Here is a 72,089-nt window from a genome sequence, read left to right as displayed (position 1 = left end):
TACATCAAATCTAGTAGATTAACTAGATTTGGATGTGTCAAAAATGTATGGGAAATCTACATGATTTCAACTAGTTTTGCCCAAATCAACTAGATTTGCTCAAAACGCCTCAGTGGAAACATAGCATAAACCCAATTTTGTTCAATGTTGTACCTATGTCGTTATCATCTATGATATGTGGCAAGTTAAGTGATAAATTGCGCAATTATCAAGATAATTTTATGAACTTTGGGACATACTCTTATATTGACCTAAGGACGAAATCGGTCCATTATTTCACCTAGCCCCATATAACCGTACCCCAAAATAAAGCTTTTAATAACACTGTGATACAAAAGAGAGAAAAATAAAAAGCAGGGGTTCTCATATAACAATTCCATTTCGTTATAATCCATAGAGTACGAACTATTTTTAGTTTTCGCCTATCACTTCGTTAACTTTTCAAGAGCAAAAGATGTGAAAAAAGCCATTTTTGAAGTTTTATCTTTGAAAAATCATAAGTTTGGTAGTTTTCAACCGATTTTCAAATCTGATATTTTGTTTTAAATTTATGGTCAAATGCCTGAAACATGAAAGTTTTTATATGGAAAAAACATGCAATATTTTTACAAAACTTAGCGCAACTCATTACTTTCTTCATCGATTTTTATAAATAGACCAGCATTTGAAACGCACCACAATGTTTTTCTTTTCAGAGGTAGTAAAAGCTGAAGTTACTACTTCAAGGTCAACGTAGAGCATGATGAAAATTAAAAATTAGATGGCCATATTTCAGACATTTGACCATAAATTTTGGATTTATTTTTATATATTTCTTCAAGATATTGATGTACTACTAGTCTCTGAAACACACTTTACCCTAAAGAATTGTTTCAGAATTAACGGATACTACACTTATGACACAAAACATCCAAGTGGTAGAGCTTGTGGCGGAACAGCTATTTTAGTGAGAAAAAATATTAGGCATTTTCCAATGCCAGAATACAAAATGGACCACATCCAGGCCACATCTATAAATATACCAGATAGTGGAGTTACAATATCTTCAATAAATAGTCTTCCTCGGTATAATGTTAATCGAGAGCACTTTCTCGAATACTTTAAAACTCTTGGTCCAAGATTTATAGCAGCTGGTGATTATAATGCAAAACATACATTTTGGGGCTCTCGCCTCATTACTCCCAGAGGTAGGTAATTGTTAGAAACAATATCGCATAACAGACTAGATGCCATATCTAGTGGGCAACCTACTTATTGGCCTACAGACCTCAATAAGATTCCCGATCTAATTGACTTTGCTGTAATAAAAATATAAAACGAGAATTTTTTCAGTGATCCCTTCACTGGACCTCTCGGCAGACTACTCGCCTACAATTTTAACGTTATTAGAAGCTCCAAATAAATTGGAAAACGATTATTCTTGTATCCCTAACAAGAAGGCGAACTGGTTAAAGTATAAAATGTATATTAGCTCACACTTGCCACAAAAAATCTCATTGAAAAACTACCACGAAATACAATCCGCTGTCGATATATTTACCGATATTTTAAAAGACGCTGTCAACACCCCCTGTCACCTTGGGAGACCATAAAAATTCTAAATGTCCTAGAAACATTGAGTCTCTTATAAAGAAAAGAGAATACTCAGACGTCAATGGAAACAATCGCGATCTCCGAATATAAAGGATAGACTTAATCAGTGCCAAAGAAGACTCCATATCGCCTTAAAAAATAATATGGAATCTAATCTGAGAAATTACCTCAAAAACTTAGACCCAACTAAGAAAACAGAATATAGTCTCTGGAAGGCTGTCAAAAATATGCAATGCTCTATTGCATATGAGTCACCTATACGCCTCCAGAATGGTGAATGGGCAAGAAATACCTCAGAAAAAATTGAAGCATTCGCCAATCACTTGGAGAATGTGTTTACTCAAAATGACACAAATTCATCTATTAGTGCTAACATTATAAATAACGAAGTTCCACACTCCCAATAAAATTCAGGCTCTCTACCATTAAGACGACAATCAAAGGTCTTAAGGCAGGAAAATCACCTGGTATAGATAAAATTACTACCACCATGATAAGTAACCTGCGCCATTCAGCACTGAGAATTATTTTGTTCATTTTTAACTCGATGCTACGTATTGGATATTTTCCTATCTCATGGAAAATATCCGAGATAGTTATGATACCAAAAACGGGAAAAACTTTGAAAAGTTATTGCTCGAAAGTCTTATAGTACACCTTAACGAAAATTGCATTATTCCTGATCATCAGTTCGGTTTCAGAAGAAAACACAGCACTATCGAACAGGTACATCGAATAATCACTCTTATTCGGAAGGCCTTCGAGAGCAAGCAATATTGCTCACACAAAATTATCACATTACTACCTGCAGATGTTCACAAACTGCTTAAATATTACATATATGAAAGAACTTTTCAAATCAGATCTAAAGATGTGATCTCTTCACGTCATGAAATATCTGCTGGAGTACCCCAGGGAAGTATTCTAGGTCCGTTCTACATTTGCGGACGATACCGCATAAGTATACATGAAAACCCTTCAATAGCTTCTGCACAACTCACATTGGCGAATTGGAAAAATGGCTGGACAAATGGAAAATAAAAGTCAATGCGCTAAGTGACCACAAAGCTCGTAAAGGAAATGGTCTAAGCTTTCTTTTGAGTAAAAAACAACAAAAACGTGCATTTTGAAAAAAAAGGGTAAAATTAAGTGCAAAATATTGAAAAAAATTATTCTTGAGTTAAAAAATATTTTTTGATAGATATCCCACTCGCTATAAAGAACTATAAAGCTCTTCAAGAAAATTGTATAAGCTTTCTTATAAGTAAAAAGGGCCCATTTTGAAAAAAAAAATAAAAAAAAATTAAATAATGAAGAAATAGCTATCTGAACTCCTTTGGACAATTTTTGCTAGCACCAATAGGTGAAAAGTTACATTTGAATAAAACCCTGTATGACCAAAATGTCCAACTTTTATCCCCTCTACTCCGGCAGTTCTTGACCGATAGAGCTGAAAATTTCTGTCTGGCATACTATCCCTAACCTTGGTGCAAATTTCTTCCAAATCGGAAGACATCGATTTTTAAAGTTGGGTCACTTGACACGAAATTCCCCATATATGTAGGTCCGAATCATAATGCTCATGTTCGCAATCATCGCAATTTATTCAACCCTATCCCCCATACAAAGTCCCCTTCAGAATATGATTTGAAGGCCAATAATTTACCTTTAAACACAAGTATCACGATGAAATTCTGCATAAATGACTTCAATGTAAACATAAATCCTTCTACAAGAATGTATAAGGATTGGCCTATATTTACCCTTTCCCCATATTACCACTCTTTCAGAAAATAACTTTTTTTAACAAATGGTTAAAATATTTAGGTGTTTGAAGCAATTAAGGTAAAAAGCTACTTGAATGCTTTATTATAAGAAACAATCCACATATTTACTGGTGTAGGGTATCGTATTGTCGGCCATGCCCGACTATACATTCTTGTTTTTATAACTTATGTTAGTATTTTGTGCTCGCAATGAAAATATTTAAATACATAAATCAATGCAGGCCTTATGTCAGTTAATTTCGTATGAAAAGTGAAACGTCCACCCAACTATCCACACGTCTTTGGCATGAGATCGCACCGTACCAAGTCACATATTCATACAAATTTTTATCTTTCTAAGTGCTTTTAAACAAAAGTTATGCCTTTTTTCGTGCTAAACTTGTCGTTACCACCACTGTGCAATCCACAATTTCATAGGTCTGGCACCAGCCAGTAATTAACGATGAGGTAATTTTTTGAAGAAGATCTGAGCCTATGGTTACAGGGTCAATGATGAGCAGATCTAATAAAATTTTGGTATCTACATAATATGTTTATTTTTAGAGGATAATATGTCCGGATCCTCATAAAATATGGTATACACATTTCTGTATCTATATAACATCTATTTGTTATATAGAATTGTATCGCTATTTCGACGTTTTAAAGCCAGTTATGAGCGTTAAACTCACTTTTTGAAGGAGGCCCTATATAGCAGATGTTGATTCCTATAAAACTACAATATTCTTGATATTTTAAACCTGTAATGAGCTTTTCTGAAGGGAACTTACATATATGGGAGTAGATGGAATTATGACCTGAACCTCATTAAAACTTAATAAATAGATTTCGGTTAATATATTTTTTTTCGAATTGCTGTACTGTATTTTTAGGCCAACGATGAACGTAAATGTAAGTTTTTGAGGGGGCATCAGAATAAAACTTGTTTAAACTCGCTATAGTGGCATTTTAAAGCCGCTAATGCTACGTTCAGATCTGTAAAATACTTGGTCCAAATATTTGTTATAAAATATTAAGTAGACTTAAACAAATATTGATGTTATTGTTGATCAAAACAGTGGAAGAATGATTCGGTTCAAACACACACAGGTTTTGCAGTCACAGTACATTTTATATTTTCATGCAAGAAAAAAAACAATCTACCAATTTGCTTTGATTTAAACTGTTTTTATAAGGTTTAAAATTATATTTATATAACAAAAGTGTATAATATTAATAAAACTTTATTTGTCGAATCTGTTTATTTTCTTAAGAAGAGTGTTTTCACCTCATACACAAATATAAGTAGTCGCTTAAATGGTTTTCTTTTATTGTACCCTTCACCTTCGTGAGAAGGGTATATCGTCAGTATATTATCGGTTTGACCCACCGATCATTTTTAAAAAAATTTAGTTGAGAGTGCATTGTATATAATTTGGACATCCTCTTTCCGATTCAGAAACCCATTTCACGATATTTGATACTATCTCCAAGATATCGCGTGTTAACTTTGGTCTATATCCACATTTTTATACTAAATAAATATTGTTTTGCTCCATACGCCACTGTTTGACGTATAGACCGCAATTTTCATACGAAAATGGAAACAAATTAATTACTACATATTGTTTTTCCTTCACTGCCATAATAAAGAGGTAAGAGTGTAATATTTAGGATGTGCCGAATCTTATATACCCTTGTAAATATAAGGTGAATTTAAAGTCAATGTGAACATTGGAATAAGTTCTTTAATGGGAGCTTAAGCCCCCTTCACACGAGCACACAAGTAATATGATCTGTCAAAATTTTGTGTAGAAGAGAACAGATGGGATTGTCTAAACGCAATTGGAAAATTTGACAGTCGTATGGCTCTCTTCACTTTTGAAATGATTCAAAAAACAAGCAAGTTGCATTAGATCAGAGATGTATTTTTATGTAAACACATACAAAAAAAGTGAAACAGCTGTTTTCCATCTTACTTTGTTATTGTTTTTATACCAATCGTGTAAACACAAAAATTATAAATCATACGACTTTTATTCTCTTTTTTGTCATACAGATGGAATTTCATTTTACTTTTTCATTAGACTTGTCGTACGTAAAGTGTGATCGTCTAAAGGGTCCTTTAGTTTAATTATGGACGATGTTCTTCAGAATTTCAAAGAGTGACTCTTTTTTTAAGAAAGAAAATATAAAATCCGTATATTTGAGATAATATAACAGTTAGAGTCCTCAAATTTTTTCGGAGCCACTTTAGTGGCAATATTATTATTTAGGATAAAAAGTGGGCGGACTAGCATAGGGGGCGTGACACCTCCAATATAAATTAAATACAAAAATTCGTTTCTCTTGGAAACTATTACAGTTAGAATTTTAAAAGTTTGCACGAATAACTTGAACATCCATGTAAACATTTTAGGTAATAAATTGCCATGAGGGGAGCGGCACCTCCCATATTAATAAAATACAAAAATTCGTTTATATGGGAAGCTAATTGAACAAAATTCTTAAAAATTTCACGAAGAACTTTAATATTCATCTGAACATTTTAAGAAAAAAGAGCGGACTTTCATCTGTGGGGCTTGGGGTCCCATATGAATAAATAGAAAAATTCCTATATCTGAGAAACTATTAGACCTAAAATATTTAAATTTTACTTGAAGAACTTTGACATTCATCTGAATATTTAGAGTATAACGGGCGGACTTTCAATGGTGGACTTGGTACCTCCCATATGTATTAAATACAAAATTTTGTTTAACTGGGAAACTCATAGAACTCGATTCTTCAAATTTTCCACAAATTGCTTTAATATTCATCTGAACATTTTTAAGCAAAAAGGGCGGACTTTAATCTAGAGAGCTTGAAGACCCCACATAGGGTTGTCATATTCCGATTCGCAAAAAGCTGGACAAAACAAAAAAAGCTGGACATAAAAAAATACTGATAAAAATGTTAATTTTGGGTTTGTGTAATTAATTTCACAGTGATACACCAATTCCGTTTTGTTATAGTCCATATAGTACGAATATATTTTTAGTTTTCCCCGATCACTTCGTTAACTTAGCGTTTAAGAGCAAAAGATGTGAAAAGCTCCATTTTTGAAGTTTTAAATTTTAAAAATATGTCTTTTCGCGTACTTTCCTGTAAGACATATCCAGTAACTTTATGATAGAGAGTAATTTTTAATTTACTCTCAATCAAAAAAATATCCAAAAAGTACGCGAAAGCCAATTTTTTTAAAAAATGTGCAAGTTTTTCTTTATAAAACAAAATCTCAATCGCTAACAAAACACTAAAAAACAAATAATTGAAACTTTGATTTTTCCTATAAATAAAAATATATTATTGTTTTAAAACTTTATGATACAAACATATTATTAAAATAAAAATTTACACAAATCGCTAAGAGAAAGACAAACTAAATTGTTTTAAAAACGCTAGATTTACAATATTTGTTATGATTTTTCACAACAAATAAACTCTTTTAAAAACTAATTTATGATAAATAAAATTAAAATAAATCTAAGTACAAATAACTTTTTTAATATTCGTGTGTAATTAATTTGTATATTTCTTTAAAAAAATTAAAATTTACCAAATTTTCGATTTCTTTGGTTTGTTTACATATTCATAAATCAAAACATATGTTGTGAATATAAGTTGGATATTTTTACTGGGGAAAAAATAGCTAGTAAAATCAAAAAATTCTCTATCAACGAACTGTAATTTTTATCGCTCTCTTACTGTCTCGTTGCAAGTTTGCAAAAGTACGCGAACGGAATCCAATAACAATTGTTGCAAATTATCGAGTACGCGAACAGACCTAATATTTATTGCGACATCAGCTGTTCAAGTGTTGAGACATGATGATAGAAGAGGGAAATCACAACTTAGTTGTATAGCAAATGTACAATCAGTGTTGGCTAACATGATTTGACATAGATAACATAAAAATTATTGCAGTGTACTAAAAAAATTATATTTAGCTGGACAAATTAAATTTTAGCTTGAAACTGGACAAGCATCAAAAAAAGCTGGACAATCCAGCCAAGTCCAGCCAGGCTGGCAACCCTACCCCCACATGAATTAAATACAAAATTTCGTATATCTTGAAAACTGTTAGATAATTAAAATTTTTCATAGATAGATAGAAATTGGCGAACTTGCAATAATTTGCTTGACATCTCTCATATGTAACATATTGTTAATCTGGAAAAACTATTGTAGTTAGAATTTTCAAAATCGTTAAATGGGTTTTTTATTTATATTGCTTTTAGGGCAGCAAATCACACTGGGTATAGCTAATAATAATAATATTAACATTTTTTGAGTAAAAAAAAAAAATAATTTTATATCTCCATAATAAAGGCCGATCAATTAATTACATATCGGAAATGTTTGATAGATTCCCATCAAAAATATGTTCTGTCATTACACGCATGGAACAAAGAAATTCCATCAAGTATTACCATTATTAGGTCGTCAAAACTGCTGTCAGTACAGGATGACAGAGAAATACTGTGGAAATGCCGAAGGAACCTTCATCTATCAGCTCCAAAAATTAACAACGAACTCAGGGCAGTTCGGTGGAAAAAATTAGTGACGAAATGTGCGCATGGTCAAGTCCCAAGGTGGAAACTTCTCATATCGACGGCAATCGATGGTAAGTGTCTTGACTCCGCAAATAGGCTCATAAGCAGGGAAACCGAAAACATGCTCTAAAAAAGTGTTTTAAGCTAAAAAATATGCTCAAAAATAATTATTTTAAAGTATATTTTAACATTGAAAAGCTCAAAAAGACTGAATTGTAATGAAATAATAAATATTTAATCCTATTAATCCTTCATCCTACAAGATTTTTTATAATTGATTCATCTCATAGTTTGAAGAACTAGTTTTATAGAATTCAGTTTTACGTTCAGATAACCAATAATAACATGAAGACATTTGGTCCCCAAAAACATATTTCAAATGACAAAGTTTGACACATTTCTTCCAATTGTATTCATAGCTTCTAAATTGACATTTTAATCTGTGTTGTCATAAAATTCAATAATTACACTGTAATTAAAATTTCAACTTTCAAAAAGACACAGAAAAACGCCGAACACGTGAACTTAATTTTCGGTCGTAGAATCTAGTCACATACTCCGTTTTGAAAAGTTGCGTCAAATCGGGAGATATTGGATTTTAAAGTTTGCACTGTTTCTGAGGTGTTTTTTAATTATTTAAATTAAAAAAAAACATTCATAGAAAAGTATATAAATATATGAAACTAGGGTCCATTTGAATTAATTCTTCATATATATTTAGTTTTTTATAATTAGTTCGTATGTCTAAACGTGAAAACTTTTTTCAAAACTTAAAATCGCAATGTCTCCCGATTTTGACTTAAATTTTCAAAACGGAGTAAGCCACTAGATTCTACGATCCAAAATTAAGTTTAGGGTTCTCGATTTTTCTGTGTCGTTTTGACACAGTGTTATCAATACTAGTTTTTTTAACGATAAAAATGGATTGGTGTCATGAAATCCAAAGTAATCGGTTTTATGTTCGAATTACAATTTAATGCATTATTGAGTAAAAAACTAAAATTGGTTTTCATGAGATTAATGTATTTTGCAGTTTTCAAGTTCTACAAACGAAAACAATTTTTTTCAAAATTGTGAAATAGGCTAAAAAATTAAAAAAATATATAAAAAAATTAAATGTGATTTTTTTTAAATAAAGTTTTGTAAAGAAAATTAAAATGTACACAAATGAAAAAAAGCGAAAAACTTCAAAATATGCACTAAAAGAGTAAAATATGCTCTAAAACTCGAAAATATGCCTAAAATATGCTACAAAAGTCAAATCATGCATATATATGCTCTTATAGGTAAAATATGCAAAAATATGCTCTAACAAATCGATACCAAAATTCTTAAATTGGTCTGAAACGTGTAAATATCTTATTCGTGAGTCCATATGACGCACCACAAAAAACATGCATTTGCATATTTTGGTTTCCCTGCTCATAAGTAAGGAGAACAAATTTAATATATTGGCACAAACGATAGTCAAATGGTATGGCGAAAGCTTGAAAAGCCTTGAAATTATTTAATTTAAAAACTACTGTAAAGGACCGAAGTGGTTCTCTAATAGTTTGGGGTTGTGTGTCTGCCCACGGTGTTGGACAGCTAAAATTTATTAATGTAATTATAGACTAGAAGGTCTACTTGTCAATTTTAAAGCAGAATTTGCATGACAGTTCCACCAAAATGGAACTACAACCTAATCAATTTATTTTTCAATAGATAACTATCCTAAACACACGTCTAGGTACTTGAAAATGTTGATCATTTACAAACACTAAGTATCTTCTTTCACCAAATTTTCAATGGAGTTAATGTCTGGACTTGGCCTGCACGGTCATATTTACAACTTTGAAATCACTCAGTATCCTCCAAAACCACTAGTTGCTTTACATGAAGAATGGGAAAAAATAACGCCAGAACAACACTTGGAAACTGTTTTTTAAAACAAAGTCTACTATACAAAATATTAATTTAGTTTTATTTATTTATTTTTACTTCATAATGCTAATCTAAATATTATATATACATAAAATTCAAATACTTTTGAGAAGCAATATTATGCACTTTAAAAAAAAAAAAGACTAAATTAGTTTAAGTAAATTATTTTTTTTTTTTAATTTTTAACAAGTAGGAAAGTACAGTCGGGCATGGCGGACCATATAATACCCTACACCATGAGTATATTTTAAAAATTTTTATTTTTTCATAAAGAATCGCTTTATATGAATTTTACCTTAATTCCAAAGTATTTAAGCAATTTATTGATAAAAACTAATTTTTTAAATGAGGCTTTATAAAGGAGTACAGGTCAAACATGGGCCGATCCTTATTAAATTTGGGAAAAGGATATATTTTAAATAATAGTTATGTTTAGTTTTATTGCGATACAAATGGTTACAATTTTAGGCGTTTAAGGACATTTTTTGAAGGGGGATTGTATGGGGGCTAGGGTCAAACAAGAGCCGATCATTTACACCTATATAAAACTTATTTGTGCCAATTTTTAGAGAGATAATAGTATATTTGACGTTAATTATGGCATAAAAAGCCCAAATCGATTAAATAATGGACCGATTTCAACCATTTTCAATAGGCTTCCTTGTTGCAAAAAAATTTGGTCCAAATTTCATCAAATTATCTGAAAATTGCGGCATGTAGCTTGCGCATAAGGTTTACATGGACAGTCAGCCAGCCAGCCGGACAGACGATCGATCGGTATACTTTAAGATGGTAATATATTTGTGTGTTACAATCATCAGCACAAACGCATAATACCCTCCCCATTATAGTGGAGTAGGGTATAAACAATGTGATATAAAATTTAAGGACTGTCTGCACAACATAATAAATTTATTTATTTATTTTTCCTACAAAAATTATGTTTCTTTTCATAATCACATTAAATTCTAATACTTATGTGAGACACTGTATGTCCATATTTTGTATCGTGTATACATATATCATTAGGCTTCACGCAATATTTTTGAAATTGTGATATCATACCTTTTATGAAAGTTTTTGAATCAGCACTAATATTGGCGTAATTACTTTTTTTTTAAATTTCCAACTCCTTCATCTGCATATCTGCGGCCAAAAGACCGATTATGGGCGAATTTTTTGATAGACCAAAAACTGCTGAATATACTTCAAATCCGACTTTAGTATACTATTCTACAGGAAAATTTAAGATATAAACTTAATTTGACAGAATTTGGATGCACTATAAATGCATAAGAGCAAAAGAAAAAATGCAATTTAAAAAAAATTTTTCAAAAATTGATTTTATCATTCGAAAATATAATATTCAATGCCCTTAAAAAATTGTGTTAAAATTTTTAATTTATTGTAATCCGTTTAGGATTTATGATGGTTATATTTATTCAATTCACAATCAAGTTGTATATTGTACCTACTAAAGTGTAGTAACAGTGATTGTGAACAGATCTTTGCAGCAAGTCATAAGTTTGTGTTCTCAATGAAAAAAAAAAAAAAAACAATCAAAACAAATATAGATAACAATGTCAAAAGATAAAAAAATCAAAAAATATTAAATTAATTAAACATGCGAAATAAACCAAATTAATTTCTTTGAATTTTCAATTCTTTTATTTTCTTTATTCCACATTTTAAACTAATAAATAAACTGTTTTTAATAAAATTTTAGTTTTTTTGTTTTGGTAAACAGCTGTTTGTTTTTGATTTCAGTGTTACCACTTTATTGTTTTTTGTGCTAAAATCGTTTGAATTTTTTATTTATATGTTGAAATAAGCAACTGGCAACACTAAACTTTCTTACAACATTCGAAAAACATATGAAAAATTGTCGTAGGAGTTGTATAGAGCTTTTGCATAGAAAATACCAACAACATTGTTATGACTATTGTAGCAGCTGCTGACATACAACGCTACAACATCGATTGTGAATTGAACAAATGTAGGGTATGTTAAAACTTTGTAGACAATGTTTAACAAACCGTAAATGTGAAATTGGGCAATAACCTGTGATAGAAGATTTCATACATACAAACTCCTTATATACTACATATGTACTTATAGTACATGGCTGTATTCACGATATAACCACGATTTCATTGTTAAGAGGAGCTGTTGAGATTTCAAGGAAACTATTTTAAAACAGTTGAAAATAAATAAACATAAACACAAAGTTAAATTGTCTACAAAAATATGAATATTAAAAGAGAAAAAGAAATAGTAAAATCCTTATTTTAAAAGGTTCATTTACAAAGAGAATGAAAACATATAACAAATAAATGTGTTATATTGGACCATACCGATTCTTTTAGAAATACTATATAAAAACCTTGTCATAGAATTTGTGAAATAAAGCATTTTATGGAGATCAAGGTCGATTATGTATTGAACTTTTCAGATTTTCTTTCTAAAAAACTATAAACTTTCGTATGGGAGCTATGTAGGTCAAATGTGGACCGATTTTGTACATTTTCAATATCAAATAAAATGCATCAATAGATAATAATATGCCATTAAATAAGTTTTGTTTATTAAATTATTTATAAACTATTATTTGTAAGAATAGATTAAGGATACAGCATAAATCCTAGGGGTCAAAAGAAAACAAACAAAATAGTTCACCATTTTGTATTCCGAATTCTCATTTGTACTTGTACACCTATTATATATACATATCTGCCGGTTTCGCCCGTGTGCAACAGCTCAATTTCGTATATATAAGAAACTTCAATAGAAAAGATTCCAATATTTTCCACAGACAACTTTGACATATATATAAACTTTTTAGGGAAAACACAGTAGGTGGTAACTCCCATATTAACCAAATACTTGAATTCATATACTACATATGTACATATCTAAGAAACTATAACACCTAGAGTAGCCGAATTTTGAACTAATACCTTGGATTCAATATGAATATTTAAGACAAAATTTGACGTACCAAAAAGAGTGGGCATGGCATCTCCCGTATAAATTAATTAATTAAAATTTGTTTATTTTTAAAATTATAATTTATTGATTTTCATACAAATTTTTAAAATACAATTTGCATTTCTGATACTACATACATATATCAGGAATAAAGTTGTCATTGCATTTATTTAAACGTCTATTTTAATCTGGCAATGCTATAAACAGTTATTTCACTGACTAACAGTTATTTAAGAAATGTTCGTGTTTCTCATACTCTTCGTTTGACAGTTTTCTAGCATAGAACAAAAAAATAAACACAAAAGTATTTGTTTAATACATATTTTTGACAGTTCATTTACTGTTATGTTTATTTTTAACGTTATTTATGTATGATGTAGTTGCTGTTGTTGTTGTTGTTGTCATTTACGTATAATGTATAATGAAATCAAACATATTATGAGTTTATTAAACTCTTAACCCCAACCGGAGAAATTTTCACTCAAAACATTGGCGAATGACATGCGCCGCAAATAAACAGAGTGGACATCAGATAGACTAACGGTAACTTCGCCAAACACGAAGTTGGAAAATGTTACACATAACGAGAAGTACGGATTAAGAAAATACATGCATAACGTTATCGGTCGGAAAAATTTTTTATTAAAAAAATCTCTTTTTCTTTAACATTTTTTTTTATAATAAAGTGAAAAAATCAGATATTTAAACACAGTTCAAAAAGTATTAATCGATATTGTAGGAAAGTTATTAAAGTGTTGTAATATAAAATAAATTTAAGTGTTTTTCTTATTAAAGTAAGTTTGATGAAAAAAAAATGGATGCGTGTGAAAATTTTCATGATTTTCTTAGAATAAATGCAGCAGAAGTCTAAAAAAAAAACGAATTAGAAGTTTCAAGAAGAAATAAGATTTCGGTAAAAGTGTTAGAATTGATTCAAGTGAAGTAAAATTCCGTTAACTTTTATAACAAATTAGCTAATTCTTTTTTATATTTTTATAAAATAAAATGAAATTGAAAAAAAATCTATTATAAGTTTTTTACCTAGTACGAGTACATACTTATACTTACTTGCTTTATATGTATGTAATAAAAAAAATTGAAAAATGGCTGCGTAGTATCGAAAGAGTGGCAAGAAAAAACCCTTCAAGTTTCAAAGAAGAAAATGGAAAAATGCAAACATTTTTTTAGAGCAGGAGGTTAAACAAAAAAAGTTCGTTGCCATATTATAAGTAACGGTAACAAGAAGAAAGGCAAAAAGAAGAAAAAACGATTACAAAAAATCCAAATAACCTTACACTTCAATGAGCCAACAAAAAATTTAACATCCCTTCTAACATAAAAAAAGAAAACCGACCAGAGATTGAGTGAAATTAATGAGTGGAAAACGGTAAATAAATAGATAACGGTTAATTTGAAATGAGTATGTGAGCAAAATTATCAAGCGAATGCTCACTTACTCTCCTTTTGTAACGTTACGTCGCGTGTCTCGGTATGGCAATATAAAAACAAATACGAAAATTAAAATAAAAACAAAACAAATAATTTCAAGGAAATTGCAAGCATTTAGTGACAACAACAACGATAGCAACAACAATAACAACTAATTCCTCAGGGCAAGAGGTTATAAAAATCAAATCAAAACTGGCACCTGTTTTACCCTCGAGTACCATAGCAGGTGGGACTACAGCAGCCGCAGCTGCTGCTGCAGTCCGTCTACCGGAAACCACATATAAAAATGTTAACAGTATTAACGCATTTAATGGCAGTGTGGCCGTTACTAGTTCCAACCTGGGACTGGGCACCACATTTTTGCATGAGACTCCAGCCACAGCCTCCATAACAAAATTATCCACCTCACCGCATTTGATGTCACCCACTCACAATGTGTTAACGGGTTCGGGCACAGGAACGGGCTACAGCAACACGTCTGTGTTGAACAACACCAGCATAGGCACATCATCCGTGGGTACAGGAGGTACAGGAGCAGGAGTTATATGCAGCAGTGATAGTGGCATATCGTCGATTATTTCATCGACTCCCTCTTTATCCCAACTATCCCCACCACCGGTTTCCAATGCAGTATCGCTAGCGATTTTGGCCTCCAGCATTGTTACCACCTCCAGTAATTGTACGATGACCAATAATAACGGCAGCAGTAACAGCTGCACCCCGGGCAGTGGTAGTGGCAGTGGAGGACGCTGTAGTCCCATCATAGGAGGCATAACGGCGAATCTTACAAACGGTTTGGCTTCATCATCTTGCATTTATGGCGCTTCAGCTACAGGCACTGGTAGCGGTAGCCCTCTATTATATGCTGAACGCACATCGCCAGCATTAAACATGATGGTGGGTTCGGGTAAAACGAAAAACTTGAGCCCTTTACAAAATGCTTCCATTGGAGTTTCTATGGCTTCTTATACCGCTGGCAGTGGTACTCTAACTTCTATTGCTGTCTCTACGGCGGTTAGTACGCAGGCACAAACGGGCTCGGGATCAAACTATTTGAATACCATCAAAATGTTGGGTCCGGCTGCTTCAATCGATCTGGGCACCTCACCCCTAACACACCGTAACTATCCCAGCATTAAAGGTTTTACATTTCGCCGCAGTTTCGATGATAAAATTATTGCTGTATCCACAGCCACCGCCTCGGGTCATGTAAGCAGTCAGTCACAAACCTCCTTAGGTGGACCAGCCATATCGGCAGCCTCTTATATATCCCATTTCCCAGCCACCTCTTCTCACCATCACCACTATCATCATCACCTACAGCAACAATCCCAACAGACGCCCCACTTTGCCCACTATCATCCCCAGCATACCTCGCACTTGCACCACAATCATAATCACCTCCACCATGCCACTCACTCGGCCCTGCATCATCATTTGGTTGGTGGCGGTGGTGTTGGCGGTTTTCATGGCAATTTTATGGGCATTTCATCGTCTGCGGTCAAACATTCCGTCGCCTCTGCCAACTCAGCTGTTCCCTTTTTGCCTTCGCCTTTATATGCACCGCTGACGTCGTCACAGTCGACAACAAAACTATCGCATCGTGATGATTTCCTTCAGCAAATTGGCTATTTGCCAACAACTCGTATTTATAGCACTCCATCCAGTCTGGTGGATGAGGATAAGGCACAGCAGGATTTTTTGTCATTATCCTTGTCGCCCCCATTAAATCGTCGTCGTGATATGCCTGCATTGCGTGGACCGTATGTTAGTCTGTAAGTATCCTCATTTTCCCAATTACAACTTGTATTAGTGGTACTTGTATTAGTTTTTGTTCTCCCCTTTCATTTTGCTCCTTTGTCTTACTTGGTATGTGGGTGAGAGGAGTGGTAATTTTCATCTTCTTTGTTGATTTTGTAATTGCACAATATTATCATCACATTATTATTATTGTTGTTGTTATGTACATACATATATATGTATGTATATAACAAGTACTAATACATAAAACATTCTTTATAATTTCCGTTTCCTGTTTGTTTGGTTTTGTGTTGCATTGATTGTGCGAATTCATACTTATGTATGTGCCTTTGTTCGTATATGTCTACGAGTGTATGCGTTCAATTACAGAAAATAATGTTGCACTTGCCACATTAAGTTTCTGATTGTAAATATATTATGTGGTTTGGTCTCTTTTCATTCTCGCCTTTATATTCATGTTCTTCTGTCTAATGTTAATCCAATTTAGTGACTTTCTATTGACTGTTTCCAATTGGCTGCATTCACACTTTAAGATGTGATTTATTTCGATAATGTTCTTTAATACTGTAATGTTTTTCCACAGAATTTCAAGAATTTTTTACGCATTTAAGAATTTAAAGATTTAAGACGTTTTAAAGGGGGTTTCATTAAAAACGTAGGTTTCTTTGGCATTACATGAATCGTAATGATGTCGTTTCGTTTTATTAATGGGCTGCGCTGAATCTGGAATCAAAATTTCCTTATCCATCAAGATGAGCAAAAATCCGATACAACCTCTAAAAATTTAATCAGAAATGAGATTTTTTGCACTTGCTTAAGGGCCCTTCACACGGTCACACTTTACGTACGACAAGTCTAATGAAAAAGTAAAATGAAATTCCATCCGTATGACAAAAAAGAGAATAAAAGTCGTATGATTTATATTTTTTGTGTTACACACAATAACAAAGAAGATGGAACAGCTGTTTCACTTTTTTTGTATGTGTTTACATAAAAATACATCCCTGATCTAATGCGACTTGCTTGTTTTTTGAATCATTTCAAAAAATGAAGAGAGCCATACGACTCACAGTGGTATAGGAAAAAAAAAAGAGGGAAATAATTCGGTAACTTCTAAACGGTTAATCCGATTTTAATGAAATTTGGTATGCACAAAGAGGAGGTGTTGTCGAGTTTAGGTTTTGAATTTGGACCTTATAGGCCAACCAGGGGCCCGGCGGGGGGTCCTCAAATTAGGACACCTCGGCTATGTTAAATTTTTAAAACGATCCTATTTCTTCATTTGAGTTCCGATTTAAAAAAAATTTCGTATATAGAATCTCCTCATAATGTTTTTTAAGTGACAAATTAATTAGGGAAAACTCAACATCTTTTAGAAAATTTACCTAGCACTATTATTTTCATCCATATATGTAACAAATTTAAGAGTTAACCTTATGGATGAAAATAATAGTGCTAGGCAAATTTTCTAAAAGATGTTGAGTTTTCCCTAATTAATTTGTCACTTAAAAAACATTAGGTAGGCATGTTATATATCAATGGAAAGGTAATTTTGTCTATTTTTCAAAACTGTATATAATTTTTGAAAATTAAAAAATTCGCGGAATACTTTTTTTAAAAAAAATTAAAAAATGTTTTTTATTCAGTTTTTGCGAAGATACAAATTTTTCTAATTGCAATAAAAATTTTATTTATGAATATTTTTTGATGAAATTTTACAGTTAGGTAGATTTTTTTACTTAAAATCCAAAATTAAATCAAAATTTCGAATTTTCTTATTAGAAATCCCGGAATTCCCAAAAAAGTTTTAAAAAATCCCAAAAATGGGATTTTTTAGTTTTTTGCCTATTATATCCATACCAGGGGCGGGGTTATCGAAACCCGTTACAAAATGATTAAGAACATATTGGGTCATATAAAACAGGTTACTATAATTTGATATCGACTATGCGATTTGAGAATTTTTGCTCAAAATTTAATTTTCCATAAAAAATAGGGTTTTTTTGGATGGACCTGGTCCCCTCGGTATCAAAAATTTTTAGGTTTTGTTTCATTTATCGTACTTTATGTAAAGTCAGCTTTCCAAAAAGTATAAATTCTATATACATCTTCTTAGAAACTTTTTAGATAACTTAAAAAGAAAAAGATACTTTTTTCCCAAAAAAATGACAAAAAATCGCCTTTTTTTAATTTTTTAAATTAAAATGCCTATAACTTTGGACTCAGTCATGATTTTTACATAATTCTTTCACTGCTTGATATATAAACTTGTTGTTAAGCGAATAAAACAAAATGGCGAAAATCGGGAATATTTGGACCTGCTATTATCAAAAAAAAAACTAAAGTAAGGACGGTAAAAATTTTAAAATTTTAATTTTCAAATGCGAATATCTCCTAAACTATAAGAGATAATTTACTGCTATGACAACATTTTTTATAGTGCTCGATGAGGAGATTCTATATACGAAATTTTTTTTAAATCGGAACTCAAATGAAGAAATAGGATCGTTTTAAAAATTTAACATAGCCGAGGTGTCCTAATTTGATGACCCCCCGCCGGGCCCCTGGTTGGCCTATAAGGTCCAAATTCAAAACCTAAACTCGACAACACCTCCTCTTTGTGCACACCAAATTTCATTAAAATCGGATTAACCGTTTAGAAGTTACCGAATTATTTCCCTCTTTTTTTTTTCCTATACCACTGTGCGACTGTCAAATTTTCCATCCGTATTTTCTCTCAATTTGTGATGGTTTCATTACATATTGCGTTTAGACGATCCCATCCGTTCTCTTCTACACCAAATTTTGACTGATCATATTACTTGTGTGCTCGCGTGAAGGGGGCTTTAGACAAAAATAAATAACAACAACATAAAGCTTCATAAGGGAAATGTTGTTCTTGTACTTAAGCTATGTAAACACGGTTGTTAGATCTTACAACGTTGGCAGCAAAATGTGCAGAAAATGTCTAACAACAGTGTCAACTTACAAATTTTGTCTTGCAACATTGTCAGTAATGCTTTTTCTGACAACGTTACAAAAGAAAAGTTGTAAGTTCACTGTTAGACATTTTCTGCACATTTTACTGACAACATTGTAAGATCTGACAACCGTGTATCATAGCTTTTAGTTTGCTTCTTTATAAAAACAAAACGTAGAACAGGTTACGTACAGGATGGATGTAGGCTATATGAAACTTACACAGCGGACACACTGTGTGTGTCGGATGTTCTCTATATATAATGAATGAGAAGTGTACTGGCATCTAATACAAATTATACCATTGAATTTTTCTTCCTTGTTCAGGTATGTTCAGGGTTTACTCTGTTCAAACCAGATTTTCCACAGTGTGCCCTCTGTGAGTAAGAATAAAGACCACGACTTATTTGATGGATTCGTATTTCGGTCTGTCGAAAACGTCTCAGAGGCCATCACATCTGTGGTTGTAAACGGAAGAGATGCTTTTGCAACTTGGAAGTTAAGCAACGGTGCAGCAATGGTCCGAGATTAGATTAGCTCGAGTACTGGAGCAAAGTGCTTTTACATGGATCGGCAGAACCATGTACAAAATTAGCAACAAAAGCACAAAGCGGCGGTAGTGAGTCGTATAGTCAACTCACCCAGTGGTTGGAAAAGTTTCTCCGTGAAACAAAAAAAATATTATGGAATGGAATTAAATTTTTTTCTGGGGGCCCATCTGTTATTAAAGAACAAAAGGTATTACTCTTCAACATTACTCTCTTCCTGGTCTACTTAAAATATCATTCTTTATGGATATATGTATGTAGTTGTTATTCGATTGATTAATCGAAACATTTTTACTTAAATTCAATTGAATACCCTAAGTAATACGTTTGTGACTAAAACAAAGTTAATGACGTTGCTGCTCTTTTGTATACATTGTATGACGATACAGTTTTTTGAGGACACGGAAAATTTCAGCAATATTGTTTATATACATACATATCTACAAATGTTTTTCTTTATTTATTTTTTCTTTTACTTAATCTTTGTGTATATTTTATTTTTAAATCACAACTATTTCTAAATACCAGCAAAAAAAAAAAAAAAAAACAAAATAAATAAAAATAATAACAATTTTACAACGTACGGAGAACGAGCCAAAATCAGAGTTGGGGGTAGTGCACTAAATTTTCAGTTTCCACTAAATGTTAGTGATAGTGCAAAATTTTTCACTATCACTAATAGATATTTAGTGGTGAGTTGAAAAATTACAGCCTCACTAAGCAATAGTGGTAGTGGTACAAGAAAGTTTTTCACTAAAATTAATTTAGTGATAGTGAAAACCCTTTTTTTTACAGCTTAGTGCAAATTTTTTTTCTCCACTAACAGGATAGTGGAAAAATATAATCATTCACTAATGTTAATGGAACTCAAAAAAAATAAATTTAGAAAAAATATATTTTGAAAAACAACATAAAAATTGTACGCAAAGTGACAAGAAATTAAAAGGTTTGTCATTCAAATTGCATCCGGGATCAAGGGGCCACATTTTATTTCGTATTTTGGTATTACTTTCGTTGTTTTTTAAGGACTTTATCTATCGTATATTTTTGACATTTTCTTTCATTTATTACGAACGAATTCATTTTCTAAAAACCATAAATATGTATGTATGTATGTATGTATGTATGTATGTATGTATGTATGTATGTATGTATGTATGTATGTATGTATATGATTTTTCTTTAATACAATAAAAAATAATAAAATAGAAATATTTTGGACATACATATGTACATATGTATTTTCAATTTGTTTGGATTATTTTTACAAACACTATTTTTTGAGATTTTAGTGCATATTAAAGCATTCATGTAGTGACTGTTAAACATTTGCACTATTTTATTGTAGTGCAAAATTTTCACTACCACTAATGGTTAGTGGTAGTGGAAAAATTTTCACTACCACTATTTTTTTTAGTGGTAGTTAAAATATGTTTCACTACCACTAATTTTTTTAATGGTAGTTAAAATATGTTTCACTACCACTATAGTGATAAAAAATAGTGGAAAATCAAAATTCGTCACTATAGTGGGATTTAGTGGAAACCTTAGTGCACTAAATATTTAATGCACTACCCCCAACTCTGGCCAAAATGGCACTAAAAATTCGACACGACATTGAAAACAATAACAACAAAAACTACCATACGGACAACAACGTCAATGATAAATACATTAAGGGGGGACCAATGATGGCAGGTGTAAAAATTATAGAGTATAAGAGAGAATACTATGTGGGTATGGAACCGAAAATTGGCGGCCAGAGTATGTGATGAAATCACAACTTTTATTGAGGTGTACGCGAGTGCATGAGTACGAGAATATTTCGTAGTTACCGATGGGTACACAATAAATAAAAAATGACGCTGTTGAATAAATGACGAATTAAATGTAAAACAAAAACAAATTTATAGTGTACATTTAATTTGTATTTGCATACTTTGTAGTTATGAATATTAGCTTAAAAGCACTTGGAAAATTTCCACCGAATTGAGTCATGAAAATGGGGTCCAGCGTATTCTTGGTAATGATACACCCACAAGGATTGCTAGTGGCCTTGGCGCAATTAAGTAACTAACTAACTAACTAACTAACTAACTAACTAACTAACTAACTAACTAACTAACTAACTAACTAACTAACTAACTAACTAACTAACTAACTAACTAACTACTAACTAACTAACTAACTAACTAACTAACTAACTAACTAACTAACTAACTAACTAACTAACTAACTAACTAACTACTAACTAACTAACTAACTAACTAACTAACTAACTAACTAACTAACTAACTAACTAACTAACTAACTAACTAACTAACTAACTAACTAACTAACTAACTAACTAACTAACTAACTAACTAACTAACTAACTACTAACTAACTAACTAACTAACTAACTAACTAACTACTAACTAACTAACTAACTAACTAACTAACTACTAACTAACTAACTAACTAACTAACTAACTAACTAACTAACTAACTAACTAACTAACTAACTAACTAACTAACTAACTAACTAACTAACTAACTAACTAACTAACTAACTAACTAACTAACTAACTAACTAACTAACTAACTAACTAACTAACTAACTAACTAACTAACTAACTAACTAACTAACTACTACTAACTAACTAACTAACTAACTAACTACTAACTAACTAACTACTAACTAACTAACTAACTAACTAACTAACTAACTAACTAACTAACTACTAACTAACTAACTAACTAACTACTAACTAACTAACTAACTAACTAACTAACTAACTAACTAACTAACTAACTAACTAACTAACTAACTAACTAACTAACTAACTAACTAACTAACTAACTAACTAACTAACTACTAACTAACTAACTAACTATCTAACTAACTAACTACTACTAACTAACTAACTAACTACTAACTAACTAACTAACTAACTAACTAACTAACTACTAACTAACTAACTAACTAACTAACTAACTACTAACTACTAACTAACTAACTAACTAACTAACTAACTAACTAACTAACTAACTAACTAACTAACTAACTAACTAACTAACTAACTAACTAACTAACTAACTAACTAACTAACTAACTAACTAACTAACTAACTAACTAACTACTAACTAACTAACTAACTAACTAACTAACTAACTAACTAACTAACTAACTAACTAACTAACTACTAACTAACTAACTAACTAACTAACTAACTAACTAACTAACTAACTAACTAACTTACTAACTAACTAACTAACTAACTAACTATCTAACTAACTAACTAACTAACTAACTAACTAACTAACTAACTAACTAACTAACTACTAACTAACTAACTAACTAACTAACTAACTAACTAACTAACTAACTAACTAACTAACTAACTACTAACTAACTAACTAACTAACTAACTAACTAACTAACTAACTAACTAACTAACTAACTAACTAACTAACTAACTAACTAACTAACTAACTAACTAACTAACTAACTAACTAACTAACTAACGAACTAACTAACTAACTAAGTAACTCCATTACCTATTATATGTATGTCTATTTGGTGTTAATATGGCGAGTGCTCCATGAATATCTAGCATATCTTTTGGGGATTCTGAAAATACTATATCGCACACCCAGTACAAAAGTGACACAACTCAAAAATTTTTTTTTAAGAAAAGGAAACAAATTTTTTACAAATTCTGAAACATAAAGAAAGACATAACGTTTTTTCTTGAACAGTTAACAACAACAGAATACACTAATATTTTTTTAGAGATAAACAAGCATCTTCTGCATAGTTTAAGGATTATACTTAAGGCTTAAAGAATATAAAAACGCAAAAATAAAATTTTGAGTTGTGTCACTTTTGTACTGGGTGTGCGATATGTTCTAATAAAATTGTAATTAGCTCCTACGACATTGCATTTCAGGCAGGTAACTCGAGACTTTGTGACTTTTGAGCGGACTCGTCTTGTTAGGAATTTACTTTAAACGGTAGAAATTAACATGATGACAACAAGAAATAACCATTTAAAGGATTTACTGTTCAGATAAATGCATATCGAAAGATTCATCTGTTCTTTTATTATTTATATATTGAATACTGGATCTTCTACGATCAGAATCCAAGTAAAATAAGAAAATTTATTTGGTAATGCCCAAATTATGATTGCCACACCTGTTGTGGTAAATTTTGGGAAGAGGCTTATGGAATTTAGAGAAACAATTTCCTCATTTATGATACATAAACATAATATCCTCAGAAAATTTATTGATGATAAACTTCTTTTTTGAAGAAGAAATTTTTATATCGGTGTCGACCATTTTAGAAAAACAAATGAAAAGTTACACCGTTAACATTTGCTTCTAAACAAATCTTCGCCACTGTTGATACATAAATATTTAAGTATAAAAAGTATATTTTTGGCAAGAAATCGAAAAGTTAAAGTTGTTTTTGTTTTCCATTCTCGATTATTATACTTTTCGTTGACAAAATTTCTTGTGTACAAGTTGTATTTAGAATTTGTGTGAGGAAGAAAGAACAGAGAGCAGATGAACAGACATATAGACTGACAGGCGAACTACTTTGTACACTATATAGTGGTTTTTGTATGGACTGAATAAGAATATGTAGCTCTAGTTGATACTCACCAGTAGTAGCTACTAAGTGTAGTGTGTGGTGTATTTTGCTCATGCTATGCTCGCTCCTCGCATTTTTTTCTGCTTTTACTCAAATGAAAAGTACTACAGCCGAGAAAAAAGTAAAGAAAACGAAAAGAAAACTTTATTTGCTGAACAAGCAAAAGATTCGACGGTTCGGTCTTTTTTATTTTAATATTTTCTTCTATTTTTCATAATTTTTCACAAACGAATACGCGCATATTTCAGTTTTCATTTGATCGTTATGTAAGCGTTAAGAAAAATCAAATGAAAATAACGGTTAATAACTTACAACGTTACAATTTTAAAATCGTAAACAAACAAATCATGATCGCAAGTAACTGACAGACTGTCAAAACAAGTGAGTGATTGAGTGAGTAACGTTCCAAGTGCGTGTCTCTACGTGTGTGCTTTTGTAATGACCGTGAAATTAAAGTTAAAACGAAAACAAAAATAATAAAATAAAAAAGAAAACGAACACAACAAAACGAAATAAACGAAATGCTGTGGTGTTCCATCAAGTGATTTCCAAATCTGTCAATACTAAAAATAAAATCTAACTAACAGCAACGAAATGGAATCCATCACACAAGCCATCTTGGGTACTATGGATTTCCTTAGTTCAGCCTCAACTAACACAGGAGTTTGTGAGGCTCCCTCATCAAAGGCTACAGAGTTGATCTCTTTGCTTGTCAAGCCTGATGTGTGCTTAAAAGATGAAGCTCCCTCCTGGAAATGTTTGTACAAATTAATGGACTTTTTTCAATTGTTTCTACACACAATATTGCCTTACATCTCTTTGGCATCAGAACATTTTTCAAATGTACAGCACTCTCTTGCCGGTTGGCGAGAACAACTTTACTCTCACTATCAATTGTACTCAAACATTTTAATGAATGATCAATTGTTTGTATTTGCTCTCAAACTTTCATCGCTTCTTTTGTTTCTCTTCATGATGCACTGGTTGAAACAAATTAGCACAAGTACCCATGAAATTCCACAACAACAAGAAAAATCGCACATACAAGCTGCCGGTAATGGTGGTCTAGCGCTAGAGAGCCTCAATGAAGTTATAAAACCTCAAACTATTATTTGTGAATTTGAATTTAAAACTCCTGGCGAACTGCGTGCAGAAGCGAAGGCAGTTAATAGTGTTATGCTCGATATGGAGGAGAAGAAACGTCGTAAAAGGTTTAGTAAAAAGCGCAAATGTGTATCGGCTGGTCCAATTTTAATACACCTTAGACAGGCAAAGAAAAACAAAAAACCAATAGCTATTCCTCAGCCTTATGTTGTAGCGATGTTGCCGCCAGAGGAGGCCTGTGATCATTATTTACCTCTGCGTTCAAAACCTCTAGTAGTGGGTAGCGGAAAACCACAAGCTGTGGTGATCAATAACATTTCAATGGATCATGAGGAACCAGATATTGCTTACATGTGTGTGTATATAAATTAGTTTAAAATTGTAATTAAGTTTTGTTTTAAGTTAAAGTGTAAGAAGTGATTTTAAGGGGCTACGAAAATGAAGATGGACAAATTAAATATCTATAACACTTAATCGACTATTAATTTGTGCCAATAGACTCGAACTTCTTATGTATATATAACATAATTATATGTATACAAATATTTCCGATGTTTATAAAATTTGAACGTCGAGCCATCGACCATTATCATCTACCTAAATGGACAGTATTGTATCTCTCCAGATTCTCACCTTGATAAGATCGAAATGTATTCTCAATTACATTTACTCCCTGTTCCAATATAGGTTGGACTTGAGAGCACTCTGAAACCGCCAGCGAATGTACAATCCTCTAAAATTCTCGAGTCCTAGGCTTGACAGAAAAGGTATTTTACATTTTTTCTTTTGTCCTTTAATGGAAATTCGTGAAGTCTTCTTATATGCATATTTCTTAGGAACTATATAATTAGACGCATTACCAATCAAATAGGCTACGGCTGCTTTAATGTAAATGTCTAGTTCTATAATCGCAATTAGACACACGTTTATTCCACATACGGACAATACGATTGAATAACGAATTCTCTTTATAGTGCATTATGCAATCCACATATGGGTGTGTTAACGATTAAAAATGTATATTACGCATAAATATTCGGATTTAGGGACAAGTTTCCTTATTTCAGAAGTATCGATAGAACAGTGAGACACACCACCATTGCGACGGTGCTCCATTGAATCAATTGAATTGGATACCCTACTGTCACCGATAAGCCTACGCCCTCTTCTGTACGCGGTCGATTAGCTCCTAAATAGACTTGCACCGGCCCATACATGAGAGTTGTATTCCATTTTAGGTCAATGTAGTTAGTTAGTTAGTTTGAAAGGAGGATGTATATACATCAAATCCGAAGAAATACACCTAGGTCTCTATCGGGCCTGTTGTGCGCTCCTTAACCAGTGCCTCAGGTGGGAATCGTACCCACCACCTCCGGTGGCCTCCGGTAGGTTAGTGGTTAGTGTTCTAGGTCAGTGTATGTTTAGGGACAGGTTCCCTAATTTTAGAAGAACACATTACATTGTAGTATCGGTAGAACAGTGAAACACACCACCATTGCGACGGTGCTCCATTAAATTGATAGAATTGGATAACCTACTGTCACCGATAAGTACCTTCGCCCTCTCCTGTACGCGGTCGAATAGCCCCAAAATAGACTTTGAAGCACCATACATGAGAGTTGTATTCCATTTTGGGCAGATATAAGTGGTGTAGATATTAAGAAGATCGGATGGAGTGAAGTATTACTTACATCGTTTTAAAAAACCGAGACATTTGAATGCATTGATCGAAACTTGAAATATTTGTTTAGACCAACGAACATCAGACTGTATTCCCATGCCCAAAACATCAAGAGCTTCTGATTTTTTACTATTTACACCAGCAATAAATATGGATGAAGCAACATAATCGTTCTAATGAGCTTTGAAATACATATGTTAAGTGCGTCATTCGTGTTTCATTGTCTCAATCTCCAAAGAAAGGACATGGTCTATAAATGAATGAGTAAGAATGACAAAGTAGATAGGGATGAAATTTTGACATATGTCATTTAGAAATATGGATTAGAGTAGGATAAAGAACGGTACCCCTGAATTTATATTAATATATATAAATATATGTATAAATCCCCTTCGTATAAAGCGTTCTCTGAAGAAGCTCGATATATGTAAGTCGATAGAAGTAATTACCGACACCAATAAATAGCAAAAAAACAAAAACACTTTGATAAAATTCTGAATAAAATGAAAAAGCATTTTTATATACTTCAACTTCGTGACAAGAGATTTTCATTCCTTGAAATTTCCACGATTTAATTTTGCGATTCCATAAAGTATATACGTATATTCCGAATCCTTATAGATACGGAAGCCCATTTTGCTTTATCCGCCCGTCCTTGTGTTTGTTGCAATCAAGTTTCCTCGTTATTGGAATGTCGTATAATTCCATTAGACATTAGGGGAACGAGCAAAATTTCGAAAAGAACCATTATTTTTGAAGAATTTTAAATATGTTTCTATAATAGGAAAGATATTCAAAATACATTTCATTTGATATATATTTTGTCTATAAAAAGAACCATGTGTTTTTGATATACATAAATCCGAAAATGTGTTTTTTGAGGATTTTTCAAATATGTCAATCATTTAGAAACATAAGTTGTTTTTTTATGGGTCATCAGCTCATACATAGGTGCTTTGATTTTAGAGGAATGTATAACTTATAAAGGTTATACATTGTTATAAAGCATGTTTACAATATGCGGTATCTATATGGTGATATGATATTTGTAGGTGATAAATGACTGTCCATTGCAGGTTCATTCTTGTTCGATAAGGGTCTTACCGTTAGCTGTATGCTGTAAAGCGTTGTTGAAAGTCAGTTGCCTAGTACACGCATGTCGTCACTGTGGGGTTGTCCGTCTGATCGTACTTATTTGTGTGATCAAAATAAACCCATTGTACGAGGTAGGTCTATCAGGTACTGGGAGTACTACAGATACTAGACAGAACAATAGCATAAATAGAGTATTAATATAGGGACTAGTGTTTTGGCTCTGAATTACAGTTTGATTGGTATGTATTTACTGAGGGTTGTCGGTCCGAAGTTTATGTGGTAGATAGCTACTTTAAATTATCTTATAGACTTCTGGATGAATTTAGTGTCTTTTAGGCAAAGATCTTAACGATCTGGATGCTACAGGTAGTATAAAGGCACACAGCGGTACTGGGTAGCAGTGAAAATGTATGTTGATAGTCAGGCAGAACTTAGAACTTTAAAATATCATCAAGTAAAGTTTTGGGGACCAGGATGAGGTGAATGAGATAACAGATGAATTGTCCTGACGAGGATCAAATCTGGACGGTTAAACTAACTATTTGTCATTACTATAGGCTGATTTCCGAAAAATTCTGGGAGCCTACCAACCGATTCTGGCGCAGTAGCGTATTCAAGTTCTTGAAGCACGAGTTGATTACTAAAGCAATCAGAATACTATTATTACTGGATAGGAAGAGTATAAGGATTCTTGTAGGGGTATGGACCGGTTGGGGTATGGTAACCAGTATGGACCGAAATAAATAGGATTTTTGTAGAGGGTGTCTAAAATGTGTATAAAATGTAAATGTCTTAGAATAATGTAAATGTCCTATAGTAGAATAAATCTGAGGCAGAAAGTGCTAGGGAAAGATTATACGATAAATTAGGAAATGTAGATGAAGGTAACTCCTCGGTTTTATCAGAGGAATAGGGTGGCTATTCAGGTGTCGAGAATTTCCATCTAAAAAGTAGAAATACTTTCATATATATTGATCGGAATTCAATTCTTCAATATTCTTATTTTTATTTATTTATTTTAAAGAGAATCACAATAGACCTCTTAGATCTCTTATTGGATGTTTTTCACATATTTTAATTTTAATAGCTAAATATAAGTTAAGCAATTTTTTAAAATCTAATAATATTTGTAAATTTTTCGATTTAATTTCTAGATCTGAACCTCGTGGTACTTTAAGTACAACAGATGAAATTTTCCCCGACTCACCCGAAAGCAGTTTATACGGTTCAGACGAAGAGCAGGAGGATGTAGCGCAGTATTGTCGTGGTGGTTACCATCCAGTTGTTATTGGTGATATATTTGATAATCGGTTTCGAGTGGTACGCAAACTAGGATGGGGACACTTTTCCACCGTCTGGCTATGCAGGGATCTCAAGTAATATACATTGCTATAAAATATCAAATTCTAAAGAAATTTATTACAATTTTTCTTTGCAGAGAGGAAAAGTATGTAGCTTTAAAAGTGGTTAAAAGTGCCCCTCACTATATAGAAACGGCAGCAGATGAAATACGATTGTTAGAGGCAATACGTGATGCAGATCCTTTGGATGTTAAACGCGAACGTATTGTACGTTTACTCAATCATTTCACTGTACGCGGTGTTAACGGCGTCCATACCTGTTTGGTGTTCGAAGCATTAGGTTGTAGTCTTTATAAATTGATCGTAAAGAATAACTATCAAGGTTTGGCGGTGGCACAAGTTCGTAATATAATCAAACAAGTCCTAGAGGGTTTGGACTATTTGCACAGTAAATGTAATATTATACATACAGATATAAAACCGGAAAATATACTATTGGTGATAGATAATGCAGCAGCAATGAATCAACAAATCGATGATGAAATAACTAGTTTGAGAATAAAGGGTGTTGATTTTCCAGATTCATATAGTATGTTATCAGAAGTTTTAGTTTTGCATTTTAGTAAACTTCTTAAACTTTTTCCATTTGCAGTTAGTTCCATAGAAAAACAAACGAAAACACGAGCCAAATGGCCATTACAAAACATCGAAATGAATGCAGCTAATACCACAACCAATACAGCTAATAATTCTGCCTCATCGACACCTCTACCGCCGCCTCTAAATGTGGGAGTTGGTGGTGGTGGTGGTTCAAACTTAAGTGGTGACAAAGAAGATACATCGTCATTAACCTCGAAATACTCTAGTCTAATGGGTGATAGCATAGAGGGCAGCAGTACTGGAGGTGGCAACAATACAACATCAAATACAACGGGAAATCTAAATAATCGTTATCGCACAGAAAAGAAAATCACTGCCAAGGTAAGTTATCGCAAAACAAATCTTTAACACTGTTCTTGTTATGAGCCTAATAAAGCACTGGAAATGTAATTTATAACAATTTCAAATCCCCGAATTTGTTTTTATATGAAAATGCCAACAATACCAGCTTGTTTGTGTACAATTTTTTTATAATTTTTATTAAAAATATTTTCTATTAATTTTTTTTTTAAATGCACCCTACACAAATACACACACACACTAAATTAAATACACCTATGAATGTATATTTAATTAATTAAACACACAAAATATTGTATAAATAAATGTTTATAATCTCAAAATCGATATAAAAAAATGAAAATTTCCCAACATCAAATCACCATTTTGAAAAAATTATCTAAAATCAAATGAAAACACAGTCTATTGATGAAGCAGAAGAGATTGGCATAGAGACAAAATTGAATCAAAACAATTCTAATAATGACAACAACAATTTTGATAATAATAATGCTGCACCACAAACGGATTGTGAAATTAATCCTTTAAATTCAGCAACAATAAATGATAACTCAAATATTTCTACTACAACAAAAAAACAAACTGATGATGATTATAAAATGTCATTTGAAACAACAACTACAACACCTTTATCATCTCCTCCACCATCAATAATAAAACCAACAATAACATCAAACACGACTTTAATGTCATCAAAGGTAACGGTTGCACTTCTTCATATACTGTGTTAAAACTGCTCTCGGAAAATTCCTTTCCTTTTTTTATTATAAATTAAATTCTAATACTTTTTATTACTTATGTATTAATAATTTACTAACTAACGTATTTATGTACATTAGGGTGGTTCAAGTAGTCTTATTTACTGTGAAAATTTGAGTCAAATCGGCTTTGATTCTGAATCAAAGTATATTAGTAAAGTGACGACAGAACTACAACATTTACAAAAACGAATGGCAATTTGTTTATGTTATTCAGTTGTCATTCGTCAAAATTAGCTTGTTGTGCTTGTTATACACTCGTCATCTGTCAAAGTTGAAACCCAGAGACCAAACTATTCATTTCAATAGTATTGAGTTCCGCTGAATCCGATTCTAATTCGTAGGATTTATAAAGCACACCAAGTTTTCTAGATATAGTGTTCTGAAGTTTGAAAGTGTAATCGACTGAATGATTCAAGTTTAATTAATTTTAAGAGTAAAGAAAAGGAGAATAAGTTTTTTTCTTGATATATGAACAATTTGGAACCCATAGACCAGTTATGTCACTATTCTCGTGGATATTGTGACACTTTTTGCTGTGTCGTAACGGCCAACCCCGCGGGGCATGTTTCCTTGATGTAAGACCCTCACCTTAATGTATTGCAATTCCAGGGTAAAAAGGTGCTACCAGACCTCTAGTCTGCCGGGACTATAAATTGTTGATGTTACTTCACCGCTCGGCTAGTCCTTGGTATGATTTGACATGGGGTCTCACCAGAGAACCACATAATCTGGTACTACGGTTGGCCAGCTGCCCGCAGGACTTGTCCTGGCTGGTCAGTTGGTTGAGGTTTCTTCGGGATCCACGTAGTGTCTGTGGTTTAAATCCAAATTCGCGGAAAGAGAATGTTGGTTTAAGGGCTGATATATCCTATACATAATGCCTTGGTTAACTCTCTTTTCAAATGACACAGGTCTGTGTACAAAGCAGCATATACTGGATTCCTGAACAGGTAGGGAGCCGGTATATGCTGGGGAATTGTCATTCCGTAGAGAGAGCTTTATGATCATGGGAATGGAACTGATGCGAAAATTGGTGAAATATCGGGAAAGTCTCCATATGTTGGAGATTAGTACTGCTTCGGGGAAGTTTCTCGGTGCTGTTGCCTTCTCAACAGGATATATTGATTCATGTTACGCGACTTTTTGTCGACGTAATTATTGGGTTCAGTTGAATTTGAAAATTCGTACATCCTTTGTCACAGATCGGTTCATGGAGAGGGATTATTTCTAGGTGCTGTTGCCATACTAACAGAAGCCATCTCAGTAGTGTGGTTGCGATCGGTTCCAAATACTGTTTACCTTTGGCTGTAAGCTTGAAAGGAGGATATATGTTACATAAGATCCACTATGGGACCCGTTGTGCGCTACTTTATCAGAGGTGGCAATCAAAATCTCCCTACTGACAGTCTACAACACTACCAACTAAACTAAGAAGGTGCATACCACCGTTCAGTATCATTTGAATAAAATTTTCGCAGTGAAAGATTTTTATGAATTTTTTTAAAATAAAATACACTTTACTACCCTAATGTACTATTTTTACAATATAGCGTACATTTTGTACAATTATAGCTACAATAAAATGCTTTATTACAAGTTACGATCGCTATTTATTCTAAACATGATTTCTTTTGTGTATTGCCATCATTACAGTTGTTTTTTTTTTTAATATCAAAAGTGTGCCGAATGGAATAATACTAAGAAACCTGTGATATTATTCTAATTTACACTCATTCTAATAAAAATCATGTATTTCATCTATTCATTTTGTCAAATATTATCATTATGATCGTTCTCCTTTAGTATTTAGTGTCACGTCAGAAGTTACCAAAATGTTGTGTTTTATTTTCCAATTTATATTGTAATATCATCATGTTTCTTCATATTTGTAAATTATCTCCATTTGTGTCATTATTTTACTAACATTTTCTCTTCTTTTTTCTTTTTTTTTATAATTAAACTTCAATCTGTACAGCAATTCTATAATTCCGATTTAAAAGACTTTGCCATAAATGAAATCTAGTCGTCGTCTACATTATTTCCAATAATTTACGAAATGTTATCATCTGATTTTTGACTAATGCCTTATGAATACGCTTAACCAGATATTTCCAACCTCTTTGTCTTTTGGCCGACTGCAGGTTGATGATGCTATCGACCCATCACTCTTTCGAGTGTTAGCCGGGCTGATGGCAGCATCCACCTGTTGTCTCCAGAGAGTGAACCAACCCAGAATGTCAGAAACTGGGCTGTATATTCTCTCGAATCTAGCGACGATTTGTCGGTTACTCTCCTTTGACGAGAACTTTGAAGAATTAGTCTTTGCAATCTTCGACAGAAAGGCGAGAGACCTCAAAGTCTCGTTCTTTGCCTTCTTCTCCTTCGTTCGGCCTGTATCATATCTCGTGGACGGGTGCTTGGCTTCTCTTCCACGACTACTTGCCGAACGAACTGTGGACGGTCTTCTTCCAAATGTCCCCTTTGGATTCCCTTGGACTCATAAGTAGGGTATGTAATCTTATCAGTCTGACCGTTAGCAAGCTCATTATCAGACAGAGATAAATTCCCCAAGTTTCACCAAAGGATTCACTTGATACCTCCAGAATAACCTCCACGTTTAAGTCAGTCAGTACCTGACCTTCATGCTCAACAATTCGGGCATGAAGATCAGTAGGGGTAACGTCACCGTCCTCTCAAGTACTGTCCAACTCCCCATCATCCTCGTTGACCGTGACGTCCAGAATGTCTTTACTTAACAGGTCGACCATCCCTTTCCGTCGTGTCCCTACTCTCATCCTTTGTTGTTTTTAAATTTGGTTCTTGTATTTTGAGTACCATGTGTATACAACTAACTTACAACCTCGCTTTGCCATAATGTTGAGGGGTTCTGTTAGCGACTAGCCTCTTTAAGCACTGGCTGGCCATTCAGGAAATCGGCACTGCTACCACTCACCTTGACCTTAAATCTGGAGGTCCAGACAACGCGTTCTATGCTTCTTCGTATTCTACACGGCTGTTAAAAAAGTAGAATCAATGTTGTTGTATGTAACAAGTTACAAGCACAAAAGCGTAGGATGCCTTGACGCGTAGAATGCATAAAGTAGACCTACTTTTTAGCGTAATAAGCGGCGCACGAACATGTCAGCTGATTTTGACAATTTATATACTATTTTGAATGCGTATTATCAATTTTAATAAACTATAAACGAGTTAAATTGTGAAAATATAAATAAAAAACTTAAAATAACGCGAAGTTCTATATAAATAAAGCAAAAAATTGACGTTTAAGAAGCGTTGCATGTAACTTGATGAAGTGTGGACTTCCAGCTTAAAAGTGCCTATATAACGCTATGCCTAACGGTAAAGAACTTACTGCCCAAACGAGCGAGCCCGATTAGAAAGTGTATCATATATGTCATGATAGAAGAAAGTAGGATTGTAAGCCACATACCACACTCACTATCTTGATAAGATGAGTAAGTAACCTTTAGTTATACACTTCATTAAAACCATAACTTTCCATGTTGTTGCTAATAGAATCTCCGTGTAATCATACGCATATTAGTGCCCTTGATGCGTATATATTCGAATATCCCTATTAAATACTGCCAATTTATGGCCGATATTTCAGTTTGTAGTATAGACCATTAATTTTTAGTTCTGAACCAAAGTTTACTTCAAATTCCGGGTTGAAAACTTTAACACCTTGTGTCTTAGCTCTTTTTTTTTTTTTTTAAGCTGTCTATATTTACAGGCAGGCGCTAGGAAGGATAGGCCATCCTCGAGTAGAGGAAAAAATAAAAATTTGCCAGTAATAACCCTGAGATTATATTAAGGTAGTCTTTAGATAACATATCAAAACATTTGATCGAAGGAATTAAAAAAATACTAATATTTTCCTATTAACCATATAAACATTACATTACTTTACATATTTACATTATAATAGTTGTTTACAAACATGCATATTTACATACATACATTACAAACACTTATTTACTTCATTTCTTTACACACATTCATATCAATTCTATATATTTTTTTCTATAACAAAATCCATGTCTACTAACAATCTGTGAAAATTGCAATTATATTTTCCAATAAATGCTTTATTATTATAAATGTATAATTTATTTATTTTCACACCACATCTTTTGTTTGAAATAATACAGAAAAAAACTCGAAAAAAAATAAACAAATACTTACTTTTAATAGTAGGTATTCTCTTGCTAAGTAAATAGTAAATACAAAAATAAACTGCGTCATTTAATGTTTTTTATATGAATGTTTGCACCAACATTTTGTTTCTTTGCGTTCTTTTTTTTCCATTTCTTTTTATGAACTAAACAAAAAATGTACAATAAAAAAATATAAAAAAAAACTAAATCACAGCCGCCCACTGAAACCACACCAGGTTCAGATATAGAACAAACAAATAATAAATTAAATAATACCAATACTACAATTCCTCAGACTCAATCCTATACGAATGCCATACAATCGTTAATCAATAATACGAATGTACGAGTGAAAATTGCCGATTTGGGTAACGCTTGTTACGAGGTAAGTTGTCTTTATTTATATCTTAAAATAAAATTCCCCTTAAACTTAATTTGTTTTCTTTTGTTGCCTTTTTTAGTATCATCATTTTACGGAGGATATACAAACCCGACAATATCGTTCGATAGAGGTTCTATTGGGAGCACCTTATAACTATACAGCCGATATTTGGAGTACGGCTTGTTTGGCATTTGAATTGGCAACGGGAGATTATCTATTTGATCCTCATGCTGGTGAAACCTATTCTAGGGATGAAGATCATTTGGCTCATATTATTGAGTTGCTGGGTACAATACCGCCTTCGGTGATATTAAGAGGAAAACATGGTCTTAAATATTTTACTAGTTATGGTAAGACTCTAAAATATAAAGTTCTAGTAAAAAGTTATCTGTATATGGTAAATTACGGTTATAAATTTCAACCATATTTGTAGCAAAATGGCGAATATTTTGAAAATGATTCAGCCGATTTTAAATATTTTAACGGATTCTTGTTTAGCATATACAAATTACTAGGTTAGGTTATATTAGGCTGAAATAAGGATGTATGCTTCATCAGGCCCGAAGAAATGCACCTAGGCCGCTATTGGGCCTTTTGTGCATTCCATTATATGTAGTTATTATCGTCCGATGTTCAGAAACTTAGTTTCCTGGACAGATTTTCTTATAATTTTCTAATCAGCGTTGCAAAGGGATGTAATAACTGAAAGAACATCGCTCTCAAAATATTTGAACGAAATCCTAGTAATGATAAAGAAAGTGTTCCAGAGTTTCAATGTCCTCACACTGCTCCTTATTATTTTGTGTAGTTGTTTCCGTAATCCTGTGTATCCACTCATAATACATACCTTTTACAAATCTCGGATTTGATCATTAGTTAACCTGGTAGTTTATGCAAGGACCACTCCACTAGTGTGATTATATCCTATAGTAGTGAGATATCTTAATATCTATTTTAGTCTGGACTAAGATTATTCACCAATATTGGATATTATGTATTTCTCTTGACTTGTAACGCAGAGAAGGTGAAAGCAAGTTTCATCCCTTTCCCTGTCATTGTAACTGCGACAAAATTCGTTGACTTGCAAGTTTGTCTAGGGCCCAATGAAAAGTTGTTAATGTCAGCAACCTCGACATGTCCCGTGTGTTTCGGGTTAGAAGTTGTTTAGAGCATTTCTCATTGAAGAAAGTCGACATTAGCTTCGTCCCTCTTTATGTGTTCAGATTATTCAACTTATTTTCAGCCTTTTGAAGAAAGTACTTTAAGATACTACTTTTAATAAACTCCCAACGGAATTACAACAATAACAGCGTTGGAGATATTCAAAATAGTTTCCATAGTAGTACTAACTCTGAACAATCTTTAGTCGGATGGTTGGTTCAAAGCTGAGGGCAATAGGCTTAAAATCCTCGTGTGTCTATATTTTCATCATCCTGAAGCGTTGCATTCCGACAGCGTTTCTTGTTCTCCTCTGATTGCCCACAGGGTCATTGCGGTTCTACCAACAGTTTTATTAATCTAGGTGGCCTATGAGATTCTCTCTCGCAGCCCACCTTCGAACGGTTTTGCATTCCTCAGGTTAACTTTATCTAGTTTTCATCTCTTTATATTCATTCGCGCTTTCGTTGCCGATTGTTTTTAAGAATCCTGGTATCTAAATAATGCAAAGCTTACATTTTCGGTTAAGACCCGAATGTGGGTCCCCAGAATCGTTTTGCCTCTCGTATGCTCGAGCACGTCTAGTGTTTGCTTCCTTAGTCATTACTCCTTAAAATAAGAGCCGTTTGACTGCATGTTCCACCCCATATCTTAGCTCTTATAACCCTATTTCTACCTAAGCAAAGTGTGAACTGAACTCCCTGAAGTAGGTTTTTATTAAACCATTTTTCAAAGAAGTCCTCCAGATTTTTAAAGCATAATTTATAGTTGGTCTACTCACACTTTTATAAAATATGTCATAGTGGGACTAAAGCTCTCTTATATAGCGCTCCCAGCACCGATATGACTTGTCGATTCTATTCTATATATGTATTGTGACTCCATTTTAGTTTTCGGTCAAGGATTACACATTAGTACTTAACACAATCGGTCACCATTATATTCCTCCACTGGATTTAATGTATTCACATATTTTCGTCATGTTTCGTCTTGTGAGAAGACGAAAGAAGATCATTTTAGCAGAGTTAACATTCAGTTCTCTCAGTTGAGCATAGCTCTAGTCCTCGTTCAGGTCCCCCACGGACCTTCGATACAAGTAACTTAGATACTTTATACTTATAATTATTACGACATCGTCATCTACATTACAGATAGGTTAAGTTCATTATCAGTTAGTGTTCTCAGGTCGCTATTAATCTTGGTTACATTGATGAAAAACCCCATCTTTGTATTATTGCAATCCAGGTCGAAAGAGCTGCTAACAGTACCTCTAGTCTGCCGGAACTATAAATTGGTGATGATCAAATGCATACTCGACCTTTCCTTGGAATGATTTGACATGTGGTTGAACCAGAGAACCACATAATCTGGTACCACGTGAACCGGTAGCCAGCAGGGCAGAGTTTCGGACTTTTTATTGTCCCGGTTATTGGAGAGGTATCTTCGGGCTGCACGTGATGTATGTGGTTTAAGCCCAAATTTGCGGGAAATGAAAGTCGGTTAAAAGACTGATGCACGGTAAAGTCTATAATTCGGTATAAGTTCGATGCCCAAAACAACAGTGTTGGTATTAATTGTACATGATACAACTAACACTCGTATACTTAGAGTGAGAGTGTCGGATGTTGTTCTCTATAGAGAATAAATGAGAAGTGTCTGAGTTGAATGCTGATTGATGGAAGGTATCTTATACAAATGATACCATGGAATTTTCATTCCTTGTTCAGGTATGTTCAGGGTTTCCTTTGTTCACATCAGATGTACCATAGTGAGTTATCTGCGATTAAGAACAAAGTCCTCGGCTTATTTGATGAATCGCCTATCGAATACGTCTCTAGTTGCCGACTTAACAAAGACCATTCCATCTTACATCTCGGAAGTTGAGCAACGGGTCAACAATGGTCACAGATTAGTTAACTCGAGTACTTGAGCAAAGTTCTTGTACATAGACCAGCAGAACTACAAGCGTTGAAGAAACACAAAGGGCGGTGGTGAATCGCCCAGTCAACACACCCAGTGGTTGAAAAAGTACCACCATGAAATATGGCCAACATGGCGAGTGTTCACGTAAAGCACTTCGATATCTCCTCACCGTAACGATTACTCTATATTAACGGTTACTCTATAAACTGGTGTTTGATTTGAAAAGGGGTCTAACCAGAGCACCACATAATCTGGTACTAAGGGTGGCCAGATGCCCACAGGACTTGTCCTGGCTGGTCAGTTGGTTGAGGTTCCTTCGGGAACCACGTAGTGGCTGTGGTTGAAACCTAAATCGCAGGAAGGGGTTGCTTGGTTAAAGGATTGAGCAGTACAAACTACAGAGCATGACTGTGGATTAATAATATGTTGGATTTGAGCTGATAATGCAAGGATTGGGTATACGAGGTGGTGTTTTTGATGATTATTCGATGGATTTGACGGATGTAGTGATGGATGGAGTGGCGTAGGTGATGTGCAGAACTAAGGTTTGGCAAAACGGAGTGTGGTGAAAGGTCGTCACTGCCCTGTGTTGGAGTTTACTCTAAAACACGCTCAACTTATCACAGTGTGTCTTTGTGGCCACTTAAGTAAGGCTTGTCAATTGAAATTATCGGTGTTTCGGACTACCAATTACATCCCCTAGGTATTGATGCCGAATCAACAGAGCCATCTCAGTAGTGTGGTTAGGCGACATATAAGGTTTTCCTTTGTCGGGGTTAGATTGAACTTACTCATGACACCTGACCTTCCCCAACGGGACTACTATAGCAAGAGATTAGATACCTCGAGTACTTGAGCAAAGTGCACGTATACTCGACCGGACATCCATATACGTAAATTGCCACCGGCGTGTAAGAAGCACAATGGGGCGATGGTGAATCGTTACTTTTATACTCACCCAGTGGTTGAAAAAGTCCACCGTGAAATAAGGCCCTCAGGGCAGGTGTTCATGTAAAGCACTTCGACATTCATGCCCATGTCATCGAGCACAGATTTTAATTGATATTCGATACTTCATTTTACTATACTTCTGCATACAAAAGTTTCCGGGAGTCTCGTTTGGCTTTTTTTTAATAATTTATTCACCATCGGGTTGAAATTTTTTGGTACAATTCGATCCTTAAAATCCTTCGGACTATTCTATCATCTGTTCTAATGATTTTTCTATAGTCTAGACTATTAACTAATTTAGGTATTATCCTTTAGACTACTCTATGAATTAGTCTGTAGACTAGTATATGGACTATGCCATAGACTATTGCCTAGACCATAGTCTAGTATATTATCTACTCTATTGGTTAGTATATAGAATAGTCTATTGTATAGTTTATTGACTAGTCTGTGGACTAGTGTGATATGTAGTCTAAATGGACTAGTTTTAGACTGGTGTATTGACTAAACTTAGGGCTAATATATTGATTAGTCTAATGAAGGATTTACAGACTCCTAAAGACGACTTGAAATGATTTCCTTTCATATTTTATTTCATTATCCTTTCTTCTCTTTATAGGAAGTCTACGCTATATAACGAAATTAAAACCCTGGAGCCTTATAAATGTTTTAATTGAAAAATACGATTGGGATCCAGTAGAAGCCAAAAAATTCTCCGATTTCTTATTACCCATGTTGGAATATAATCCAGTTATACGGGCCTCAGCGGCAGAATGTCTTACACATCCCTGGCTGGAGGAAAAAGAGGAATTTGTTTAATTAAATGCAACAAGAACAACAACAACAACAAAATCATTTATACTTATAACAACAAGAACAACAACATAATTTGATAGCTTTGATGAAATTAGTTTTAAACACAAAAACAAAAAACTTAAAAATAATTATAATTACAATTAATATTAAACCAAAAAAAAAAATTATTAAATTATTATTATATACAAACCAAACAAATACACATTATACATAAATATTTATATACATACATACAAGTCATACATATATGTATGTGTGTAGTTCATACATAGTAAAAAAATAATTAAAATTTATTACTTACACATACATATATACTTACATACATACAAATGTATATTATTTATAATTATTTTAATTTAGCATTAAAAAAAAGCTTTAAAGTTTTTTATTAAAATTAAAAGAAATTGTTGTGACAAACAATTTTATAGCATTAATATTAATTTGTTTTCGTCAACTATAAATTGGTTAAAAAGAATTCGAATATTAAGCAAAAATTGTCTGTTCTTAAAATTATTATTTCTTTAGAAAAAAAGAAGCTTTAATATAATTTTCTTTTTTAAATTATTAAAACTGAAAACTCAAACAAGACAAAATAATTAAACTCTTAAATTTAAAATATTAATAAATAAATATAACAATAAAATTTACACATTTAATAAAATTTATAAAAAATAATTATTACAAAATAAATTAAAAAAAAAAATGAAATGAATAAATACTGTAAGCCTATCTGACTGATTTAAATAAAAATATATAAATATAACAACAACAACAATATTAAATTTTTCAGCAACTTTAATTATTAAAATAAAAAAAATATTATTATTATTACAAAAAAAAGAAAAACAAAAATACATTTATAAAACATTTAAGAAAAAGTGAACAGAAAAAAACATTTAATTTAAACTAAATTTACGATAAAGAAAATATATTTAGTATAAAACAAATTAAACTTAAAACAAGGTAAAAACAAAATATTATTAATTTTTTGTAGAATGTGTTATAAATTATAAAATAAAAAACAAATCCCCCCCAAAAACAAACAATTGAAAATGAATAATTGTAAAACACTAAAATAAAAACATAATTAACTAGCTATCGGTTAAACCGATTGCACTATGGCTCTACACCCATAAAATTTCATAAAATTGCGATAATTGTATATGAACAATTATAATTATAAATTCCCAAAAAGTTGATATTTTTATCTTTTCGATTCTTTTTTAAACTTTTTCAAAATTTTCACAAAATTTCTCGGTAACTTTCGGTCCCTAATGACATCCGAACGAATATAAACAATCTAAAGATCTCCGTAGGAAACATTAACGCAGTACGAACTAGTCGAGGGAGTAATTATACATTTGTCGATCGTTCGTTAGCACTTCTATCACTACTGTCAGAATTGGATCAGGTCGCATTACTGCGCAGGGATGTTGTATCTGTAATAATATCACTTCCAAGATATTTGAATCTAATTTCTACAAACGCCTGATAATAGCAAAGAAAGTGCTCCAAAGTTTCACAGTTCTCCCTACATGCTCTATATTCGTCTGAATTCGCATGTCCCATTTTGTGTGCCCCTAATCCTATGTGTTCACTCAGAATACGAATCATCATATTAACCTCAGATTTTCTCATTTTGAGTCGTTAGGGTCACCCCTTAATCGAATGATTTTGCGTTCGTCAAGTTAACTACCTCAAGCTCCCTTACCTTTTAAGCTAGTACATTCGCTTTTTCGTTGCCGACTACTCCCGAGTGGCCTGGTATCCATATAATGTAAACCTTACTTCTGGTCGAGTATTCGGTTAAAGTCTTACAAACCAATATTTTAAATTTACCACCTGATATCACCCTAATTGCCTTCTGCCTGTCGGCAACTATGTTAACCCATATTGGCGCTATATTTATTCTAATCCATTCCGTTATTGCTCGGGCTTCTGCCTGTAAGGTAATTTTGTGGTTAGGTAGAGGCTAGTGTATTTCTGTTTCTGGGTCTGAAATATAGAACCCTAGGCGCACTTTGTCCCCCAATTTAGTGCCATCAGTGTAGTAAAGGATTCCTTCGGGTATTTGCTCTAATGTTCCGCAGTGAACAGTGTTTCAATATTCCCGACATATTCTGTGTCTGGTATGTGATCGGTCACGTCCGGTAATTTTGTAAAGCCTTCCGATGTGTCCAGTATACATTGATGACGTGTCCTATAATTACATTTTGCTAGTTCACCTAAAGTTATGAGCCGTTCGGCAGTAAGTGCCTTGGTTGACTCATGGCACCACTTGTACCCAAGCAGCATGTACGCTGAATCTTCATCTCTATGTGTGAAACAAAATCTAGTATAACATAGTACAAATGTCCGCGGTGTCTTCGCTGGAAGGCACGCTCCCGCATTTATTAAATTTTCCATAACTCAGGTGCTAGTTCAAATTACCTCCACTTGAGACTTGAGATGACCATGCCCTCGAATCGCTCGTGAAAAAAGAGATTGCTGTCCATATTATTCAATTTATTGACCTAAATATAACGTTTGCCGTTCCCTTTTAGCAAACCCTTATCGCGGTTACAAAATAGATTAGGTTTTATGAGGCAGCTGCGCTTTGAAAAACTGGTTCAGCATTACTTGGGTCTAGGTTGATCCCTTTATTAAACATTTTCTATAAGAATAAAGTAAAAGCGGTAATGTGGATAGAAAGATTGAAGAGAAAAGGGAGAAAAAAGGGAAATCAGGAAAGATGACATGAATAGAGACATAGTTTGGAAATTACGTCCAGTTTAGGGAGAATTTCGAGTTCACACCCAATTTAACAAGTTCAAGTATGTATTAAGTCATTCCAATTCAACATTGGATATATGTCGTTTCTAGATCTGAACTGTTATAGTGAAGATGGACAGAAGTCCAAATCAAAGTTTGAGATAGAAAGTTTTGAATGGATTCATACTAGGCCACACGATCTAATGATCGAACAAGTATTCTCATACGATCTTGAGAAATAATACAAACAGAATTCGAAATGTATATCTTTTATGGTGGTGGCATTCCACAGAACTCCAGTTCGCAACAACATGGTTCCAGTAAGTGTTCGAGCAAGTATTCTTATACGACCAAAGGTTTTGAGAAATGGTACAAATAGAATTCCAGAATGTGCCTTTTTTGTGACAAATGGTGGAACTTCACAGAACTTATCTATATCCAGCTCGCAACAACATGGTTCCAGCTCTGGTCGCCAATGTTATTACCATGTAATATCATGTCCCCTGACCCAAAAGGGGGTAATGTTTGAATGTCTCGCAATTTCGTTTAGAGACGTCTGGCATTTATGGACAAGACCAAATCAAAGTTTGAGGTAGATAGTTTTGGGTGGATTCATACGAGACTACAGTGATCTAGTGATCGAGCAAGTATTCTCATACGCCCAAAGGTCCTGAGAAATGGTGCAAATGGAATTCGAAAATATGTATTTTTTTGTTACAAGTGGTGGAACTCCACGAACGGATCTATTTCCAATGCGTAACTTCATGGTTCCAGCTCTTGCCAAAGTGTTATTGCCATATGTAATACTATGTCCTTTGACCCAAATAGTAGTTAAGTTTGAAAGTCTCGCCATTTCATTTAGAGACGTCCGGCATTCATGGATAAGTTCAAATCAGAGTTTGAAGAAGCTACAACTATTTAGTGATCGGGCAAGTATTCTCATACTATTTGAGATTCTGAGAAGTAGTACAAACAGAATTCTAAAATTTGCCTTTTTTGTGACATGTAGTGGAATTTCACAGAACTTAATTATATCCAGTTATAAACTACATGGTTCTAGCTGTTTCCAAAGTATCGGCAATGTTATTGCCATATGTTATAACATATCCCTTGAACCGAATAGGGTTAATGTTTGAATGTCTCGACATTTCGTTTAGAGACGTCTGACATTCATGGACCAAAATCAAAGTTTGAGATAGGCAGTTTTAGGTCCTAAGAAATGGTACAAACCGAATTCGAAAATGTTTCTTTTTTGTGACTAAAATATCGGCAATACTATTGTCATAGGTAATTTCATGTCCCTTGACCCAAATAGGGGTATTGTTTGAATGTCTCGCCATTTAGTTTAGAGATATCCGGTATTCATGGATACTACAGTCGTCATTGATTCTAAATTAGATTTTCAACCCCAATTCTTTAATGAAGAGCCATTTTCAAACGAAGAGAGGGATTGTTATGAGTTCGTAAAGATATGTTACTGGAATTGTCTTCAAAGAGTCTGTTGTTGTAGGGGCTCGCCAGAAGATCAGTGATCTTCGTGTGACCCCTAGAATAGGAGTTACATTTGACAGTGATACTCAATCTGACAGCGATGCGTATTTTCATCTGATAGCCAGTTAAGAAGAGGAAACAACGCCTTAGTTTTTCCAAAACTAAAGGTTAAGATATCTCGAAAAGGTTAAAAATATAGAAAAGAGGTAAAATCTTGACTTGAAAATCTATCAGATGACATAGGAATTTCTTAAAATTAAAGTGTTATCACGCTGTTTATTATGTCTTACGTGTAGTTGTGGAAGTTTCAAAACATCAGGACATTTAACTGACCAAGCGGTGTAGGGCAATACATAAACTTATTTCAAAATTTCTCAATAAATTTCAAATTTGTTAAAAAAAATACAAATTTTTCTTTTTTGCATTCAAGTCGGCCTGATAAAACTTAGTTCACCTTTAAATTCTCTTGAAATTTTCTACAAATTTTTATATAGAAGAAAAAAACTAACAATTTTTAAAGTTTTTTTTTATAATGATATTCTTAAAAACATACAACATACAATAACATATTTTCTTACATTAGTGGAATTGTAAAGAAATATTTATTTTCTATTTATACGAGTAAATAAAAATAAAACTAAATAAATAAATACTTAAAGTACGAATAACAAATGTATTTAATAAATAATTATTATTAAAATAATAGCAAAAACTATACTAAAACAACAACAATTGGATAATTAACCAATAGAATATTTATTTTTAAATATTAACAAAACTAAAAACCACAAAAACAACAACAAAATATTCTGACCAATAATAAAATTATTACTTAATTCTAAAAATCTACATTGAAAATGAATCCACAAGAGAAAATCTTTCATAAATTTCGTATTAACTAAAAACAAAATAACATATAAAATTATTTTACATCTACAACAAATATAAAAAATAAATTTATTAATTAAAACGAGTAAATAATATACAAACAAAAGCATACATCATACACTTACTCATATTGAAAATGAAAAACAACAACAAGTATTATGAAAATCTTTAAATAATACACATAAACAAAAAAAAAACTATAAATTCAAATAAAAAGAAAAACATTTTATAAAAACGAAAAATTAATTCATTGCTGTTTTATTTTGACATTTTATAAATTGATTTCAGGCAACTAGTTAGTGTGACAGTTATTGCAGTTTGAATGTTTAATGAGATTAAACGACCTTGCCACCTAATAGGGACTTTGCATTATGAATTTTTGTTTTAGTCTTATATATTTGTATTAGTTGTGAATCAATCCTAGTTCATTGCGGAGTAATTTTTACATTCGTGCTCAGAGTAGTCTCAATTCTTACAGGGGTTCTGTTCTAATATTAACACGGAACAAAGAGCGCCCATGTCAGCCAAAAAAGTTTGAATACCAAAAACTGAAGCCACATTAAAACAGTCCTACCTATTATGAACTCTTGAAATCTGATCAGACCATCACAGGGGACCTGTGCAGAATACAATTTAATTCGTTTGGTTCGAGCATTTAACGAAAATTGTTCAGAATATGTGGCCAGATATAATAAGTAGTCCATCAACAGCGAAGAAATAGCAAACTAACTGACCATTTATGCGCTCATTTTGATGCAAAAAGGTTGTCGGTAAATACCTTATATAGTGATCTATGAAGGTAATTTAGTCTGATGTTGCCCACCGGTAAGTGGTTAGCGTTCTAGTCTGATAGACCGGAGGTGGTGGATGTTCTATTCCCACCTGAAGCACCAGTTAAGGAGCGCACAACAGGCCCGAAGTTCCGAAGGTGTATTTCTTCGGTTTCGATGTATATACTTCCTCCTTTTGAACTACCTAACTAACTAACTAACTAACTAACTAACCAACTACTAACTAACTAACTAACTAACTAACTAACTAACTAACTAACTAACTAACTAACTAACTAACTAACTAACTAACTACTAACTAACTAACTAACTAACTAACTAACTAACTAACTAACTAACTAACTAACTAACTAACTAACTAACTAACTAACTAACTAACTAACTAACTAACTAACTAACTAACTAACTAACTAACTAACTAACTAACTAACTAACTAACTAACTACTAACTAACTAACTAACTAACTAACTAACTAACTAACTAACTAACTAACTAACTAACTAACTACTAACTAACTAACTAACTAACTAACTAACTAACTAACTAACTAACTAACTAACTAACTAACTAACTAACTAACTAACTAACTAACTAACTAACTAACTACTAACTAACTAACTAACTAACTACTAACTAACTAACTAACTAACTAACTAACTAACTAACTAACTAACTAACTAACTAACTAACTAACTAACTAACTAACTAACTAACTACTAACTAACTAACTAACTAACTAACTAACTAACTAACTAACTAACTAACTAACTAACTAACTAACTAACTAACTAACTAACTAACTAACTAACTAACTAACTAACTAACTAACTACTAACTAACTAACTAACTAACTACTAACTAACTAACTAACTAACTAACTAACTAACTAACTAACTAACTAACTAACTAACTAACTAACTAACTAACTAACTAACTAACTAACTAACTAACTAACTAACTAACTAACTAACTACTAACTAACTAACTAACTAACTAACTAACTAACTAACTAACTAACTAACTAACTAACTAACTAACTAACTAACTAACTAACTAACTAACTAACTAACTAACTAACTAACTAACTAACTAACTAACTAACTAACTAACTAACTAACTAACTAACTAACTAACTAACTAACTAACTAACTAACTAACTAACTAACTAACTAACTAACTAACTAACTAACTAACTAACTAACTAACTAACTAACTACTAACTAACTAACTAACTAACTAACTAACTAACTAACTAACTAACTAACTAACTAACTAACTAACTAACTAACTAACTAACTAACTAACTAACTAACTAACTACTAACTAACTAACTAACTAACTAACTAACTAACTAACTAACTAACTAACTAACTAACTAACTAACTAACTAACTAACTAACTAACTAACTAACTAACTAACTAACTAACTAACTAACTAACTAACTAACTAACTACTAACTAACTAACTAACTAACTAACTAACTAACTAACTAACTAACTAACTAACTAACTAACTAACTAACTAACTAACTAACTAACTAACTAACTACTAACTAACTAACTAACTAACTAACTAACTAACTAACTAACTACTAACTAACTAACTAACTACTAACTAACTAACTAACTAACTAACTAACTAACTAACTAACTAACTAACTAACTAACTAACTAACTAACTAACTAACTAACTAACTAACTAACTAACTAACTAACTAACTAACTAACTAACTAACTAACTAACTAACTACTAACTAACTAACTAACTAACTAACTAACTAACTAACTAACTAACTAACTAACTAACTAACTAACTAACTAACTAACTAACTAACTAACTAACTAACTAACTAACTAACTAACTAACTAACTAACTAACTAACTAACTAACTAACTAACTACTAACTAACTAACTAACTAACTACTAACTAACTAACTAACTAACTAACTAACTAACTAACTAACTAACTAACTACTAACTAACTAACTAACTACTACTAACTAACTAACTAACTAACTAACTAACTAACTAACTAACTAACTACTAACTAACTAACTAACTAACTAACTAACTAACTAACTAACTAACTAACTAACTAACTAACTAACTAACTAACTAACTAACTAACTAACTAACTAACTAACTAACTAACTACTAACTAACTAACTAACTAACTAACTAACTAACTAACTAACTAACTAACTAACTAACTAACTAACTAACTAACTAACTAACTAACTAACTAACTAACTAACTAACTAACTAACTAACTAACTAACTAACTAACTAACTAACTAACTAACTAACTAACTAACTAACTAACTAACTAACTAACTAACTAACTAACTAACTAACTAACTAACTAACTAACTAACTAACTACTAACTAACTAACTAACTAACTAACTAACTAACTAACTAACTAACTAACTAACTAACTAACTAACTAACTAACTAACTAACTAACTAACTAACTAACTAACTAACTAACTAACTAACTAACTAACTAACTAACTAACTAACTAACTAACTAACTAACTAACTAACTAACTAACTAACTAACTAACTAACTAACTAACTAACTAACTAACTAACTAACTAACTAACTAACTAACTAACTAACTAACTAACTAACTAACTAACTAACTAACTAACTAACTAACTAACTAACTAACTAACTAACTAACTAACTACTAACTAACTAACTACTAACTAACTAACTAACTAACTAACTAACTAACTAACTACTAACTAACTAACTAACTAACTAACTAACTAACTAACTAACTAACTAACTAACTAACTAACTAACTAACTAACTACTAACTAACTAACTAACTAACTAACTAACTAACTAACTAACTAACTAACTAACTAACTAACTAACTAACTAACTAACTAACTAACTAACTAACTAACTAACTAACTAACTAACTAACTAACTAACTAACTAACTAACTAACTAACTAACTAACTACTAACTAACTAACTAACTACTAACTAACTAACTAACTAACTAACTAACTAACTAACTAACTAACTAACTAACTAACTAACTAACTACTAACTAACTAACTAACTAACTAACTAACTAACTAACTAACTAACTAACTAACTAACTAACTAACTAACTAACTAACTAACTAACTAACTACTAACTAACTAACTAACTAACTAACTACTAACTAACTAACTAACTAACTAACTAACTAACTAACTAACTAACTAACTAACTAACTACTAACTAACTAACTAACTAACTAACTAACTAACTAACTAACTAACTAACTAACTAACTAACTAACTAACTAACTAACTAACTAACTAACTAACTAACTAACTAACTAACTAACTAACTAACTAACTAACTAACTAACTAACTAACTAACTAACTAACTAACTAACTAACTAACTAACTAACTAACTAACTAACTAACTAACTAACTACTAACTAACTAACTAACTAACTAACTAACTAACTAACTAACTACTAACTAACTAACTAACTAACTAACTAACTACTAACTAACTAACTAACTAACTAACTAACTAACTAACTAACTAACTAACTAACTAACTAACTAACTAACTAACTAACTAACTAACTAACTAACTAACTACTAACTAACTAACTACTAACTAACTAACTACTAACTAACTAACTAACTACTAACTAACTAACTAACTAACTAACTAACTAACTAACTAACTAACTAACTAACTAACTAACTAACTAACTAACTAACTAACTAACTAACTAACTAACTAACTAACTAACTACTAACTAACTAACTAACTAACTAACTAACTAACTAACTAACTAACTAACTAACTAACTAACTAACTACTAACTAACTAACTAACTAACTAACTAACTAACTAACTACTAACTAACTAACTAACTAACTAACTAACTAACTAACTAACTAACTAACTAACTAACTACTAACTAACTAACTAACTAACTACTAACTAACTAACTAACTAACTAACTAACTAACTACTAACTAACTAACTAACTAACTAACTAACTAACTAACTAACTAACTAACTAACTAACTAACTAACTAACTAACTAACTAACTAACTAACTAACTAACTAACTAACTAACTAACTAACTAACTAACTAACTAACTAACTAACTAACTAACTAACTAACTAACTAACTAACTAACTAACTAACTAACTACTAACTAACTAACTAACTAACTAACTAACTAACTAACTAACTAACTAACTAACTAACTAACTAACTAACTAACTAACTAACTAACTAACTAACTAACTAACTAACTAACTAACTAACTAACTAACTAACTACTAACTAACTAACTAACTAACCTAACTAACTAACTACTACTAACTAACTAACTAACTAATTAACTAACTAACTAACTAACTAACTAACTCGTCTCAATCTGCACACCCAATTTTGTTTAGTTGTGCCGAATCAGTCACACGAATAAAGAAGTTATTCACCTCAGATATATCTGTTAAATCTTGTAGGAAATTGTTATCTAGCCTGTTGAGCTTTTATATCTGGGCCGGTCAATGGTATAGGAAGTGAGTAGAATAAATCAATCCTCTTCATCGTGACAGTTGTGTCTTCTATCGTGTAGTCAAAAGACCAGTTGTTAGTCGCCACTGAAAGTGAATAACCTAGCTGATCCTTCTGAGTATATAGCAAGGCTTGTGATATTTGAGTGTTATAAGGCGGCCTCATGATTTTTGCCATTCTACAGGTAGCTGCAGTTGACCACCTGTATTGTGCAATCTCGTGGAGTTTATCACGAATGCAACGTTTGCAACTGGTTATGTAAGTGTCAGTTTTCGCTTTAGAGTCCACAATGGTATTCTCAGGACTTGGAATTAATAACAGTCCTATGGAATGTGCAATGTTTCGCCATATCGTTAAGTGATGTCCAACATTCAAGCTAAATATTCGAATATGAACACCGTATATTCAGCAGAACCTATGCTAATTTACAGTCCGTTTCAAGCTCATATCAGCTCGCTTGGATTCATCACTGCGCTTCATCGCAGGCATTCCGGTACTTGGTGAGGTCTTGTGAAGGAGTCGGACGGATTCTTAACCAATTTTGATCCAGAGATCCTTACCTTCTGCCTTATCTTTCATGTGTTCTAAAGGTTTAACCCTTTCAGACTTGAGAGGTAGTCGTCCGAAGTCAATCTTTCCTGTCTGGTCAGGTTTGTCTACCCCGGTGGCATCACCGACTACCAGATCCGGGTTATTCGTTCGTTTCATCGAAGTCACAGTAGCTCCAGTGGCTTTCAGACCTGTGGCCCTTGGAGATTTTGGCACCCTCAACCAAGTACATAGGGACGTTCATATTTTCCGACATTTCATAACAAAAAGTACTTAGTTGACATCCTTAAGATGCTTACGCCCCTGAAGCTTATATAAATTAAAGTTTCTTCGCGCTATTCGAACGTCTCAAATATGGCCAAAAAGGATTTAGCACATATTCGTAAGATTAGATTAAAAATTCACTTCTTTAAAATTTCAGAGAAGTATTTGTTTTCAAATACAATATTTTAGTTTATGATTAAATAAAAAATACACACCATTTTGTTTTTATTAAATAATTTATTTTATTTATAGTTTATTATAGAGATAATTATGTTTTTTTTGTCGGTCAAATTGTTACATTGGATAATAAATATTACAATAAATTATTCTAATTTTGTAGATATTGTTTTACCTTTTAGACTGGAAACACATTTCTTAATAGTATTTTTATATATTTATAATAGTTGTGTTTTGTTGCTAACGTTCAAAGGCAATTTCATATAAATTTAAAATTTATAAACGTTAGGAGTTAACGTGTAAAATTATACAAGTTAATTTTAACGTCGATAAAAGTGCTACCAATTCAAAAATAAAAATACAAATATTAATGTGTTTATGTCAAACAATAAAAAAATATTTTAAAATAAAATTTAAATCAAAAAAAATATCAAATAAAAAAACCTTTTTTAAGAAAATGTAAATATTTTCAAGATTTAGCAGATTTCTTCTGTGGAGTGATGCCAAGTCAGATAATGTTCGTTTTGTTGCTAACTTTAAGCGTTAACACTCATTGATAGCAACAAAACACAACTAATGTTATTATATAAATTTTGAATAAAATTCAAATTAATTTGGTTTATTTTTCAATTGAATAAGATAAAATTAATTTCAAAATCTTGTTATTAAATTTAAAATGATTTGACGTTATTTTACTTATTTATTTTAATGTGTATTTTATGGTATTTTACGAAATTGTGTTTTTAATTAATTATTTTTAAAATTGTGTTAATGAATTGAATAAAAATAATAAGGATATGGACATAATTAACATTTAATAATTAATTTATTTTATGTATTGTACATAACTACATACAAAATTACTATAAAAACTAATAGTGAAATAATTCCAAAATATATTGGAATTTTTAGGAAAAAATAATTGTGTCAATAGGATGTGTATTTATATAAAATTAATTGTGTTTTCAGAATCAAATATAAAACTAATTCTAGGACAAATGTATAATCAAATTTACTTTGTCTTAAAACTTGAATAATTTGTTAATTTAAAATTTAGGTTTTGTGTTGTAAATTTTTACCATAATGCAATGGGTTTTAAAAAAGTAAGGACTTTGATATATCATATTTTATATGTATTGTCTATAGGTTTAAAAATTGTATATTCAAAATGTGTATAAACATGTTTTAGTCCATCGTGTATGAATAAAGTTGATGAAGACCTTTTGGTAGAAATATCTGTCAGCTGATTTCAATGTACAATTCCCATGATCATTGAAAATAGGATATGTCACTTAAGGGGAATTCACACGATCACACTTTACGTACGTAAAATTGAAGAGAGCCATACGACTGTCAAATTTTGCATCCGTATTTTCTCTCAATGTGTGATGGTTTTATTACATATTGCGTACTCTTCTCACACAAAATTTTGACAGGTCATATTACTTGTTTGCTCGTATAAAGGGGGGCTTTAAACGGTATAAAAGTTACACAAAAGTTCACAACAGAAATTATATATTACTATTCATTTTAGTACTAGTACTCCTTAGAATGAATTTTGTTTGGTTCTGTGGAAGTTAGAACGCTTTGACAATCGTTCTATAAAACTGTTCTGAAGCAAGTTGTTAGAAATAACCATCTTAGAAACTAGTTTAAAATAATATTTAGGACAGTTTTAGAATTAGTTCCTTTGTAATGAGTTTTCACTTTAGAACAAGTAATTCAAAATTTTCACTAAACTTCAGTTTTAAGAAACTTCTACTTGTTTTCAATCAAATTTAAATCATAATGTCTTGTTCTGAAATTAAAAAGCGAAAGTATTTGATTAAAAGGCAACATAGGATTGAGCTCAGAGCGATAAAACCGCGATATATGGGATATCTGCTCATATAACGTATATGCAAAGAATACATACATATGTATTTATTACAAGAATATGCATCTCGACGTGCGGGTTGTTATGATTTACATGTTTTCTTTATGTGTTACGACCCGCTATTGAAAATTGATCTTGTATGATACGTACATTCTATGTATTAAATATTCTTTGGTATACGTCATATAAAACTACAGTGACAGGATAACGCATAATTTGGCACAACTGAGATCGGGATAAGATAACAAGTTCAAAGTTTTACTTGAAACATATAGATCATGTTATCTTCAACTAGTTATTTATTTATGGACCAATCCAGTAAAATGAGTTGTAATTCAGTTGGGGAACAACTTTTGTGTAATCGCCATTATTATTTAAGGACGGTCAGTATTACTTTGGTTTTGTTTTATATCAGAGATAGGTTATGTTTTTAACTAGTGGAGACCATAAAATACTCATGATATAACCCGATGATGACCATTAAAACTCTTCAACATATACTGGTGGAGACCAAAGAATACTTTTGATTAGACTCTGATATCGGTTTATTGTAGAATATAATGTATATACATTTATGGCCAAATGTAGTTTCTTTGATATACAATTTTACTCTCAAATCAAACATAAAATTTAAATGCGAAATTAATAGAAAAGTATGGACCGTGTATAGAACTACAAATATCCTTTTCAGTTACAACGAGAGGAAGACGAATGAAAAGCATAAAAAGAGGGCTTTGAATCCCTAGAATAACCAGGCTTTCATTGAAATTAAAGAGAAATGTCTTGGGAGAAATGTTGTCAGTAATTACATTCCCCAGGAGTTAGTATGATGATACGTATTCTGAGTGGACACATTGCACAACTATAGAAAATTTTGCGAACGTATTGAGACGAATGTAAAGCTTATGAAGAGGACAATGAAATTTGCCATTAATAGGCTTTCGTCGAAATTAGATCCAAATGTCTTGGGGGCAATGTTATTTCAGTAATTACATTATCCAGGAGTTTAAAGTTTGAAATCCTGAAATACTTTCTTTGCCATTATCAGGCATTCGTCGAAATTAGATTCAAATATCATGGGAGCAAAGTTATTCCAGTACACATATACTGAGTACTGATTATAAAATTCTAAGGAACTAGATCTAGGAAACTTATTCTAGGAAACTTACAGAAAGGCCTAGATTAAGGAATCAGAATTTGCTGATTTCTAAAGTTCGATTCATGGGACAAATTACGCCATTCCAATGTGATCGAAATCTACATAGAATTTGTATAATAACTATTCTAATTTGCATGTATTTCGACTGATAAAATATATCATTTTGTGAATAAAAATAATAAACTAATGTACAGTTATATAGAACTATTTTGGAAGAATATTTCAATGGATCACTGGGTAAAATGACAAGTGCAAAATATCAAAATTAGACGTTGTGATATAAAAACTGCTCGAACTACTTCATTTTACGATAAAGCTTTTTACATTAGCAATTGTTATTGCGGGACAGGCATGGAAAATCAAAATTTTGAAATAGCACTAACCTATAACAAAAAGAGTAAAAGGTTTTAAAGTACTAAAATATTTTTTCCCTAGACTATAGACTGACTATATATTAACATATAGTCTATACTATAGACTAGACTATAGTCTAGACTATAAACTAGACTATAGTCTAGACTATAAACTAGACTATAGTCTAGACTATAGACTAGGCTATAGGCTAGACTATAAACTAGACTATATTGTCTAGTCTATTGTCTAGTCTATAGTCTAGTAAATATTTTTTCCCTAGACTATAGACTGACTATATATTAACATATAGTCTATACTATAGACTAGACTATAGTCTAGACTATAAACTAGACTATAGTCTAGACTATAAACTAGACTATAGTCTAGACTATAAACTAGACTATAGTCTAGACTATAGACTAGGCTATAGGCTAGACTATAAACTAGACTATATTGTCTAGTCTATTGTCTAGTCTATAGTCTAGTCTATAGTCTAGTCTATAGTCTAGCCTATAGCCTAGTCTATAGTGTAGACTATAGGCTAGGCTACAGACCAGACTATATACTAGACAATAGACTGGACTATAAACTAGACTATAGACTAGACTATAGACTAGACTATAGACTAGACTATAGACTAGACAATAGACTAGACAATAGACTAGACTATAGAGTAGACTATAGACTAGACAATAGACTAAACTATAGACTAAACTATAGACTAGACTATAGACTAGACTATAGACTAGACTATAGACTAGACTATAGACTAGACTATAGACTAGACTATAGACTAGACTAGACTATAGACTAGACTATAGACTAGACTATAGACTAGACTATAGACTAGACTATAGACTAGACTATAGACTAGACTACAGACTAGACTATAGACTAGACTATAGACTAGAATACAGACTAGACTATAGACTAGACTATAGACTAGACTATAGACCAGACTATAGACTAGATTATAGACTAGTCTATAGACTGAACTATAGACTAGACTATAGAGTAAACTATAGACTAGACTATAAACTAGACTATAGACTAGACTATAGACTAGACTATAGACTAGACTATAGACTAGACTATAAACTAGACTATAGACTAGACTATAGACTATAGACTGGACTATAGACTAGACTATAGACTAGACTATAGACTAGACTATAGACTAGACTATAGACTAGACTATAGACTAGACTATAGACTAGACTATAGACTAGACTATAGACTAGACTATAGACTAGACTATAGACTAGACTATAGACTAGACTATAGACTAGACTATAGACTAGACTATAGACTAGACTATAGACTAGACTATAGACTAGACTATAGACTAGACTATAGACTAGACTATAGACTAGACTATAGACTAGACTATAGACTAGACTAGACTATAGACTAGACTAGACTAGACTAGACTATAGACTAGACTAGACTATAGACTAGACTATAGATTAGACTATAGACTAGACTATAGATTAGACTATAGACTAGACTATAGACTAGACTATAGACTAGACTATAGATTAGACTATAGACTAGACTATAGACTAGACTATAGATTAGACTATAGACTAGACTACAGACTAGACTATAGATTAGACTATAGACTAGACTATAGACTAGACCATAGACTAGACTATAGACTAGACAATAGACTAGACTATAAACTAGACAATAAACTAGACTATAGACTAGACTATAGACTAGACTATAGACTAGACTATAGACTAGACTATAGACTAGACTATAGACTAGACTATAGACTAGACTATAGACTAGACTATAGACTAGACTATAGACTAGACTATAGACTAGACTATAGACTAGACTATAGACTAGACTATAGACTAGACTATAGACTAGACTAGACTATAGACTAGACTATAGACTAGACTATAGACTAGACTATAGACTACACTATAGATTCGAGTATAGACTTGACAACATACTATAGGATAGACTATAGGCTAGACTATGTACAAGACTATATACTAGATTATATTCTAGTCTATAGTCTAGTCTATAGTATAGTCTACATTCTAGTCTATAGACTAGACTATCAAAAAGTACTAAAGTTTGGAATTTTCCATGTCTGTTGATTTGACGTGATTAAACAAATATTTACTAAAAGTTACGATTTCGACTTAAAGAGAAAACTGAAATAATTTTACTCAAAAACCTAATAACATTTACTAAATACAAATACAATGAATGAGTATTATTAACATGTTAATTGTTGTTGTTGTTGTATTAATAAAAGAATTGTTATTTTATTTAATTAAACATTGTATTATTTATTTAGTCAAATATTTAATAAGAGAGAGGAAAAGAGAGTTTAAGAGAAAGAGAGAGAGAGGGACACACACACAGAGAAATGCAACTAAATAACATTATTTAATTTTGTTTTAATATATATTTTTTATTTTTAAAGACTTTATTAATATTATTTTATTTAGTTTTTGTTTTTTTTTTTTTTTTTTGTAATTTTGATATAAATTAAACAAATACGTACATATACATTCAAGTTATTTACTACATAATGTATATATAATAATTAATTATTTAATTAAGTGGTTTGTTTGTGGTTTTTGGAAAAAGGTATTTATATATAAATATTATACAATTAAAATATAATTATTATAGAAATTTATTTTATTTTGTTTTTTTCTTTAAATTTGGTTGTTAAATTTTTGAAATATATTTAATTAGTTTTGTTTATATAATTACAATTTAATATTTGTTTTCTTGTGTTTTTTTTTTTAAATATGATGACTTAATTATTAAACTTTTTTTATAGCTTGCCTTTAGGCTTTTTTTCTCATTATTGTTTTTAAATTGTTTATGAAACATGGCATCTTTTACTTTTTAGTTTTTGTTTATGTTTAAAGCCTTTTTTCATTCTGTTTTTTTTAATTAAATTTATTTTCTTGTTTATTTGGTACTTGGAATTGTTTTTTTTTAGTTTTAAGTTTTATTTTCTTTGTTGGTTGTTGTAAATAATTACTTTTTTTGTTTGTTTTTTATAGTTAATAATATTAAATACTTTAATATTTTACATTATTTAAAAAAATAATAATAATAATAAGAAGGAAATAAACATTTATGCATAAATAATGTTTGTAAAATTTCGTAATGTTGTGGTTGAAATAAATGTTGTTTAATGTGTGGTGAAGAAGTTTCAATATTTTTGGTTTACCATATCTGAGAGGAAAAAAAAAGAAAATTAAATTTAAATAAACACATAAATTAAATAATTTTATGAGATATTTTAAACAAATTATTAATGCAACATTAGAACAATAATGTGTAAAACAACAAAAATCATGCTAAAAACAAGAATGATTGGAGCTGTGTTAAGCGTTTTTTGGGAAAAATGTTACTGAAATCTAATCATATTTTTGTTTTAGACAAAAAAGTATTCGTTAAGATGCAGCGCTGTGATGCATTTCCGAACAGGCTCAAAATTATAAAAAATACTCTAACATAATACTCTAAGGTATCCTTTAGCTAACTAAAGGTTTAAATTTCAAGTTTCTAAAGCCAATACTTTCCTTTTCTTAAACTTCAAATACAAAATTAATATCAAAGTTGTTCCTTTTTAAGGATATTAATACATTTTGGTAACAATCATCCTTATTAAAGATGGAAATTTCATAAAGAGTTTAATATCATATCTTCTACTATGAAATATTCATGTCTAACCTCACAATTTATCAATCAAAAGTTTCGATATAACTCCGCCTAAACTTTTCGCATTTTGCTTAAAGTAATTAAGTAATTATACAGGGCGACCATATTACAAAAATAACGAAACCTTGGGACTAGAATACACTTATCTAAAGGATTAAGCTGTGCTAAATCTGAATCTAACCTCACTATTTAAATTTCGAGATAACTTCGCCTAAAAGTAAAAACCACGTTTTCGCCATATAGGAGCCCTTTTAAAAACTCGAAATGATTTTTATCTGAAACCCTTAACTATTGTCTTATTGAGTAGTGAAATTCTGAGATAAAATTTAGATTCTGCGCAGCTTGAATCTTCAGAAAAGTGATAGATGTTTTTTGGGCCCGATAGAACTTACTTTACTGTCATATTAACTGTTATGTTGAGCTCACTTTTTGCCATTTATAAACAGTATAATCTGGCAAATCATCACGAATAGATTAAGGTTTGAACATCGCCACCAAATTAACCAAAATGTCTTTCAAAATCAGTCATTAAAGTTTTATTGCAAAATTAATTTCATTTTGGGAACTTGGAACTGGCAACGCAACCTGAAATGGCAACTAATATACATAATCGACACAATGTCCATTGATAAGGCTTATTTCTTATTTAATAGGTTAGTGTTTATGTGATTTAGCCGAGTTAAAAGGGAGCTTTCTACAGGATGGCGCTAAGTGTTACCCCACAACCGGAACTGATTAAGACACAAATTAGAAGGTTATTAAGAATAGTAAGGTCTTGAAATGTTATGTAGTTCATTCCAGTTTAGTACTGAACACTAATAGTGGAGTTAGGTCGGTGAAACCTTCTACCTGCTACTACTGCAGGTTAATCCCCAATAAATTAAGGAGCTCCACTAACCATTCCTGACACAGTAGGATGGATAACAGGGTATCCAAGTCCTTATGACCGATTTAGAATGCCAAGGCAACGAGTATACTATTAAGGTTGGACAGTAGGAGTATTAGAATTCTGATAGGAGTGATAGACGGTCGACTAGAATAGACAGAGATGTTCGTACACATCGAATTTATTTTATGTCATGAGTTGATCCTTTATAATCTAGTCATTGGTTAAAGATTTGTTGGCCTGTGTTATCGAGGGACTGCACTCAATAGTCGCTATCTCTTATTATTGAAATATTTAAGTGCTTTTTAAGATAGAGAGTCTTGAATATAATCCCTACGTATCCGGTATTAACACATGCATTTATATAGAATCAAAGCTAGAAACATAGATCTTTAATATAAATAACTGTTCAGTTAACATTTAAACGGACTGTAATTCAAATTGTGGAGCCCTTAGTATAAATAGATAAAATTCTTCAAAAGTATTTCATTCTGAAAAGGTGTTCATATGGGGGCTAGAACCCGGTCATTATGAACATCGACAGTTAAGGTTCATATACAACTTAGTTGTGTCGGTTTTTGTAGAAACCCAAGTTTTTTTACATAAAAATGAGCTCCCATCATTTTCAATAGGTTTCATGTTTATGCGAAAAAAGAGGCGAATTCCAATTTCATCAAATTATCTGAAAAATAAAAATTACAGCATGTACTCGAACAGAATGTTCAAAGCAGAGATCGTAGCGATCTAGAAATCGATGGAACTGATACGGAATCATATAGATCTGGTGTTGTTTGTGACAATTTAGGTCCATCTCAAGCTGGCCTTAGAACATTCATGCTTGGTTTCGGATTGTAAAAATACCCTTTCGAGACATTAAGAGAATATTGCAATGTGCATGACAATGAGGTTGCAGACGAACTAGCTAGATTATTTTTTAACCTATACAAAAGTGAAAGGAAGAAGGAGTAAAACCACCCATCTGTCAATATTACAGTCCTTAAATAGTAAAACGGATTGCAAAGACCTTATGGCCAACACTGGATGTAAAGTTCATCAAGATACCTTTAAAACTGGATCATTCCCGCGACAGCCGGTTCTACGTACCATAATGATCCGAATTATTCGGTCAAGGGATATCAACCCCAGCAACAACAAAAGGATTGGATAGGGTCCTTGCTTTGCTTAAACAAGGCTTTTGCCAGTAAGTGGCACTGTTACATACTGGCCGGTTATGTGAAGATGCCGAGAAGCTAGAAACAATTGATCATATAGAGTACAGAATCTCAGGTTAAAATGTCTGGGATATTGTGGCGCTCAACCCACGCAGTCTATTAGGCTTTATAAGAGAAATCAGTCATTTCTCCAACTAGGTTTCGTAGAGACAATTGAGCATATAGATTACAGAATCTCTGATTGAAATGGCTGGAATATTGCGGGTCTCTAGCCTCGCAGTCTCTTAGGCTTCTTCACGGAATTCAACTAGGGTTTGTTGAAATGGCTGGGATATTACGGAACTCTAGCTTCGCAGTCTCTTAGGCTCTTATTCTTCTTCACAGGAATCAGTCATTTCTCCAACTAGGTTTCGTAGAGACAATTGTACATATAGAGTACAGAATTTCAGGTTGAAACGACAGGGATATTGCGAGACTCTAGCTTCGCAGTCTCTTAGGTTTCTTTACGGGAATCAGTCATAGGTTTTGTAGAGACAATTGAGCATATAGATTGCAGAATCTCAGGGATATTACGGGTCTCTAGCATCGCAGTCTCTTAGACTTCTTCACGGGAATCATTCATATCTTCGACTAGGTTTTGTCGAGACAATTGACCATATAGATTACAGAATCTCAGATTGAAATGGCTGGGATATTGCGGGACTCTAGCCTCGCGGTCTATTAGGTTTTATCTGGAGAATCAGTGATTTCTTCGTTTTGTAGAGAGTTTTAGATTCCCTTACACTTTCTTCTTTAATGAACTGATTCGTTATAATTTCTAGGTTGGAAACCATTGGGAGCCGACCTGTTTACCGTCATCTCTTCTCTCACTTTATATTATTTTTGTTTCTCTATTTTAGGATTTCATTCAACAGATGTCAAAAGGTGTTAGAGTCTAACAGTCTTTTTTAGATACTTTGTATAGTGTAAGAGGTTTATTAATAAACATTTAACAAAGGTTTATAGAACCAAATTTTGCATGAAATTGTTTTGATACCAAACATTTTTCTAACAAAATCTTTTCAAAAAAACGTATTTCAATATAAATCAATAGAAGCTCCAATATAAATGAAGTGCATATGTATTCTATTATTTGCAGGAATCTGGATAAGACTTATCCATAATACAAAACTCACTGCTAACTAACTGGCTGCTAACTTTTTCCTATGTAAGTTTTTATTAGAAACAGATATCAACTTGCTAGTTAACGGCCAGTTTTGTATTAAGAACAAGCCCCTTAATGTTTAAAATGGCAGTGTCAAACTCTTTTAACAATTACTTCATTCTTCTTTTAAAACATTCCATAATAAGCTTTTATTAGGATATAAATTAATAAAAATGTTAGCGGAAAACTTATTCAAAACCTTTACATACTTACTGTCACATGAAGAAACAATGAAAATGTTTTGATTTACATTATTTTTAGATTTTTTTTTATAAAATTTTTAAGAAATAAAATTTGTTGCCAAAACAAAAAACTAATGATAAAACACATTAAAAGGAATTATTTCCAACAAATAGCTATAAAATATTTTATGTGATAAGAAAAAAAAAGTAGAAATAATTTATTATTAAAAAAAATCTTTGGCTAATTATGTGTGTTAATGAAAGAACTGAGCAATTAGTTAATAATAAATTTTTAAAAAAATGAATGTTAATATTAAATTTTAAGTGAATTAATTATATATGTTTTATACTAATATTATTTGCAATTATTAATGTTTTTAATTTTGTCTATGTTTTTTCTTTAAATAGGTTTACTTTTACGTTTTTTCTTTGTTATAATTATTGAATAAACAACATTTAATTCGATGGTCTTAACGCATTTAATTCATATAATTATATAATTTTTCCCAAGATGTTTTGTTTGTTTTGTTATTTTTGCAGTATTTTTTTCAACGATTTTTCTCAGTAAGTAATTTGCAAAAATATCAATTGATTTGTTTTTTTCTTAATAATGTTTTTTTATATTGTTTTTAAATATTTGTTTTTTTATTATCTCTTCAATTATATAAATATATATAAGTTATTCAATAGAAGAATGCAACACCATAACTATGTTTGTAATTAGTTTTATAAAATGGTTTTTTTCTTAAGTTTCCGTTTTATAATTTATTTAATTTTCCCCCTTTTAAAAAAAATTATCAAAGTTTTTGTTAAATTTTTCATTTTTCATTTTTCTTTGTAGTATTAAGTAATTTTTTCTTTTAGCTACGATTTTGTTGTTGTTGTTTTTATTGTTTATTAACAAAACAATTGTTTTTATTATTATTATGAGGGTTTGGAGGGAAGGTAAGTAGTAGTTTCTTTTTATATACCTGGGGTATAAGTTGTTTGCTCTGTTGTATTCAATGAAGTTTGCTCTGTGGCTGCAACTGGAGCACCAGTAAATGGATTTACACCTGTGGCCGGTGGTGGTGGCATTGCAAATACGGGTTGACCACCTGCGTTTGATGTAGTTCCTTGATTTCCTTGAGATGACATGGTTGGATCTGCATCCAAATCAACTTCCTCCTATAAAAATTCCAAAAAAGTATACAAATGTTTAATTTATCATTTAGCATAAGAATATTTAAAAAAGTAATATATCTATTTATAAGTATATTAAACCATTTTGTCTATATTTTTATTCTTTTCATCATACATTAAATAAATAATATTTTAAAATAAAATTTTGAAGTTTTTTCTTTCGTTTGGTCAATTTTTGTTAGAGATTACAGAAGAAATCAGTGCTTAGAAAGTACCTTGATGCAGTAAGTAAGGTGGAAGCATTTTGGGCAACAAATACAACAACATACAATACATCGAAATCTGTTCAATCAATTTTGATTTTAAAGTTATTGATAACTTAATATCGATTTAAAGCTGGAGGTCCACACTACAGGGTATACAGAGGCATCACGAGCAAAAAACTATTTCCCTCTCTTTCGTACAAAACGATTTCAATGATTTTTTTAGCTGTATTTTATATACCTCTTCTCACCAAACAATTTCAAAATCAAACAAAAGCTGATTTTAGACTTTTTTAAATGTCAAAAGTGACACCTCTGTATACTTTGTGGTCCACACCACGAGTTCTACGCTTCTTCGCATCCTACGTGGCTGTCAAAAAAGTAGAATCAATGTTGTTGTGTGCTACATGCTACAAGCTTAAAGGCGTAGGATGCCTTGACGCTTAGAATGCTTAAAGTAGATATACTTTCTACTTTTGTAAGTGTCATAAGCGGCGCACGAATATGTCAGCTGATTTTGACAACTTATACTCTATTTTTAATGTGTATTTATCAACTTTAATAAACTAAAAAGAGTTAAATTTTGAAAATATAAATAAAAAACTAAAAAAAAACGCGAAGATATTTGTAAATTAAGCAAAAAATTGACTCTTAAGAAGCGTAGCAAGTAACTTGATGCGTGGGATGCAAAGAAAGGTATGAAAAGCACGAAATTCTTTGCCGTAAAGTGTGGACCTCCAGCTTAAGAGTTCTCAGTTTTCTGATTCCTTTATTAATGTGGATTTCCTTTAAAACATCATAGAATACCGTGGCTTTTTGGAGTTTACATATATTGGAATAAGAACGGGGTCCAATCTACACAGGCTATTATTTATTACTCTTCTAAACTTGCCCTTTTCGTTTAAAGTGTGCAATATGGAACAACGAACCAAAACCAGGTAAATATGGCCAGTGTTGAATAAAAATGCACGACCTATCTTCTAAAATTATGATGCTCCGAACATAGCAACTTTATTGCTGTCACTACAGGACACTTTAAACTTGGCAGACTTGGTTCACCCTACAACAACTTCTGTATAAGTTCTTTCGTTCTATGAACTTTCTTAGGCAAGGTGAAGCAACGAAGGAAAGAATGACCAGTGGAAATGGCACGGCTATCTCCTAGAATAATTTTCTCCCAACTAGTCAACTCGAAGGCTATCACTAGCGGTTTACCTTACAATGATGAATAAATCTATTGATCGTATTCATCGTTATTGCACCAAAGTGCTAGTCAGCAGCACATGGGGTATGGGATAAAGAAACCTTATTAGCTACATAAAAAAACGATTGATTGGTCAGTGGTTAATTATTCTGCTTCAGTGTGGCCACCTTCGCTCAGTGATACCCAGTGGAGAAACATTCAAAGCTGCCAAAAAGCTGTCCTAAGGACTGTAACGGGTTGCCTACAAATTACCTCTGAACATCATCTATACGAGGAAACGAATGACCTCCTAGTCGAGGAACATAATGTCATGTTGACTAATCAGTTCACCGGAGAAGTCATCCTAACTTTAACATCACACAGTTGGATGCTCCCCCAAGGCATGTTAGGAAGGATCTTCGTATATAAGAGGAGAACATACGCAGTTATATGCAGGATCCAATAGATGAGTCCTCGTATATGGTAGCTTTAAACGACATTCATAGAGATGCCATCAATTCCGCGGTCACAGAATACTGCATGAATGTCGTACTTGGAGGTCACTCACCGCCCATAGCAGACACAGCAGAAAACCTGCCGCGGAAAATAAAATTACTTCTTCTACTACTATGATCAGGATTGAGCAACAGGCTTAATGCCTACTGGTCACACATAGACCGTGCCGTCCCAACGTATGTCCAGCATGTGATCAAGGTCCCCATGATACCCACCACATATTCAACTGCTCAGCCAACCCTACTTCACTTTGTCTAATGGATTTATGGACACATCCAGTTGAAGTAGCACAATTTTTAGGCCTGGACATTATATTATTGTATAGTTTTAGCTACTACAACAATTTTTAAGACAGTGACTATTATGGAAACCAATTTTCAGCAATTTGCGACGATCCATTTGAAACTGGAGCAGCTTCGGGTGTTTGGCCATTCTGACATACCTGGCAAAAAACATTGCGTACAAACTGTCCAAAGCCACTTTAAGGACATTGACCTTGTAAGATTTTATGATTACGAAATTATTTCATGATTTTAAACACTACAGATCACAATGATAAAGAAAATTTCCTCTGTCTCTGCCCTTTTTGCTAGAGATCAGGATTGGCACATAACTTGGTGGATATATCAAATATCAATATGCTTCTAAAAATTCCGTTTGATTGTACTTACTACTGCACACCCCAAACCATTTTGTGATAGAGACTTCTCCATGTGGATTCAGTAGAATACGAATGAGATGGAACTAATCCTTCGTGATGTATCACACAAGATTTTCATTGATGGCTTTAAAACAAAGGATGTAGTGAGTGGCAAACTGAGAAAAAACACAACTTATGTATGTTGCACACTCGGGAACGAGATTTTCTTTTGGACTTCATGCTATTAAACTTAGGTTCTAGTTTCTATGAGCTAACAATTTGGTCTATACAACATGAAACTTGGTCATTGAATGTCGATCATCTTTTAATAAGATGACGAAATATTCCGTAGTGTGACACCTTGACACCTGGAGATACCTTTGTAGACAAAACTCGTAAGGGATGATATCTACAGCTTAGACGAAATAATATTCTCTAGATACAAATGATCGATTTGAGACATGCACAACGAATATGAAATTCATATGGCCAATCAAGGCTACCTAAAGAAAGACGAAGATAATGTGGTCAATGTATAATCCACAACGATCACAAGCCTTGTTATATATTTCGAGAGCTCAGCTATGAAACGCAATTGCAGTGGTCAATGGCATTTTGTTCGTCTTAATTTAGATTTCTTGTACTATATCGAATGCCATCAACTCAATAAAGAAAATTATGATCATATTTACGCGATAGGATACGACCAAGAGTAATTAGGTCGAAGTTTACTTTTACGCAGAACTTTCCTTAGTGATGTAAACATATGGAAACTCTGCTCGTTAAGTTTTTACCAATAGCCCACTCCTTTAAATGTCGAATATATCGGTACCAACTATAGTCCTCAAAATTTTATAAGGACAATTTTGTCATTCATATGAAAATTTGAAAGAAGAAATTGTAGGACTAGCAATAGCGGACGTGGTACCTCCCATATGAGTTAAATAAAAAAATTGTATAGCAAGGTTTGCTCAACAAATTTGCGATCCACGTGAACTATTGGGTGAAAAATTGGCGGATTAGTAATAATGTCATGGCACCTTCCATATGAATAAGATAAAATTTTCAAATCTGGAACGAACAACTATGACATCCATGCAAACATATGGGTAATAATTTGGAGGATTTGCAATAGGGAGAAACTATTTAAATCCATATGAACAGTTGGAAAATTGACGGACTTGGGTAAGCACCTTCTAAATAGATAAAAAACACAGGTAGGAGTCCTCAGTATTTGTAGATGTAGTTTTAGTATAAATATGAACATTTGGTTCAAGGATAATTGGATTAGCAATAGTAGGCGAAGCACCTCCCATATACATATGTACAGTGTACATAATTTAAATAAAAGGAATTACGAAAAATCGTAGAGGCTTATTATGTATGTTGTTTTTAGGATAGCGAAGAACACTGGGTTAGCTAATAAGACAATATAAAAAGGTTAAAGGTCACTATTACATAAATCGATTAGATAGAAGTTAAATGCGTTAAGCTAAACATTTTCTTTTTGAAACGAATTATTCTTCAAAATTATTTCAATTACTTAGAAAATCTGTTCTAGTTCAGTTCTAGTTCAGTTCTAGTTCAGTTCTAGTTCAGTTCTAGTTCTGTTCTAGTTCTGTTCTAGTTCTGTTCTAGTTCTGTTCTAGTTCTGTTCTAGTTCTATTCTAGTTCGGTTCTAGTTCTGTTCTAGTTCTGTTCTAGTTCTAGTTCTGTTCTAGTTCTGCTCTAGTTCTGTTCTAGTTCTGTTCTAGTTCTGTTCTAGTTGTGTTCTAGTTCTGTTCTAGTTCTGTTCTAGTTGTGTTCTAGTTGTGTACTAGTTCTGTTCTAGTGCTGTTCTAGTTCTGTTCTAGTTCTGTTCTAGTTCTGTTCTAGTTCTGTTCTAGTTCTGTTCTAGTTCTGTTCTAGTTCTGTTCTAGTTCTGTTCTAGTTCTGTTCTAGTTCTGTTCTAGTTCTGTTCTAGTTCTGTTCTAGTTCTGTTCTAGTTCTGTTCTAGTTCTGTTCTAGATCTGTTCTAGTTCTGTTCTAGTTCTGTTCTAGTTCTGTACTAGTTCTGTTCTAGTTCTGTTCTAGTTCTGTTCTAGTTCTGTTCTAGTTCTGTTTTAGTTCTGTTCTAGTTCTGTTCTAGTTCTAGTTCTAGTTCTGTTCTAGTTCTGTTCTAGTTCTGTTCTAGTTCTGTTCTAGTTCTGTTCTAGTTCTGTTCTAGTTCTGTTCTAGTTCTGTTCTAGTTCTGTTCTAGTTCTGTTCTAGTTCTGTTCTAGTTCTGTTCTAGTTCTGTTCTAGTTCTGTTCTAGTTCTGTTCTAGTTCTGTTCTAGTTCTGTTAGTTCTGTACTAGTTCTGTTCTAGTTCTGTTCTAGTTCTGTTCTAGTTCTGTTTTAGTTCTGTTCTAGTTCTGTTCTAGTTCTGTTCTAGTTCTGTTCTAGTTCTGTTCTAGTTCTGTTCTAGTTCTGTTCTAGTTTGTTCTAGTTCTGTTCTAGTTCTGTTCTAGTTCTGTTCTAGTTCTGTTCTAGTTCTGTTCTAGTTCTGTTCTAGTTCTGTTCTAGTTCTGTTCTAGTTCTGTTCTAGTTCTGTTCTGTTCTAGTTCTGTTCTAGTTCTGTTCTAGTTCTGTTCTAGTTCTGTTCTAGTTCTGTACTAGTTCTGTTCTAGTTCTGTTCTAGTTCTGTTCTAGTTCTGTTCTAGTTCTGTTCTAGTTCTGTTCTAGTTCTGTTCTAGTTCTAGTTCTGTTCTAGTTCTGTTCTAGTTCTGTTCTAGCTCTGTTCTTGTTCTGTTCTAGTTTTGTTCTAGTCCTGTTCTAGTTCTGTTCTAGTTCTGTTCTAGTTCTGTTCTAGTTCTGTTCTAGTTCTGTTCTAGTTCTGTTCTAGTTCTGTTCTAGTTCTGTTCTAGTTCAGTTCTAGTTCAGTTCTAGTTCAGTTCTAGTTCAGTTCTAGTTCAGTTCTAGTTCAGTTCTAGTTCAGTTCTAGTTCAGTTCTAGTTCAGTTCTAGTTCAGTTCTAGTTCAGTTCTAGTTCAGTTCTAGTTCAGTTCTAGTTCAGTTCTAGTTCAGTTCTAGTTCAGTTCTAGTTCAGTTCTAGTTCAGTTCTAGTTCAGTTCTAGTTCAGTTCTAGTTCAGTTCTAGTTCAGTTCTAGTTCAGTTCTAGTTCAGTTCTAGTTCAGTTCTAGTTCAGTTCTAGTTCAGTTCTAGTTCAGTTCTAGTTCAGTTCTAGTTCAGTTCTAGTTCAGTTCTAGTTCAGTTCTAGTTCAGTTCTAGTTCAGTTCTAGTTCAGTTCTAGTTCAGTTCTAGTTCAGTTCTAGTTCAGTTCTAGTTCAGTTCTAGTTCAGTTGTCGTTCTGTTCTAGTTCTGTTCTGTTCTGTTCGTCTGTTCTAGTTCTAGTTCTGTTCTAGTTCTGTTCTAGTTCAGTTCTAGTTCTGTTCTGTTCTAGTTCTGTTCTAGTTCTGTTCTAGTTCTGTTCTAGTTCTGTTCTAGTTCTGTTCTAGTTCTGTTCTAGTTCTGTTCTAGTTCTGTTCTAGTTCTGTTCTAGTTCTGTTCTAGTTCTGTTCTAGTTCTGTTCTAGTTCTGTTCTAGTTCTGTTCTAGTTCTGTTCTAGTTCTGTTCTAGTTCAGTTCTAGTTCAGTTCTAGTTCAGTTCTAGTTCAGTTCTAGTTCAGTTCTAGTTCAGTTCTAGTTCAGTTCTAGTTCAGTTCTAGTTCAGTTCTAGTTCAGTTCTAGTTCAGTTCTAGTTCAGTTCTAGTTCAGTTCTAGTTCAGTTCTAGTTCAGTTCTAGTTCAGTTCTAGTTCAGTTCTAGTTCAGTTCTAGTTCAGTTCTAGTTCAGTTCTAGTTCAGTTCTAGTTCAGTTCTAGTTCAGTTCTAGTTCAGTTCTAGTTCAGTTCTAGTTCAGTTCTAGTTCAGTTCTAGTTCAGTTCTAGTTCAGTTCTAGTTCAGTTCTAGTTCAGTTCTAGTTCAGTTCTAGTTCAGTTCTAGTTCAGTTCTAGTTCAGTTCTAGTTCAGTTCTAGTTCAGTTCTAGTTCAGTTCTAGTTCAGTTCTAGTTCAGTTCTAGTTCAGTTCTAGTTCAGTTCTAGTTCAGTTCTAGTTCAGTTCTAGTTCAGTTCTAGTTCAGTTCTAGTTCAGTTCAGTTCTAGTTCAGTTCTAGTTCAGTTCTAGTTCAGTTCTAGTTCAGTTCTAGTTCAGTTCTAGTTCAGTTCTAGTTCAGTTCTAGTTCAGTTCTAGTTCAGTTCTAGTTCAGTTCTAGTTCAGTTCTAGTTCAGTTCTAGTTCTAGTTCTAGTTCTGTTCTGTTCCGTTCTGTTCTAGTTCTGTTCTAGTTCTGTTCTAGTTCTGTTCTAGTTCTGTTCTAGTTCTGTTCTAGTTCTGTTCTAGTTCTGTTCTAGTTCTGTTCTAGTTCTGTTCTAGTTCTGTTCTAGTTCTGTTCTAGTTCTGTTCTAGTTCTGTTCTAGTTCTGTTCTAGTTCTGTTCTAGTTCTGTTCTAGTTCTGTTCTAGTTTTGTTCATTAACATATAAACATTTAACAAATAGCAGCTTTTATGGAAAGTTTATTTCGCTATAATACTTTTAAAACTTTAAAGATGTAGAAAATCTTATAAGATGTAGAAAATCTTATAAGAGTACATTTGTAAGAATTCAAAATTCAATACTAATTACACAAAATTTCAAATGTTCTAAAATAAGTTTATCTTAGTTTAAGGATAGGAATGGTATTGAGCAAATGAGGAGTAAATAGAAAGTAGTGAAAGCTCATTAGATAGATTAGAAACCATGTTAGTTACATTATTAAAGCTAAAGAATATTGTTGATAGAAATATTAAGTATTTAACATGATCTAGAAAATGGTTTAATAAATACTTATAACTTTTTCATTTATAAATAAACTAAAGGATGCATTAAATATGTATTTCAGTTTAAAGTGGTTTAGATTTTTAGAAATTTGCCAGATTAACTATAATATTTTATTTATAAATACAAATTAATTATACAATCTATACATTAATAGCTTTATATGTATATATTTTTACATAATATGTATTTTGTTGGATATTTAAGAAATTAAAATCGTTAATAGAATAATAAAAATAATATTGTTAGTTATATAGTTAAAGAAAAACTAAAATATGTTAAATACATAATAATAGCCATTGGTTACAATTTAAAAGTTATAAACTTTACAAGCATAACAAAAAAAATAATAATTATACAACTAGAAAAACAAACAAAAATTAAACTAATAATACACCAACAACATTTTATGCAACATCATGCTAAAAACAACAAAAAAAAAGATAATTTTTATTTTATTTTTGTCTTCTTCTAAAGGAAAGTTAAGTACTAACTACAATTAAATGTAAGCAAATGATCAACAAATGTACTTACAAGTCGTTCAGGTTGACCCATATTTGGGGGACGATCACTAGCTTCTCTAACTTCACCGTCACGCTGTGATGATGGATTTAACAAAAAAGTAATAAGGTAATATAAAATTTTGTTTAATGTTTAAACTTAAATTTCTTTTAAACAATTTTAAAAAATTATAAATGATCAAAGAAAAAAGGATAAATAAAAATTTGTGTTAAAGGAAAGAAAAAGTGAATAAGTGAAAATTATAAAAAAAAAAACAAGAAAAACAAAATTTTATATAATTTAAAATGAATTGAGATTTATACTACTTCGAGTGGTAAATAACCGAGGCTATAGGCGTGGCAGAGTTTAAAGTTAAAAAGTACTTTGTTTTAACAGAATTTAATTTGTAAATTTCAGTCGGAATGTGAATGTGTTTTCTTTAAGTTTTTAATAAATTTTGCGGCAATTCGGCG

General features: G+C 32.0%; 2 protein-coding genes across 10 annotated transcripts in view; one reads left to right on the top strand and one right to left on the bottom strand.

Moving 5' to 3' along the window:
• The first annotated feature begins 13,487 nt into the window (after nucleotides 1–13,487).
• LOC119604554 (SRSF protein kinase 3) lies at nucleotides 13,488–40,716 on the top strand. 6 transcript variants are annotated; one of them, XM_037957236.1, is made up of 8 exons: nucleotides 13,524–16,089; nucleotides 29,279–29,500; nucleotides 29,563–30,014; nucleotides 30,078–30,406; nucleotides 30,787–31,083; nucleotides 35,620–35,709; nucleotides 35,786–36,056; nucleotides 40,358–40,716. In XM_037957236.1, exons 1-8 carry the CDS (start codon nucleotides 14,732–14,734, stop codon nucleotides 40,555–40,557), a joined length of 3,219 nt encoding a protein of 1,072 aa, XP_037813164.1. In that variant the 5' UTR covers nucleotides 13,524–14,731; the 3' UTR covers nucleotides 40,558–40,716. The 6 variants fall into 6 exon arrangements, with proteins under 6 accessions (XP_037813166.1, XP_037813165.1, XP_037813164.1 ...); XM_037957235.1 differs by having other exon boundaries at nucleotides 35,539–35,709; XM_037957240.1 differs by lacking the exon at nucleotides 13,524–16,089 and adding an exon at nucleotides 24,156–25,701 and having other exon boundaries at nucleotides 35,539–35,709.
• A 17,650-nt stretch (nucleotides 40,717–58,366) lies between these two features.
• LOC119604555 (dnaJ homolog subfamily C member 5 homolog) overlaps nucleotides 58,367–72,089 on the bottom strand; it is a 32,409-nt gene continuing 18,686 nt past the window's right edge. The window contains exons 5-7 of one of the 4 annotated variants that reach the window (XM_037957242.1): nucleotides 71,650–71,712; nucleotides 63,535–63,730; nucleotides 58,510–58,630 (exon numbers count right to left, since the gene is read on the bottom strand). In XM_037957242.1, coding sequence (XP_037813170.1) covers nucleotides 58,608–58,630; nucleotides 63,535–63,730; nucleotides 71,650–71,712 — 282 coding nt within the window. In that variant the 3' untranslated portion in view covers nucleotides 58,510–58,607. The other 3 variants (XM_037957243.1, XM_037957244.1, XM_037957245.1) reach the window with 3 other exon arrangements.

Source organism: Lucilia sericata, unplaced genomic scaffold (genome assembly GCF_015586225.1).
Source record: "Lucilia sericata isolate MDLA Ls3-8-SP2 unplaced genomic scaffold, ASM1558622v1 Contig000403F_arrow, whole genome shotgun sequence".
In the NCBI taxonomy this organism is placed as follows: Eukaryota; Metazoa; Arthropoda; class Insecta; order Diptera; family Calliphoridae; genus Lucilia; species Lucilia sericata.
The sequence above is the reverse complement of the archived record's forward strand: the minus strand, read 5'-3'. Positions and strand labels throughout refer to the sequence as shown.

Excerpts from the sequence above, each read along its gene's own strand:
- LOC119604554 (XM_037957235.1), top strand. The coding sequence starts at position 14,732 with ATGTCACCCACTCACAATGTGTTAACGGGTTCGGGCACAGGAACGGGC. Across the intron at positions 16,090-29,278 it reads CGTGGACCGTATGTTAGTCT|ATCTGAACCTCGTGGTACTT; the intron begins GTAAGTATCCTC and ends TTTAATTTCTAG. Across the intron at positions 35,710-35,785 it reads TGGGTAACGCTTGTTACGAG|TATCATCATTTTACGGAGGA; the intron begins GTAAGTTGTCTT and ends TGCCTTTTTTAG.